The sequence below is a fragment of the Papaver somniferum genome, unplaced genomic scaffold, assembly GCF_003573695.1.
Source record: "Papaver somniferum cultivar HN1 unplaced genomic scaffold, ASM357369v1 unplaced-scaffold_107, whole genome shotgun sequence".
Classification (NCBI taxonomy): Eukaryota; Viridiplantae; Streptophyta; class Magnoliopsida; order Ranunculales; family Papaveraceae; genus Papaver; species Papaver somniferum.
In genome coordinates, this window is record NW_020619603.1 from 4970605 (window position 1) to 5042693 (window position 72089).

The 72089-nt window shown below is 37.5% G+C and overlaps 3 protein-coding genes and 1 non-coding gene across 5 annotated transcripts; 2 read left to right on the plus strand and 2 right to left on the minus strand.

Annotated features, from left to right (window-relative positions):
• The first annotated feature begins 14167 nt into the window (after positions 1 to 14167).
• On the plus strand, positions 14168 to 17229 carry LOC113328233 (ubiquitin carboxyl-terminal hydrolase 13-like). 2 transcript variants are annotated; one of them, XM_026575335.1, is made up of 3 exons: positions 14168 to 14353; positions 14765 to 14984; positions 15167 to 17229. In XM_026575335.1, the coding sequence occupies exons 2-3, from the start codon at positions 14767 to 14769 to the stop codon at positions 17172 to 17174; spliced, it is 2226 nt and encodes a 741-aa protein (XP_026431120.1). In that variant the 5' UTR covers positions 14168 to 14353; positions 14765 to 14766; the 3' UTR covers positions 17175 to 17229. The 2 variants fall into 2 exon arrangements, with proteins under 2 accessions (XP_026431120.1, XP_026431121.1); XM_026575336.1 differs by having other exon boundaries at positions 14803 to 14984.
• On the minus strand, positions 17224 to 17305 carry TRNAS-GCU. Its single transcript has one exon. It is a non-coding gene; the product is annotated as a tRNA-Ser (tRNA).
• Positions 17306 to 17343: 38 nt separating this feature from the next.
• On the plus strand, positions 17344 to 22594 carry LOC113328234 (G-protein coupled receptor 1-like). Its single transcript, XM_026575337.1, has 9 exons — positions 17344 to 17720; positions 19899 to 19930; positions 20032 to 20201; positions 20311 to 20405; positions 20829 to 20930; positions 21041 to 21097; positions 21206 to 21349; positions 21460 to 21530; positions 21857 to 22594. Exons 1-9 carry the CDS (start codon positions 17538 to 17540, stop codon positions 21960 to 21962), a joined length of 960 nt encoding a protein of 319 aa, XP_026431122.1. The 5' UTR covers positions 17344 to 17537; the 3' UTR covers positions 21963 to 22594.
• A 211-nt stretch (positions 22595 to 22805) lies between these two features.
• Positions 22806 to 25631, minus strand: LOC113327826 (G-type lectin S-receptor-like serine/threonine-protein kinase LECRK4). Its single transcript, XM_026574948.1, has one exon. It carries the CDS (start codon positions 25404 to 25406, stop codon positions 22878 to 22880), a length of 2529 nt encoding a protein of 842 aa, XP_026430733.1. The 5' UTR covers positions 25407 to 25631; the 3' UTR covers positions 22806 to 22877.
• Between the last annotated feature and the right edge of the window lie 46458 nt (positions 25632 to 72089).

A 72089-nucleotide genomic window follows, 5' to 3' on the forward strand; every position in this document is an offset into this window, starting at 1 on the left:
AGAGAAGGTATATGGCCCAAGTCCCATATGCTGAGGCTGTTGGTAGCTTGATGTATATGATGGTATGTACAAGGCCGGACATTTCACATGAAGTTAGTATGGTCATCCGTTATATTCATTGTCCTGGTAAGGGACAATGGCAAGCTGTGAGATAGATTTTGAGGTATCTTTATGGTACGGTTGATGTTGGATTGGAGTTTGTGAAGGATAAAAGTAACAATCAGTTGTGTGTTGGGTATGTGGATTCTGACTATGCTGGTGATTTGGACAAGAGACGTTCAACTACAAGGTATGTATTTACCGTAGCAGGGGCACCAGTTAGTTGGAGATCAATCTTGCAGTCTACTGTGGCGCTTTCAACTACGGAAGCGGAGTATATGGAAGTGATGGAGGCATTTAAGGAGGCTATATGGTTACAAGGTTTTCTAGATTACTTAGGAGTTGTGCAATACCAACTGCCTGTGCATTGTGATAGTCTAAGTGCAATTTATTTTGCTAAGAATCAAGTGCATCATGCTAGAACCAAACATATAGACGTACGATTTCACTTTGTGAGAGAAATTCTTGAAGAAGCAGATATTGCACTTGTGAAGATCGATACCAAAGACAATCCAGCTGATATGTTGACTAAAGTAGTATCTGGGGTCAAGTTTTGACATTGCTTGATATTGATCCACATCCTTCCTGTTTGGTAAGAGATCCTTTGGGGTAGAGGTTCTTAGGAACCTGGTGGAGGCCTTCTAGCAAGGCCATTTCAGAGAAATAAGGTCGGGTTTGATTCCTATTGAGGATACGTAGGCATCCAGTGATGGTTCAATATGTTAGAGCATAGGTCGGTCAACCTCGCATGTTTTGCTATATCAAACATGTTTGTCAATGTTAGTGATGAAAACTATAAAGTCTTGATTTCTAGCCTATTAGCTAAGTCTCGGACTAGGATAGAAAAAGTGTAGTTGAGCTCAAGGACTTCATGGTGATTCAACAACAACGACGAAGATCTACACCAAGGAACTGTGGAACTTCATCAACAAAAAGGTATGTGAAGACTTGAACTTATCTATCGTACAAGTAAAATCGATTGATTGGCTTGAGATCGTGAGATTTCTCTGATAGGAAAGATAAAATAGTCACAAACATCTTCGTCTCACTGTTTGTGATTCCTCGACAATCTGCTTGTGTAGTTAGGAAGGATTGTAGAGAGGTGATTGATTAATGTAGGTTGTTCTTCGGGAATATAAGTCTGGATTATCAATTGGTTCCTGTTACCTTGATTTTATATCTAAAGACGTAACAAAACCTAGGGTTTACCTGTGGGAGACAGATTTATCCTTTCGATAGACTTTTTTGTGTGAGACAGATTCATTTATTATCAAGTCTGTGATTTTGGGTTGCAGCAACTCTTAGTTGTGGGTGAGATCATCTAAGGGAATCAAGTGCGCAGTATCCTGTTGGGATCAGAGGCGTAGGAGTACAATCGTACCTTGTATCAGTGGGAGATTTGTAGGGGTTCAACTATAGATCAGTCTGAAGTTAGCTTGGAGTAGGATAATGTCTGTAGCGGCTTAATACAATGTGTATTCAATCTGGACTAGGTACCGGGGTTTTTCTGCATTTGCGATTTCCTCGTTAACAAAACTTCTGGTGTCTGTGTTATTTCTTTTCCGCATTATATTTTGTATAATATAAATAATACAGGTTGTACGTTCGTGATCATCAACTTCTCTAATACAACTTTTGGTTGTTGATTGTAGTTGATTGATCCTTGGACATTGGTCTTTGGTGCCGTCCAAGTTATCTCTCTTTGATAAAGACTTGCTATTGATTTTAGCTTGAGTAGAAATCAAATCGAGGATTGAGATAATAACTCCTTGAGATGCATTTTATCTAGATTGAGTCTGACTGTCTAGTTGATTCTCTAGCAAAGTATTTCGGAGTTAGTCCATACAGATTGTTAAGCGAAATATTGGGTGGTGTTGTTAGATCCCCGCTTTTTCAATTGGTATCAGAGCAGGCAAACACGTTAAAGACCTCATCAGTCTGTGTTTGTATCGATCTGACTCTATGGATTATAAAGTCTCAATTAACGCTTCACCAAGTTTGAAAAACAACCGCAAGAAAAAGTCTGACAAACTGATATCTCTTCAAAAAGGGTTGGATGAACGAATCCAAATCAACTATGGTCTTGTTGCTGAAATTGCAATTTTTAAGTATTTGATATCCAGAAATACTTCCCTTAAGAGGTTGAAAAATCTCAGATGTTCCTCTCTCATGAAATGTCATAAGTCAGGTAGTATTCAATGGCAGGATGTTGAGAAAACTGATATGATAAGGAACCAGTCAGACAATCTTTAAAGCATAGGCTCATGTTGCAATTCATCCGATCATTTGCAGCAAGTTTGTATGTCATTTCAAAAGAGTATTAATGTTGCAAGTAATCTTTGTAAGAAAGCTAAACAACTGTATGAATCTCTAAACGTTCATACAAACCTACCAGGAAACTCTAAATCGAGAAGTACTAGTAGTATGGGTGCCTTTTCTTTAAGATCTACATCTCCTTTTCAATGGTTTCTGGATAGTGGATGTAGTCGACGTATGACAGGAGATCTCACTTGGTTTTTATCATCGGTTGACTATGAAGGAGGTCCTGTAACGTTCTGAGATGGAAGATGCTGCTATATTAGAAAAAAGGGAACGATCAAGCTACCCGGTGTTCCAGAAATCCATGATGTGGTATACGTTAAAGGTATGACTGCTAATCTTCTTTCTATTAGTCAAATTTGCGACAAGGGCCATCGAGTTGTCTTCAATGCGAACGGATGTGACATTGTTGACAAAACCGGGAAGGTAATCTTTCAAGGAACTCGTGGTAAAAACAACTGTTATCTTCTTGATACTCAATTTAGCAACCGCTGCAATTTGACTAAGGTGGAATCTACACATCTTTGGCACAAGCGTTTTGGTCACATCAATTATCGTCTTCTAACTAAGATCATTAACAAAGAACTTGTTAGAGGCATTCTCAAAATCAATGCAAAGATTGAAGGTGTATGTGGTTCCTGTCAAAAGGGGAAGCAAACGAAAATTCACCACAAATCATCACGAGATATTCTCACTAAAGATCCACTTGATTTAATTCATATGGACCTCTTCGTACCAATTCAACAACCCACTGTTGCTGGTAAGAAGTATGCTTTAGTTATGGTAGATGATTACACCAGATTCACTTGGGTTGCATTCTTATCTCATAAGAATGAAACCCTGAGTGAATTCAAGATTATTGTTAAAAGGATCCAGAACGAACAAGGTCGCAAACTAAAGAAAATTAGGAGCGATTGTGGCACTGAATTCAAAGACACCAAGGTATTCTAATTCTGTGACGAACTGGGGATCATTCAATAATACTCACCATCAATTACTCCTCAAGCTAATGGAGTTGCCCAAATAAAGAATAGGAACATTCAGGAAATGGCCAGGGTAATGCTCCACAACAAAAACTTGCCTTTAAGATTTTGGGGAGAAGCTGTTCTTACAACATGCTACTTGATCAACCGTGTGTATTTGCGGTCAAAACCCCTTAATATTCCTTATGAACTATGATATGGAAGGAAACCCAACCTATACTATCTCAAGGTTTTTGGAAGTAAGTGCTATATTCTGAAAGATCGAGAACAGAAAGGGAAATTCGACACCAAAAGTGACGAAGGTATCTTTCTTTGCTACGCTTCTGATAGTCATGGTTTTCGAGTTTTCAATCTCAGAACTCAAGTCATGATGAAATCTCCTAATGTTATCATCGACGATATTAGTAACTTTCGTCAAGATAGTCCTCTTGCTGAATTGCCTCCAACTGAGACAATTGAGAAAGTCAAAAAAATTCCAGAATCAGTTGAAGTTATCCCAACTGTTACTGATCCTGACATTTCTAGTGACGAGGAGAAGAGCACTGATCAAGCCATTCCTGATGAACATGTACGTGTTCCTCCACGACATCTTTGGGTTCAAAGGGATTATGACCCCCAACAACATTATTGAGGGAAGGGATTCTACTGCCAAAACAATAGGTCAACTTCAAAATATATGCAATTTTGGTTGTTATCTTTCGCAGGTGGAACCAAGGAATATTTATGAATCTTTGAAAGATCCTTTTTGGGTAAATGCAATGCATGAGAGTTAAATCAATTTGAAAGACAAGATGTCTGGGAACGTGTATCTTGTCTTCCTAATGTCAATATTGTTGGTACCAAATGGATATTCAAGAACAAGTCTGATGAGTATGTCACAATTATCAGAAATAAAGCTAGACTTGTCGCTCAAGGATATTCACAGATTGAAGGAATCGACATTGATGAAACCTTTTCTCCTGTGGCACGTCTTGAGTCCATTCGACTTTTATTGGCCCATGCCTGCTTTTTCAAGATTAAGTTGTTTCAGATGGACATAAAATCAGCGTTTCTGAATGGAATTTTAAAAGAGGAAGTCTATGTTGACCAAACTAAAGGATTCGAAAATCCTGATTTCCCTGATCATGTGATGAAGCTCAAAAAGGCGCTATATGAATTGAAACAAGCACCAAGAGCCTGGTTTGAGAAACTCACTACTTCTCTTATTAGAAAAGGATTCTCACGAGGAAGAGCTGATAAAACATTGTTTACCAAATGGAGTGAGAAAGATGTTGTCATTGATCAAATCTATGTAGATGATATCATCTATGGATCAACCTTTGAAAAACTTGCAAAATACTTTCAAGTTTCTCTTGCTCAAGAATTCGAAATGATCAATGTTGGTTAAAGTTTTTCTTAGGGTTACAGATTCAACAACATAAGGAGGGTATTTACTTATCCCAAGAGAAGTACGCACGTAATCTTGTGTCAAGATTTGGTCTGGATAAGTCATCTCCTAAACTGACTCTTATGCCTACTACTGGTAAATTTCACAGGGATGAGAAAGGAGCAAAAGTGATCAAAAATTATATCGATCCATTATAGGTAGCCTTTTGTATCTTACAGCCACTAGACCTGATATTCCTTTCAGTGTTGGTTGTTGTGCCAGGTTTCAGACGGATCCAAAAGAATCTCATCTTGCAGCTGCGAAGAGAATCATACGATATATAAATCATACTGCTGGGTATGGTCTCTCGTACACTTTTGATACTAATGTTGATCTTTCTGCTTATTCTGATGATGATTGGGCAGGTTGTGTAGAAGACAGAAAAAGTACATCAGGGGGCTTCTACTATGTAGGTCTCAATCTTGTAGCATGGCATAGCAAGAAGAAAAATTCTCAATCCCTGTCTACATGTGAAGCAGAATATATTGCAGCTGGATCTTGTTGTAATCAACTCCTATGGATGAAACAGATGCTTGCTGATTATGGAATCGATACTGGGATAATGAAGATCTTTTGTGATAACTCCAGTGCGATTCGAATTACTGCGAATCCTGTTGAGCACTAAAGAACAAAGCACATCAACATAAGGTACCATTTTATTCGTGATCTTTATGAAAATGATATCATCAGTATGGAACTTGTGCCTTCCGAACAACAATTGGCTGATATTCTCACCAAATCCTTAGACACTGCAACTTTTCAACACTTGCGGCAGTCTATTGGTGTTGTTTTGGTTCGTTAAACTGTTTCATTGACTCTTGCCCCTTCGCTTATCCTTATCTTTTGGGAAATTGAGTCTGAAACCCCTGTAGGTACTTTCCAGTTCAGTTTCTGTAGGTTTGTCGTTGTCATCTTTTTGGTATCTTTTTTATGTTTCAAAATCCTTCTTTTCTTTCGAAATTAAGGTCGCTCTTGTTGTTCCTTTGGGAATGACATCAAATGGGGGAGAGTTCTTTTGAACTTGTGCTTAATGGTAATATCTTGCGGGGAGTGCGGCTGCGGAATTTTATAGGGGTTATCTTGCGTCTTAAAACTCCTTGATGAATGCATTTAGCTTCGGCTTTATGATGTCATCTAAATTAAGTTGGTATGTATTTCTTTTTTAGTCTTGAAATGTCTGTTGTGGAAATTTCATTATGAACCCGTTCTTGTACCTTTGCCAATTTTATTGACAAAAAGGGGGAGAAATATTGTAGGTCACACTACAAATACATATGGTTTTCGGATCATTGTGTAAGGGGGGAGTGGTTTCCATGATCGAGATGGAGTATTGACTATGGGGGAGTAATACATATCACCATATTATTATAGTTAAAGTCGTGATGCAATTGGACTTTGATGTTCATAATAATACTATGACACTGTATAATAATGATCGAGAATATCGAATTCTCTCATTGTTATAGCTACAGATCTTCAACAACGATGATACTAAACTTACAACCTTTGGGATCATTGGAGTACTTGGAAGGACGAAGATTTCAAGGAACGTTGAAGATTGGACTATGGAATAGGATCCACTAAAGTTTATCCTTTTTGTATTCCATATGTATTAATAGTTTTGTCACTAAAATTGACAAAGGGGAAGATTGTTAGAGCATAGCTCGGTCAACCTCGCATGCGTTGCTATATCAAGAATGTTTGTCAATGTTAGTGATCAAAACTATAAAGTCTTGATTTCTAGCCTATTAGCTAAGTCTCGTACTAGGATAGGAAAAGTGTAGTTGAGCTCAAGGACTTCATGGTGATTCTACGACAACGACGAAGATCTACACCAAGGAACCGTGGAACTTCATCAACAAAAAGGTATGTGAAAACTTGAACTCATCTATCACTCGAAAGTCTATCTGTTTTTCTCCTACTTCTTATGAGACAAAAGTCGTATGATATATAGACTAGATCATATACACTTGATATTTCGATCTAAGTAATCATTGCTTATCTTTTACTCGAAATCATGTGTTGGTAAAGCGTTTCGCTTTGATCAGGTTTATCTTCACCTAGTGACGAAAGTCATGAAAGTTTCAATCATTTTGGAAATTGCTCTGGCGAGAAAGGTCTGTTGTTCTTCATGACTGAATATCGCCCTCTAAGAATGTTTCAATGATTGAAATGAGAGTTTAGATTATATAACCATGTATTACTTGAACCTAAGTTTTCGAACTTTGTTGATCAAGAGAAATCGGTAGGATTGTGGAATTGGCTTGCCAAGTCCGCGAACCCAGTCCGCAGACTCAGTCCGCGAACTGACGGAAGTTCTCGACCGAGAATTTCTGCTGGGATTTCCAAAACTCGTTTGTGTGCTGAGTCCGCGAACCCAGTCCGCGAACTGGCAGAAGTTCTCGACCCGAGTATTTCAGCTGAGTTTGGAAACCTCGACCGATTAACTTAAGTCCGCGAGCTTGTTTGTGAGCTTAAGAGGTTATGATCTAAAGATGTGCTCTGAACATGAAACATTAATTATTAAGGAATGCTTTATGCAAACCGTGGCTATAATGTTCATGAGCCGATTCTAATCGAATCGAATCATATTTGTTTCAATTGTGTCTTATGTAGTTACATAAGATCTCATAGCAATTGAACAACTCTTAACTAATTCATTTGAGTCAATTGAACTAGTTATGGTGAAGAAGAACATGATTAATATGAGATGCTCATATGGTTGACCTTTTGGGTTATCATGTTGAACCAACATACGTGTACTCGTTTGAGCATGGTATTCTCAAACCCAGTAAACGTGTACCCAAGTGTGTGTGACAAGCTATGTCTTTCGATCTAACGGTTGAGAGATATTGGCTTGAATCTAAATCAGGTTTTCATCTAACGGTGAATAGAGTTTGCTTTGTACCTAAGACAAAACCCTGATTTGAAAGGCTATATATAAGAGACATCTTGCATTGAGAAAACCTAATTCCCACACGTCCGTGTGCTACTAGTGCGCTCACTAGAGTCGATCTCCATTAACTCTTGAGTTTCTTATCTAAACTCGAGTTAACGACTTAAAGACTTCATTGGGATTGTGAAGCCAGACCGATACTACTTTTATCGTAGTTGTGTAATCTGATCTTGCATCTTCTATCGTACAAGTGCAATCGATTGATTGGCTTGAGATCGTGAGAGTTCTCTGATAGGAAAGATAAAGAAGTCACAAACATCTTCGTCTCACTGTTTGTGATTCCTCGACAATCCGCTTGTGTAGTCAGGAAGGATTGTAGAGAGGTGATTGATTAATCTAGTCTGTTCTTCGGGAATATAAGTCCGGATTATTAATTGGTTCATGTTACCTTGATTTTATATCTAAAGACGGAACAAAACCTAGGGTTTATCTGTGGGAGACAGATTTATCCTTTCGATAGACTTTTTTGTGTGAGACAGATTCGTTTATTATCAAGTCTGTGATTTTGGGTTGCAGCAACTCTTAGTTGTGGGTGAGATCAGCTAAGGGAATCAAGTGCGCAGTATCCTACTGGTATCAGAGGCGTAGGAGTACAACTGTACCTTGTATCAGTGGGAGATTGGTAGTGGTTCAACTATAGATCAGTCCGAAGTTAGCTTGGAGTAGGCTAGTGTCTGTAGCATCTTAATACAGTGTGTACTCAATCTGGACTAGGTCCCGGGGTTTTTCTGCATTTGCGGTTTCCTCGTTAACAAAACTTCTGGTGTCTGTGTTATTTCTTTTCCACATTATATTTTATATAATAAAAATAATACATGTTGTGCGTTCATGATCATGAACTTCTCTAATCCAACTTTTGGTTGTTGATTGTAGTTGATTTATCCTTGGACATTGGTCTTTGGTACTGTCCAAGTTATCTCTCTTTGATAAAGACTCGCTATTGATTTTAGCTTGAGTAGAAATCAAATCGAGAGATTGAGATAATAACTCCTTGAGATGCATTTTATCTAGATTGAGTCTGACCGTCTAGTTGATTCTCTATCAAATTATTTCAGAGTTAGTCCATACAGATTGTTAAGGGAAATATTGGGTGGTGTTGTTAGACCCCCGCTTTTTCACAATCGACGTTGGAAGATGGATGTGATTTTATCTATTAATCATCTCATGCATGAATGCATGATCCAAGGTGGAGAATTGTTGGTAGGACGGTCAAGGTCTAGATTAGGAAATCTAGTTGGTTAAGGAAACCAAGTACTCGTGTCCTAAGTATAGCAGCTTAAGAGGTTTATCTCTTAGAGCTAAGTTAAGAAACCCTATACTTGTAGGAAAGTAATCCTTGTTAAGGAATGTTTCCGGTCCTATTAATGTGTATAAATAGCCATAGAGAGAACTAGAGAAAAGACACACCAAAACTAGTAAGAGTTCTCTTCTTCTATGCTTGAGCTTTGTATATTCCAACCTATACAGTGATATATAAAATTGCGATTCCTTCCCGAGGATTCAACCTCGTTAAATACTTGTTCTTCTTGTGTGTGTGATTGTGTTCATGGAAATACCGAGGTACCATTGTAGCAGTGAAACCTAACGTTTCCGCAGGCTTTGGCGCAACACTACTGCCGTTCATGTCGTGGATATGTCACTACGAGCTAGGGATCGCACCATACATATATATCCTTAAGACACATCTCCAGGCTGCTCAAGCGCGAATGAAGTCATATGTCGACGCCCATCGAACTGAAAGAAGTTTTAATGTGGATGATTTGGTTTTTCTCTGTCTTCAGCCATACCGTCAAACTACAACATCAAATCAGGTTTACTCTAAGCTTTGGCCGCGTTTTTATGGACCTTTTCGAGTTGTTGAGAGGATTGGGTAAGTCGCTTATAAGCTAGACATGCCTCCTTCGTGTCGCATACACCCTGTCTTCCATGTCTCGGCGTTGAAATTGAAGTTAGGAGCTGATGACAGAATTGAAACTAATGTACCTACAACTGCAGTATGAGTGGGAACCAGAGAAGATTTTAGATCGTGGAATGTTCAAGAAACATAATGTTGCAGTTACTCGTTGGTTAATCAAGTGGAATGATCATCCAACTGCAGAGGCAACTTTGGAAGACGCTGAGGATTTTATTAGTCGTTTTCATGCCTTTGGGCCTCGAGGACAAGCCTCACCGGAAGAGGGATGGAATGTTGGGATACCAACACTAATTTTAATTCCAGTTTTATTATGTTTACGTTTTTATCCGATTCTATTTCAAGTAGTTGCTTAGAATTAGGACTCTTTTTATTTTTAGTATTTGCGTGAGCCTGAATCTTTGGCCAGCTCTCTCTCTCTATATATATATATACTCGTATTTTATGTATAGGGATTCATTCAATTATCAAACTATATTAAGTTTAATCAAAAAGTGGCTGATCTCCATTCAAAGGATCAACTGTTCTTGTTTTGTTAATATTAGGATCAGCCGAATTACGATTTCTAATTAACCCTACCTAGCGTCTGCCATGGCTACTGCTACTGAAATTTCAGAGACTTCTTATTCATCATCAACATTTGTTAATTTTACATCAGCAGAAAGAGTTGATATTTTGATATTCCAGTATTACTATCAACTGATAAACTACTTTGTTTACGTTCTGCTGAAGAACTCCTTGAGGAATGTTTTCTCAAAGTTTCCTTGCCTCGTAAAACAAAACCTAAGGATTTTTCATCATCAGCTAAAATTTATGTACCTTCTCTTGAAGAAATCATCAAGTTGAACACTTTTGTCGATGATTCAAAGAAAATTGAATTGAAAGAGCCAGGATTTAACAGTACCCTTATGGATACGGTATATCCTTTGGAAATTGTTGGTACAGATTTTATGATGAGCAGAGGTCTCTTGAAGAAAGGTGAGAAAGAGGAATCTGAAGCAAGCACTGAAGCTGGTGGTGTGGTGAAGGATGCAGGTGTTGGTACAGCTTTTAGGAGTAGAGGTGTCTTGAACTTGAAGAAAGGTGAGAAAGAGGAATCTCATGCAAGCACTGAAGTGAAGGATGCCGGAAGAGTGAGATATGTCAGAAAATGTAAGAAACAAAAATTTGCATGACTGCATGGACAAGATTTATCAGACCCTGATGATGTTTAACTATCTTATAACGGACGTCTACCTTTGACGTTTGACTATCTTAATGTGAAACACAACAAAACAATCAAAACAAAGTTGAGTATGCATTAAAACAAAAAAAAGATATTGATGTAGTGAAAAGGTTGGAACGGGAAAAAGACGGCGATACCTGCGCATTTATTCCAAAAATAAAGCCGTAACTTGCAAAAGTTTTAGAATCTTTCCAAGATGTGTCAAAATTTAGTTTTTGTTTTTCTATTCAAACTACTAGGTGCAATCCATTTGGGTTTAGGTGTTTGAGTTCTTGTAGTCTCCATGTTATCTACAGAAGAAGTAGACCAGATGTTGAGATGTCTTTGAACTGCTAGAGATGTTTGCAGACTCGAATTAGATTTATCGTAAAATATTCTTAAGCACCTCTCCTACCAAATCAACCAACATTTGGTTGCCATTATTTCTATCATAGTTTCATTAGCTGAACTTGCATTCCACTTAGAGTAGCACTCCGTAAAGGGAGATTCAGACAGAAGGTCAAAATGAAAACCAGCTAAGGGAGGTAACTTACAAACATACCTGGCATATATGAGCATTAAAAAAAAAAGGTGTCCGAGGGATTCACTAGGATGTCTACAGAAGATGCATTGTTCTCATTCTCGTTAGTAAAGTATTTTAGTGTTTTCCTAACAGGGAGAACATTATGAATGCGTTCCATAGAAATTTTTTGATTCTCTGAAAAACATTTTTATCTTCCAATCGGGCTGTAGAGTTTGGAGGATTCAAACTACTGTAAAAGTGTGATTCGGTTGTTCATAAAAGAAATGCTCAATTTGCTGCAGTTGAAGCTGCATCCTCGTTCATTTGCTCGTAAATTTACTCATGACTACAGATTCAGCAATAAGAAGCTCTTTGCTGGATGGTTGGGAATTGCTGATATTTTCCTCCACAACAGTTGCCTACCAATTCTCAGGGTGAGTGCTTTGGTTGTATGAGATTACACCTTAGTTGTCGGCCTTAATTTTTTTGACTCGCAGTGTGTTGATTATATAAGTGGGGATTCAATGTATGTCTCTCTTAATGCAGGAATACATAACCAGTTTTCCCTATGGGGAGTTTTTCAGTCTGTAGGAAATCGCAATTCGTCTTCTTCTAAACCTACCGTAAGGACTCAGCGCGAAAGTGTCGGCTCTAAGTTCACGGGAATCAAAATGGAGTGCGATATTGTGGGAGACAAGAATGATCACAGATTAGATAAAGCAGCCTTACCAAATTCTTATCATGAAAAGAAGAGGGCCTTTGTTAACTCCTATTAGTGAGCAGCTTAGTGAATTAGATCCTCCTCCTGGATTCTTTAGGAAAGATATTATCAATGGAGGTCATGCTACTAGTGTTGCTGCTTTTGGGAATCCCACTAAGCCGAAAGAAAGAGGTGGTTCCTCTACTGAGACAAACCAAATAAAACTAGAAGCATCTGATAGCACAGTGGACAGAAATACTATTCGGCCTGCAAAAAGGAAGAGAAGTATCAGAGGTTCTTCGACGTCAACAAAAGAACAGACGGATCACGGAACTGCTCTAATGATGAAGGTCAGGTGTTTCTTCAACTTCTGTTACAGTTTGTTCTTCAACATCTTGTATTCGGCATTGTTTGAACTGTTTTTCTAATGATTTTGAGAATTCTGAGTTATTTCAGAGTTGAGTTTCGCAGGGCCAAACAAGTTACTGTCATTGAATGTTTTTGGACTCCACCAGCTGTGATTGAGATACTTCCGTGTTTTGATGGAGCGGCTATGAACAACTCCTGTGCTGGTTGTGTTGGTGCTGTGGTTAAGAATTCAGAGTCTGATTGCTTTGCTGCTGTGTTTTTTTTGCTTGGGAGATGCAACAAATTTTCTTGTTGAGAATTTCTGCAATATCATATGGGTTGGAGTGGGCTGCTAAGTTTGGTTCTAATTAATCGCGCGTATCAGTGTTACCTCAGGCTCTTGTAGTGCTATTCAAGCTTGTGGTAACAATTGTTTGCTGTGGTGTATCAAGCATAGGTGGTTAGCTGCCTGTGCTAACTATGGAAATGTCAGTTTTGAGCATACTAACAGAGAAGTGAACTTTATAGCCGATACCTTAGCTAAAAGGGGTTGCACCATGCAGCAGGGAAAAGAATAAGTTATTATGCCTGTCAACTAGAAATGCCTGCTACACCCTATTTCAGATTCTAATATTGTTTGCAAGTTTTGGGGGCTACTTTGGCTTCTTCTCTTTTCTTGCTTGTTATCTCTCGTGGTAATTTCCTATTAATACAATGTTGGCTTACCAAAATAAATGGAACTGTTTTCGAACGTAGATGATTTTTTTTCTAAGTGATCAATACCCTTGTAAAGAATTGTTTCCCATAAAATTTCGGGTAAGCCTCCAAATTTTTTTGCATTCAATGACCGCAATGCATGTTAGTTGGGCAAGCATTTTCGGGTAAGCCTTCAAAATCCCTTCAAAATTTCCAAATCATTTCATTGGAGCAGTCATGAATAAGACCTTTCTATCCACGTTCAGAGGCCTTTTTAGGTTAGCAAACCAGAAAATGGGTCATTTGTCCAAATATTTTTAAAACATGGTTTAAATGGACAAATAAAAATTATTATGGATGAAATGAACACCAAAAAATAGCAAGCATAAAACTGGACTCATCCTGACTTAAACTTAAATAATAGCAAGGATGAAACTGGATGCATCCTGATGTAAATTAAAAATAAAAAAAAATATTTAAAAATGGATAGAATGAAACTGTTTACATCCTTGCTATTTTTACATTTTTGTCCATTTAAACAGTATCAAAATCTAATTATCCTTTTCACTCAGGAATTGTTGATTTTGGTCTTTTTAACCAATTTTGTGTTTTGATAAAGACCAATTTTGTGTTACCAAAAAGGTAAACTTAACTTATGATCAAAAGAAACAAAATAGAAATGAGAAAAATGAGTTAAAGGATTCTGAGTTTACTGCCTAACAATTCTATTTTATTTTATTCACCGGATCGTTTTTATTAGTTCTTCTGGCCCCAAGGTATTTAAATTTGGCCATGTAGCAATTAGGTTTAAACAAACAAATATCAGACGGATCAAACCATTGACTCCCATTTTTGTTGAATCAGATAAGTCATGTCTGACTCAAAACACAAATACATTTAGACGAGTCAGACCAAAAGAAACAAAATGGAAACGAGAAAAAAAAAAGCACAGTGTACTTAGCGGGCACACGCCTTATTGCCTTAACCACTCGGCCAAAGCAACTCCAGCAGTCTAGTGAACTCATTCACTTTCCTCTTTTCACCATGAAAAAATCTCTGTAAAATCCTCCACTCCGACTCCAACTCCCCCACCATCACCACCGCGACCATCATCGTTTGGGGTTAATTCCTTTGTAAAGACTTGGAGAAAATTCTCTTGCAAACTTGTCTTCTACCTTGCAATTTCTGTAAGTATCTCATTCCCAGTTCTTTGTTTTCTTTATTTATTATTATTATTATTATTTTTTTTTGTATTGGGGAAATTATAAACTCCATGGTTGAATTTGTTGATTTTGAGTATGGGAAATTGGGAATTTGTGTTGGGTGATTGGGGATTTTTAGGTGTATTTTTAAAAGAACCTAGGGTTTGGTAGTGAACACATAAATTTTGCAGTTCAATTTGTTGATTTGAGTATGAAAATTGCAAATATATGTTGAGTGATTGGAGGGTTTTAGTTGAATTTTTGAAGAAGCTAGGTTTTGGTGATGAAATTTAGGGGAACACTTAGATTTTGTTGTCGAATTTGTCGATTTAACTCATTTGAGTTTGGAAATTTGATATATGAACTGAGAATAGATACCTGTGATGTTATTTACAGACATGACATCCATTGCTACTCCGTCATTGTCTGATCAGGAGGACGATGATAAGATTTATCAGGAGGATGATGAGATTTCTGTCGAAGAGGAGGATGATGTTGATGACATGTTTGATGAATATCAGGATGGTATAGAGATGTTTGTTGAAGGTCCTCCACCAAAGAAAGTCGCACCAGCAGAAGAAAAGCGTTATGTTGGTCTCAAGAATCAGGGAGCAACATGTTATATGAACTCTCTTATCAGGAGGATGATGAGATTTCTGTCGAAGAGGAGGATGATGTTGATGACATGTTTGATGAATATCAGGATGGTATAGAGATGTTTGTTGAAGGTCCTCCACCAAAGAAAGTCGCACCAGCAGAAGAAAAGCGTTATGTTGGTCTCAAGAATCAGGGAGCAACATGTTATATGAACTCTCTTCTCCAGACTCTATATCATATTCCTTATTTCAGGAAGGCCGTGTACAAAATGCCAACAACTGGGAATGAGTTGGTAGCAGGAGAAAGCATCCCTTTGGCTCTACAGAGTTTGTTTTATAAGCTTCAGTACGGTAAAAATAGCGTCGCCACAAATGAGCTCACAAAATCTTTCGGATGGAATACACATTATTCTTTCATGCAAAGTGATGTGCAGGAATTTAATAGGGTTCTGTGTGAAAAGCTTGAAGATGAAATGAAGGGAACTGTTGTGGAGGGTACGATACAAGAGTTGTTCGAAGGTCACCAAATGAGCTACATTGAATGCATCGATGTTGACTACAAATCTACCAGAAAGGAGTCATTTTATGACCTTCAACTTGATGTAAAAGGCTGTAGGGATGTTTATGCTTCTTTCGACAAGTATGTGGAAGTGGAGCGTCTTGAAGGTGATAACAAGTATCAAACTGATGAACGACATGGTTTACAGGATGCAAAGAAGGGTGTCCTTTTCACTGACTTCCCACCTGTTCTCCAGCTCCAGCTAAAACGGTATGAATACGATTTCGTGCAGGACACTATGGTAAAGATAAATGATCTGTATGAATTTCCGTTGCAACTTGATCTTGACAGGGAAGATGGAAAATACTTGTCTCTAGATGCTGATAGAAGTGTTCGCAATCTTTACACACTTCATAGTGTTTTGGTTCACAGTGGTGTGGGAAACGGTGGGCACTACTATGCTTATACAAGGCCAACACTGTCAGAGCAATGGTTTAAATTCACTGATGAGCGGGTAACAAGAGAATCTATCAGGTGGGCAGTAGAGGAGCTATACGGTGGGGAGGCAAGCAATCCAAATGCATATATGCTCGTGTATATACGTGAAAGTGACAGAGATGAAATTATGTGTAACGTGGATGAGATGGATGTTGCTAAGCACCTGAGGGTTAGGTTTAGGAAAGAACAAAAAGAAAAGGAGGCTGAGGAACTTAAGAAGATGGAAGAAGCAGAGGCTGCTCGAATCAAGCACCTTACTGAACAGTTCAGGAGAGATATCGATTTTGATCTTGCTGATCGCAACAGTGATCAGATTGTGCATTTCCGATCTTTGGAGAAGCCAAATGAAGATGATTTTACCTTAGAGTTGTCAATGGTATTAACATATGATGAAGTCACGGAAAGAGTTGCTCGCGATCTTGGTTTGGATGATCCAACCAAGATCAGACTTACCTCTCTTGACTGTGATTTTCTACGACCTATGCCCCAAGCTATTAGGTACCGAGGTGTTGGTCACTTGTCTGAGATGTTTACTCGCTACAACCGGTCAGCTAAAGTTTTGTATTACGAAGTTTTGGACATCCCTTTACCTGTGTTGCAATGTCTGAAATGTCTAAAGGTGGTATTCTGTCATGCAACAAAAGACGATAAGGTGGTTTATTGTATTAGACTTCCAAAACAAAGTACAGTTGGTGACTTGATTAATGATCTGAAGACAAAGGTAGTAGAGCTGTCTCATCCCGGTGCAGAACTTAGATTGCTGGAAGTTTTCATGCACAGGATTCATATGATTTTTCCGCTTAGTGAGGAGATTGAGAAAATTAATGATCAAGACGGGGGTTTCTTGACTCTACGGGCAGAGGAGATCCTTGAGGAGGAGAAGAACTTGGGTCCTCAGGATCGCTTGCTTCCTGTTTCTCACTTCTCAAAAGAAGAAGCATATTCAAGACGTAGATATTTTGGGGAACCATTTTTCTTGGTCATCCATGAAGGGGAGACTTTAGATGCAGTCAAATTGCGCATACAGAAGAAATTGCAGGTTCCTGATGAGGAGTTCGCTAAGTTGAAGTTCGGAATTTGGTCACTCGTAGATCAATTCGAGTATCTTCGGGACTCGGATATAGTGTCCAGCCATTTATATAGAATAGACTGTGGACCTGGGGCGCTGTACCTTGGCTTGGATCATTCTGATTGTTCCCCAAAAACCACATAGAATCTGGTAGCTGATTTGGGCTTTAAAAAAATAAAAAAATAAAATGAAACGTCGCCTGAGAGATTCGAACTCTCGCGGGGAAACCCCATGTACTTAGCAGGCACACGCCTTAACCACTCGGCCAAAGCGACTGTTGTTGTCTCCACCCACAAACAAAATCTACCCATACTCAAAATCTCTCCCAAATTTACAAAAAGTACCCACCAGAGGAAGTAAATTCATTCACTTTCCTCTTTCCACACTGAAAATCTCTATAAAATCCTCCGCCACCACCACCACTGCAATCCTTCCACCTCCACCACTCTCCCACAAGTATTCAACCAATCAGTCAATCAATCGAAGGAAGAGATTAGATTATCAAAAATGATAGAGATGAAGGCGATTAGTGATGGATTAACTGCAAGTGATCGTCATTTCTTAACATCACTAAACAGTGGCGCATCGAGTTTATCGTTTGCTGGTTCTGGTTTCATTGTTTTGTGTTACTTACTTTTTAAAGATTTGAGGAAATTCTCTTTCAAACTCGTCTTCTACCTTGCTCTCTCTGTAAGTATTTCATTCTATTTTTTTTTTTCTTTTGGATCTTGATAATTGAACTGTTATAGTCTAAGGAATTGGGGAAAATATAGAATACATGGTTGAATTTGGTGATTTGAGTATGGGAATTGAGAATGTGTGCTGAGTAATTGGGGGTTTTAAGGTGAATTTTTGCAGAACCTAGAGTTTGGTAGTGAAGACATAGATTCTAGTGTTGAAATTGTTGATATGGGTATAGAAATTGGAAATGTATGTTGAGTAATTGGGGATTTGTTATTTTAGAGAAACTAGGGTTTGATGGTGAAATTTAGGGGAACATGTAGATTTTGCTGTTGAATTTGTTGGTTTGAGACTTTGAGTATGGGAATTGGGAATGAGTGTTGAGTGATTGGTGGTTTAGGTGAAATGTGAAGAAATTAGGGTTTGGTAGTGAAATTTAGGGGGATATATGGATTCTGTAATTGAATTTGTTGATTTTAGTATGCGAATTGGAAATGTATGTGAAGTGTTTGCGTAAATGGTTGACACCTTATGAGAGGATTTTTTTTTTCAGTGTTAAAACGTAAAACCAGTCATCCTTTTTTTTTGGTAAAACTTAAACCCAATCTACTCCTACTCCTGTGTAACTATGTAAATATGATGAATTCCATCTCTTGGAGGTGGTTGAAATTCTAGGTAGATGGATCTTCTTAGTTCGTCATCGAAGACTGTAGTTTTAACATTGTAGTAATACTACTCAAATTTAGAAATGGAAAGTAATAAACTAGTGTTCGCCATTAATGGTGAGAGATTTCAAATATCGCATATCAATGATCATTCTCTCTTCAGGTACTATCTTTGAGAAGTCTCCATTGTTAGATTTGCTTACAATTGTTTCATGCGGGTTCTCATAAGGAAGCCCCCAAAGTACAGCTTTAGTTGGTATCTCAGTTGGATCCTTGGCTGGTTAGGAATTGTATTTAGCTTGGCCTTTTCTGCTGATAGTATTTGCAGTACAGTCTATAATGGTCTTAAGCTTAAGTATTTCCAATCTAACTAATTTAATGTAATAAAGTACTTTAAGAATCTTGTGTGAGTTTGAATCAATGATTCAACTAGTATTAAAGTCGAGCTGAGTACTGTAGTACTAGTAATGGTATTTCAAGTTATTCATTGTTTTGTATATAGTATCACTTTATCCGTGTGTGACTTGTCCGAAAGGACAGAGTCCATCAGGCACTGCTAAGGGTGCACAAGCTGATCCCAATATATGCCATATCTGAAATTTCTCGCCATTAATGGCGAACATCAGTTTATTGTTTTCCATTTCGGAATCCGAGTATTATTATTATTAATGTTAAAACTACAGGCTTGTTGTTATTTAATGTAGACGTAGCAGAATTTAGACATGATCACTACTGACATCAATTTAATGGAAAACTGAGAAGATCCAACTATCTAGAATTCCAACCACCTCCAATCTAATGTTTGGTGTAATTTGGATGGAAATGGAATTCTAAGTGCTTGGCAAGAGATGGAATTTGTTTGAAGTTTTTCCAAAAAAATAGACTGGTTTTATCTTTTAAGTTTTAACATAGAAAAATATCCTCTCATAGATTTTACTTAATGGAGATTAGTGTTGCACTGCATTAGGGAAATTTTTAGGGGTGAATGAGGGTGTTTAATCTCCCCCCTTATGATCAAGTCAATTGTTAATGTTTGGTGTGGCGGGCATGGATCCTTTGGATTGGTGAATTTGTTGAGTTGAATGCTGTGGTACAAGGGTTAATAGGGTGTGAGTTGGGCTGCTACCTAATGTTGCCAGCAACTCGTAACCTTAGGTAGTGTGGACATGGATGTGCTAATTCACTGGATTGGTGAACCTGTTTAGGTAAATGCTGTGTTATACAAGGGTAAATAGAATGTGGAACGGGCTGCCACCTAATATTGCTAGCAACTAGTAATCTTAGGTAGGGCGAACATGGATTCGCTAATCCACTGGATTGGTGAACTTATTGAGGTGAATGGCATGATACAATGGTGAATAGGATGTGGGACGGCCTGGAGCCTAATGGTGCTACCTAATGTTGCTACAATGGAGAATTCTAGCAATTTCGAATGTGTAGAATCTTTACTTTCATTGTGGAAATCCGAAATTTGGTTCTGTGTAGTTTTCTTTTTCCTGATTAATGTTTGTTTCTGGTGCAGGATATGCTTTGTAGTTTCTTCAGTATAGTAGGGTACGTGTGTTTACTAATTAAATTCAGCATTTCATTTGTTAAGGTTTTGGAGGGCTTTTGTCTCTGAATAGGTTTACTCCTTGTTGTTGTTGTTGATGTAGGGACCCATCAAAGGGATATTTTTGTCATGCACAGGGATATAGTACACATTTTTTCTGTGTGGCGTCTTTCCTATGGACTACAACAATTGCGTTTACTCTACATCGTACAGTTGTTAGACATAAAACTGATGTTGAAGATTTGGAACCTATGTTTCACTTATATGTTTGGGGTATGTTTGCATATCAACGATTCGCTTAACTATTTCTTGGTTCTTTTTTTTTTCTTTTTCTTGGTATCCCTATCTTGTAACTTAACATGCACCCCTATTCCCTTTGCAGGAACTTCACTCGTTTTGACTGTTATACGCTCAATAGGTAATGATCCTTCTCATTTGGGTGTGTGGTGCTGGACACAGACGGGGTTCGCAGGAAAGGCGAGTGAGTCTTTAGCTTCAAAACTCCTTTTAGTTTATGTGCTGAAGAGGTTACTCTTTATTGCACTATGTTGAAGACTTTCTATGGTTAACTTGAAAGTACCAATGCCTTGTAGAATGCTTTGGTGGGTAAAGTACCAATGCCTTGTAGAATGCTTTGGTGGGTATATCTTGTTAAAGGGGGGAATAACTGATATCCCAACCATTCACATGTTGAATGTCCTGTTACTAAGCTAAATAGTTACTCTAGGTAAAAACAAGAATCCTGGAATATAGTCCTGAAATTATTTTAGAACGTCTAATGCCTGTTTGCATGGGCACCTTTTGATTTGCCTATGTTCAAACTTAACATTTCTCGGTTACTTCAGGTTGATTTCACAAAGCGTCCAATTTTTCTTATAATTCTGTAAATTATTTTTGCAGGTGGTTCACTTCTTAACATTTTATGGTCCCCTATGGGGTGCAATTCTGTTTAATGGATTTACATACTTCCAAGTGATACGGATGCTAAACAATGCAGCTCGTGTATGTATTTTCTTGATTCTTTGAGAGAATTTTACATAATAATAAGACATCTAACCTCTTCTGGTGAGGCATTTGTAAACTTAGCTTACACAATATTTGAATCGTTTCAGATGGCAGTTGGCATGTCAGACCGATCACTCCAGTTTGATGCTAGACCAGACATGAAGGTATATGTCTTCATTATTTGTCTTCGATTTTGTTCTTTAGTCTTTGTGCTTGGATTTGTTAATTGTGGTTTGCACATCACTCTGATGCCATACTATTGCAATCTGTAGGCTTTAAACAGGTGGGGTTACTACCCATTGATTCTGATAGGATCGTGGGTGTTTGGCACAATAAACCGGATACATGATTTCATCGAACCAGAGCATAAAATCTTTTGGTTATCAGTTCTCGATGTTGGGACTGCTGCCCTTATGGTTCGTTTTCTTACATCTAATCTACTTTTACCAAGCTATATAAACGTTCTGTAGGCTGTTTCATTAAGAGTCTATTTGTTCGGGTTACTAATCTCTTGTTGTTAATTTAGGGTCTCTTCAACTCAATTGCATATGGGTTTAACGCTTCAGTACGACGAGCGATTCATGAAAGACTCGTTGCGTAAGTCATGATTCTACAATATATTGCACATTGAAATATTAGTTTTTTTTAGAGACCGTTGTTTCAAGGTCACCGTTGTTTCAAGGTCATATTTTATGACCTTTGAATCTTACAACCCACTCAATTTAGAGGAATCTTGCCATGTTGGGAAATTAGGCTGAACATAGTTATGCTACTGTATTTTCCTCGTTGGACAGTTGATTGCTTCAAACCTCCTCATATAAAAATTTTAGTTCAGCATTTGGAGGACCTTCAAGAAAAACAATATGTATCCCTTTGGTTTTCAAGATTAATTGATTATGTTCGCCTTTATTCAATTTAACCAGGTGGTGCCCTGATAGAGTATGGAGATGGTTACCAGCATACATGAAGCCCCGTAGCCAAGCCCAAGAAAGTGAACTAGTCTCGTTAAAAGTTGAAGACCAGCAATAGCCTCTGCCGTAATCCCTTTATTAGACCCACAACACTAGCATTTTCCTTCCCCCACACCTTTTTCTCAGCCTATTAGTTTTTTGAAAGAGGTAGATAAACAGTTGACTAGTTAGCAGTACTTGCAAGACGTGTCTCGGCCTTTAGTAATTTGATATATGTATTCCGCTACCTTCAAAACTTCAGCTCTGTATCCAGAGAGGTAAGCTTCATTGTGCAGTTGAAAATTACTGGCGAGGAAGGGATCTTTCATTTCGCAGAGGTTCAGTATGCACAGCCACTGTCGTTCCGGTATATTCTTTATTGTAGTAGACCCTGATTCTTTAATTTTAAGGGTTTTGTATCTTAGATTGCCTTTTGTGCTGGGGCTTTGACGCACATTGAGAATTTTGAGACAGCTCATGCAGCTGCTGCTCCTTTAAAATGTAGTGCGCTTTTCTCTATTAATGGATCTTTTTAGATTCATCGATCAAAGTATACCTCCACAGTTTGAGTGGCTGGTTTGTCAGAACAGAATTACCTTCTTGCTCACATTTTCTTGTTAATCTGTCTGAAAGAAAAAAACAGTGGTTCCTTCCCCGTGTATTGTTTCATCTGCAACTTTCTGTAAATGGAAGTTAATGTTGGATTTTGAATTTTATGGATGTTTTTTCTTTCCTAGAAGTATGCAGTAATTTTCACTTTGCATGATGGTACAGTGTTCACATTTGGCATTTACAGATCATCTAATCAATTGACTAACGTGGAGGTTATGCACTGATACTGGTAACAGCATTGTTCTTCCATCTGCGGGTTGCGTCTTGCATCGAGGTATTTACTTTCATCTGTAGAATCCCTTTGTTTTTCGTATTTAGCAATTTTATTTCTTAGTTTTATTAAACTTATTATCAAACACAGTTACAACGGGACTTTTACACATTAGACATTATTAGATTTAGCATCATTACTAACATCACCAAGAAAACATGATACCTCTTCGTTGTCGCATTCGCTACTGTTTCCAACTCCAAAGTATTCCTTAAACTGATAAGGACATGGGGGTACAGTAACTTCAATTACCCCTTCTAGCATCTGTGTTACTTTCTTCATTGATGGTCGATTTGACGGTTCATCTTGAATACACCAAATAGCTATCATCACCAACCTCTCGAATCTCCTCATGTCGTTCTGTACTTCCTCATCATTCTCCACCAAATCTTCTAGTTTCCCTTGGCTGTAGCAATTGTATGCCCAATCTGTGAGAATTGCTTTGATCTCTTCTTCTACTAGCTCCTGTAGGACTCCTTTCCTGCAACATATGATCTCTAGTAGCAGAACTCCGAAACTATAAACATCCACTTTCGCTGAGACTGGTGCATTCCTGAACCACTCTGGTGCAACATATCCTCTAGTCCCTCTAATCCCTGTATAAGTTTGAGTCTGATTAGTCATTAAAAGCTTTGCCAATCCAAAGTCTGAAATTCTCGCTGTAAAACTGTCATCCAGTAGTATGTTTTGAGGCTTTATATCACAATGAATGATTTGGGTGCTGCATTCTTCGTGCAAATACACCAACCCTCTTGATATACCTAATGCAATTTGGACTCGTCGATTCCAATCTGGCTTAGAAATCCCGAATAGATGATTTTCCAAACTGCTGTTACTCATGAACTCATAAACTAGAAGTCGGTGTTGCCCCTCGTCGCAGAACCCGAGCAGTCGAACCAGATTCTTGTGATGTGTCTGACCTATTACATTGACTTCAGTTTTAAATTCCTTTTCCCCTTCTCGAAGCACCTTGTCTAACCTCTTCACTGCTATGAACCTTGTTGAATCCATCTCTTCAATAAGTCCTTTGTACACGATGCCGAAAGCGCCCCTTCCTAACTCATCCTTGAACCCATTTGTGGCTTCTTCAAGTTCTTGATAAGTAAATGATCGGAGACTGGATCTTGAAACACTTGAATCTTGTGCTTTTCCTCTCAGTTTCTTTTCCGTGGAGAAGAAGCAGACCAGAAAGGCTAGAGAATTGCCATATAAAGCCCTTGCTAAAAATATGAAGTTGAAAAGTATTGAGCTGCCTAAAAGCAATGACACCACCAGTATTAATGTTGATTGGTCATTCTTTTCGTCTGGTTCTGATAAATTTTCCTTCCTTATTTTGATGAGAGCCACCCCGTTAATACCACTAACTCTCTTCCCATTTGAGAGTGGTAACTTTTTCTTCCAACAGGTCCCATTTCTGAAAATAGCCACATCACAGAGACAATCACTGAGGCATGAAGCCCTGCATTCTTCTATAGGATAATCCACCAACTCTTCATAGTCAGCAGTCGGCCAGTCCACGTTGTCTAAAGCCTCTAACTCAAATGAATCAGGTTTCGTTGTCCACTCATATACCTGACATCCTTGTACGAAATCTGGTCTACAACCTCCGTACGTGTTATTTGGATCTACATATGAAAACTTAGGTGGACAATTACAACGTGCTCTCCTTTCGGGTGTTAGTGTACAGTAGCTGTTATATCCGCAAGCACCAGTCCCTATTATACTACCAACCATCTCGCATATGTCATCGGGAACTGTCCACACTGTGGACCAAACCTGCTCTTCATTTTTACTCCTTGGGTGGGAATACTGAGTGAAAGCTCCATCGAAATCGAGTGTCGCCCTATAATACACATCGCTGATCGGAAGGATTGTCTTATTTGAGAGAAGCACTTTTGTTCCATCCCCTTTGTTAACGTAGATGTAACCTGATTGATTGAAGCCAGCCACATAACCTGCCTTTTGACTATCATTATTGGCAGTGTAACTGAAATAATAGTATGCATCATGATAAGACTCGCTCGAACTCGGATAGGCAGCAACATTGAGTACCAGGTATCCATCTTCATCCAAACGAAATCTGAACCTTCCCTTTGAGTAACTATTTTTAGTTTCTCGCGAATAAACAATGGTATTCGCTTCCAGTTTTTGTGTAGGTAAGATTGTATCTGTAGGATGATTAAAGCTCTCCCATAGATAATCAGCAGAACTCATATTCCCAAGAACGAAATTCCCGTTATCAAGCATGGCTGCATAATCAGCATTACTTCCGGCTGACCATAATTCATTTCTCTGGGGATCGCTCAGGACGAGTTTACCATAATTGTTTAGCTCAACTCTGGATTCTTTTGGGACTTGTATATCTTGGTAATTCTTATCATTTGCAAACCAAACAACGGTTTTATCAGGAATTTTGTCGAACCAGATTGCAAGTAAGAATAGATTGTCTTGAAATGTTGGACGGAAGCCAAATACGAAGTCACCAGATGGTGACGCCCATGAAGCGTTGGCAGCACCAGCTGTTAGAGAGGAACCCGAACTTAAATTTCCGTAGGTTTGAGCATTGGAATCTATCGGCAGAAGTAGGGGAAGAAGAAACAGGGAAAGAGAACTAAGAAAATGAGTAACGGAAGTAGACATACCCTGGCTGTCTCTGTAGTAATCCTCTCAACTCTTGCAGAATATTTTCGTTGGAGGTATAGAAAAGAAAGCTTAGTTAAGTTGGGTTGAATAGTCTTAATGGCTTACTTTGAAGATCTTAAAGAAAATAAGGACATCCTTGACTTCAACAGAGAAAATTTCAACTCGTATTTGTCTTCTAATTAGAAAATGAACCTTTATACACGTTTACTGCACCCACCTAGGTTCAAGTGCAAACTAACAAGTTGTTTGATGGCTAGCATGCTCCGTCCCGCAATGGAAGGAGTTCGAACCTGCCAGAAATAACTCCTCAGAGAGTTAAGATATAGTCGAAGCCCACTGTTCCAAACCATAAAAAACAAAAGAAATAACTCCGGTAGGAGCTAATGCCACCACTGACTTCTGCGGCGTCAATAGTGTATGCATAAGCAGGGCCACGATTACATTTCGTCAACTACTACGAATGTATGATAGATGCACCTTTGTGGTCCTGATATGAAAGGGTGCAGTACTTTGTTGACCTTTCCTGCGTATAGTCCGGCGTCATTTCCAAAAGTAAAATGAAAATAAAAATTTGTGGCTCACAATGGGTCACATATCTCTTAATCACTTGGTGACAGCAGATTGATAATCGGGACCGGCACCGTATGATGTAACACTTCCGGTCTACGATGAAAAGATATTTTTTGTCTGTGCTTGCTACTTGCAGAGAATTTGCTAGGAAATGAAGAGGAGCAATTCGTTGAAATGTTTATTGGGCTCATCTTTCAATTTCGAGTGACATGAAATTTGTGATTAATTTTTTACACAGGTTCTGATAAGCTGTAACAAGAATAGTACATAAAATCCGGGTCAAGGTCAAGGTCTGTCCCTCATTTTCTAAATTATGAATAGTCTAAAATAAAGGTGGTGTATATGTACCGGGGTCAAAGAATGGTCCGAAATTAGGCCTCCGTCGCCAAAATCCCTCTGGCTACACTTACCCCCGTAACCGTTTTACCCTTATCCAGCACGTACACAAATGTTAGGTGTTTTTTTTAGAGACGATTTTTTTTTAAGGTCATGTTTTAAGGCAATCTACTCAATTTAGAGGAATTTTCAGTGTTTTCCTCGATGGACAGTTGATTATGTAGTTGTAAGTTTTCTTACAACTACACTTCTCTTAAACTAAAACCAACTACTAAATGATCATTATGAATTATTATTTGATTAATTGAAGATTGAGAAAGTTTAGGAGATAGATTCAAGTATTACAACAATTCTACTTGAGACCTAAATTCACTTTCTCTCCCTCTTCCTATTTCTTGACCAAGACTTCTCCTAGAATCCTCCCAGGAACAATGACCTCTCTCCTTTATATAGGATTTTACATAGTGGATGACAGATAAGAAACCCATTATTTTCGGGATCACTATGCGACACATTCGCTCATATACAATCGCTCATATTCGCATAGCATACTTCTTCGCATAATTCTTCACACTTTACTCGTGACTTTGATGACATCATCTGATACGTCATCTCAACTTTGATGTGTACGACGCCCTTCGCGTAGTTATTAGCATGTGCGTTATTTAACTCCTACATTTTCCTCTTCTCGTATTGCTAATTCTTCAGAATGAGCGATATGAGAAATTCTCTTATTGTAAATCGCACATGCTTGTCTTTTTTCATTTTACTTTGCCGACAATTTTCCCTATTTCAAGCTCTCCTTATGTACGCGTGTCCTTTTAACCACTAATCTTTTGACACGTCCTTTTTAACCGTATGTTTTTATCCGTTCATTTCTTCGCATTAATGAGAATAAATCTTGAAAAACGGGTCGCTCTTTCCTATATATTCTCTTCTACCTTATTCCTTTTATTTCTTTCATTCTTCTTCACCTTCTCTGCAAACTTATACTTCTTCATTCCCATTCTTTAATGGCTCCTGCTGGTAAAAAGATGGAGATTGAATTTAACAGATTAAAAGGGACATTAAAAGATGACTTCAATCAGAGGGGTTACAAACTCTCTCTTCCTCCTTTAACTAATTTCGCATCAAAACTTAATCTTGATCTAATCAAATCTGATCAATGGAATAATCAAAAAATTATCGTTGCGTTAGGTCAACTTCAATTTCTACCAATTCCTTTATATAACCCCGAGATTCCCCTCTTCTATAGAATTCTTGCTGATGAAATATTTGCACGAGAAATATTTCAATTGAGTGATGATGTTATTAGGATACCATTAGAGTATGCTCGTCGCGCAGCTGGTCTTGGAAATTCTTACCCTGATGAAGTGCGAAAAGAGGATCATCGTGATAAAATTATGGATCCTGCTGAGTATACTCTGGATAATTTCTTTAGGAACTATTACGTTGTTGTTGTGAAAAGTAACGTGACTAAATGGCTTGTTCGCATAAGGAGAGTAGATGGTATCGCTGAAGACGAGAAAATTATGCGAGATGATGATTGGAATTCAAACTCTAATCGTGCTGCTCGCAGATCCAACGATTCTAGTTGGCTTAATTGCCCTGTTATCTTAGAAGGTTCCTTTGTATCTGGTAAAGCTGCGGATGGTTCTGACAATCCTCTACCCGAAGATTTCCCTCTTTACCAACCTTGGGAATTTAAACTACTTGCGAATGAGGAAAAGAAAGTAGCGGCATGTGATCCTCTTGATCCAATTTGTAAATTCTCATAGATTTCCTTTTTATCTTTTATTTCTTCTCTTTCGCAGGATGCCAAAAAGGTCAGTATTTCGCGCAAGGTATCAACTTCGCAAAATAAGGAAGTAAGAAAAACACTTTCTATTTTTAACAATATTGTTGCCTCTGTTTCTTATCTTGATTATTCACGTAGGTGAATCCTTTGAATGACAAAACTTTAGGCAAAGGCAAGAACACTCTTAAGAAACCCACGTCAAAATATGTATCTAAGAAAATTTCGTCAAAAGATGATGTCTCTAGGAAGCATGCGAGATATGATTCTTCTTCAAGTTCAAAATCTTCAGATAGAAATACTTTTGTTTCTGAAGAAGAGGTATCGATTGATTCGTATCGGAAGAAGTTGTCTGATCTTTTTTCTTGAGATGCTTTTGCTACTCTTGAGGATGATGAAACAGAACGTGCCTTCAAGATGGTCTCAAGGATCTGTACTTCTCCTGATTTGGGGGACCGATCTCTTCGTGGAGCTGCCTCTGCGATAAACCTAGATTTTCAATTTTGGATGAATGGTTTGGTAATATTCTGCAACATTTGTCTTTTATCTTATCCTTATTATTTCTTCTCTTTCTTATAATGCTTCTTTTATATTTCACAGAGTGCACGCATATCTTATGCGATTTCTTTAGATAATGAAAGAAAGCTTCGCAAGTTGCAAGATGATAATACCACACTGAAACATGAGAAGTCTATTCTTTCGGATGCGAATGCGAATCTTACAGGCGAACATACAAACTTAGAAATGAGAATTTAACTAATTCTCAATTGGTTCTCCAAGCTCGAGAAAGAAACAAGGAACTCATTGGTATGCACCTTATATTTCTTCACTCCTTTTCCTTTATGCGATCGTTCGCACTTCTTACTTAATTATCTTCGCATACCTGTATGACCTTTCAGATGAAGCGGCTAAACTTCCCGATGCTGAAATTATTTTAGAACACCTCAACTCCTCTTTAAATAATTATCCTACTCGAGGATTTGAAAACCTCAGCTTAGAAGAGTTAAGATTAAAATATATTACCCTTAGAGAACGCCGTAAAAGTGCATTATCCACTGCCAATAATTTTAAACGACGTTTTTATGAGGAGAGAGAAGCAGTTCAAGTATTGGAGGCGAAGAAGAAAAAACTTATTATTGAAAAATATGAAATCGCTCTTAGGGGTGCGAAGGCACTAGAACAATATCAAGAATCTATTATTGAAGTTAAAATAGAACGTGATTCAGCTTTTCGTGAGAGGGACACTCTTATTGAGGAAAAAAACTTAATTCGATCTCAACTCCTCATAGAAAGTGACGCTGAGTTTAATTGGGCTGCTAGAGTTCTGAATGATGCTAGAAATAATTTAGGTGTAAATGTTAGCCTTCACACTGAGCATTCTACATTGGTCGCAGACGTTATTTCCAATTATGAAGGTCATTTGTTGTTCTTTGATCTTCATTCCTATTCTTTAAGAATAATTGTCTGTTATTTTAACTCTTTTGTTGATGCTTCGCAGAGAAAGAAAATGAGTATCAAAAGAAAGCTGCAGAGCTAGAAACTCGATTTGCTGCTAAAGAAGAATAATCACCCACTCGTAATTCAAAGTATCAACAATTGAAGGAAAATTGGTTTAACTTGGTCCAAAAAACAGTAACGATGCTAATCGCTCTCGTGAAGTTGCTGTTAAAAGAGTTTGTCTAGAGAATGATATTCCTTTGTCGAAATACAACTTTCCACTGATCCCTGAAAATGTACCAATTCCTGATATCCAAGTTACTGATGGAGAAGAAGATTCTGAAGAAGAAACTGGTGATTCTGAGACTGAGTGAAATGAAGTAGATGAAAATTGATTGCTTGGAAATTCTTGTAAATTCAATTTTCGTCTTTTCAATATAATTCTCTTTTCTTCGCTTCATATTTATGACCTCTTCATATGCATATAAGACTATCAAAATGGGGCAAATAACACTTCCTTTGCATTCCCATTCTTGCCTCTTGTTATTTTTCGTATCTTGATAGACCAAATATAATTGCTATCCTTTATCAAAAACTTCTCTTGGTGCGAGCATATGTGAAACTTTATGAATAATTTCTTTTCTTGTATTATCTATGAGGTCTTATTTTTGCCTATCTATGTAAAGGTCTTATGTTGCCTCTTTTTATGTGCGACGAAATCGCAGGCAGTCTTTACACCATAGTGTATTGACCCATTGATCTCGTCTTATTATTTCCTCTTTGTATTATTTCCTCTCCAGGTTAATTCACATAAATATCACAAGTCTTAATACTCTTATGAGTTACAAGTCTTGTGACATTTACGACTTTTGACACAATTCAGCTCCCTAATGGAGGGTGCCGTCCTTATCTTCCCCCTGATTTCCCCTTGAAGGAAGCTTAACTCTATCGGGTTAAGATTATGGCTCTTTCCATCCAGTTTTTCAATAAACAAAAGAAGAAATACTGCATTCTCATAGATCACAACTGAAGGTTGAAAATTTCACCGGAACCAATAACTTTGGTTTATGGAGAACAGACGTAATGGATGCTCTTGTTCATCTTGACCTAGAACAAGCTCTAGAAGGTCGGCCAGCGGAGATGTCTGACCAGCACGAGACTTCAGCTAAGGATAAATTATGTCTGGGTTCGATTCGTGGGTGTTTAGCAACGTCAGTAAGAGTTAATTATCAGCACGAGACTTCAGCTAAGGATCTCTGGGAAAAGCTAGAGAAGGAGTACCTTGTGAAGAACGTGGCTAATAGGATACATCTTAAGAGAAATTTGTATCGCTATAACATGAAGAAAGGTGCAACTCTAACAGAGAACCTGGATTCATATAATAAACTTGTTGCTGAGTTAGTTAACTATGATGAGAAGATCAACGACGAGGAACAATCTTTGTGTCTGATAAACTCTCTTCCTGAAAGGTATGAACCCGTGATTAAGGCTTTAATGCATGGCCATGATAAGATGACATACGCTGAGGTCACTACAGCATTGCATAGTGAGGATTTCAGGAAGATGGACCGTGAATACCTGTTAAGTGAAGCTAACAGTGACTTGCTTCTTACAAGAGGTCGTTCAACAGACAGGAAAAAGAAGAATGTGATTGTGGCAAAGTGAAAGGGCGTCAAGAGCGCGTCTAGAGAAGGATGAATGTGCATGGTGTCATGACTTTGGCCATTGGGCTAAGGATTGTACCAAGCGTAAAGATATAGAAGGAGATAACAACAAGACTGAGGTGAACATTGCTAAGGAAAGTGATGATTCAGATGTAGCTTCGGATTTCTCACTGACTGTGACACCATCAGCTTGTATCGTAACTGACGGTACATGGGTACTAGATTCTGGTGCTACTTATCACATATGTCCTCATCGGGTCTGGTTCTCAAGATTCGAGAAGTTTGATGGAGAAGTACGTATGAGGAATAATCATACCTGCAGGGTGATCGGGATTGGTAGTGTTCGAATGAAGATGCATGATGGTATGGTTCGGGAACTGAAGGAAGTAAGGTTCGTACCTTCTGTGAAGAAGAATCTTATTTCGCTCGGAACTTTGGAAGCTAAGGGCTACAAGTTAGTCGCTGAAAATGGCATTTTAAAGACAATCTCTGGATCATTGGTAATCATGAAGGCATAAGGCATCATAACTTGTACTACTTAACTGGGAGTACAGTAACAAGAGATGTGTCAATTTCTGAACACATCGAGACTGCAGCGATGGATACCACGAAGTTATGGCATATGCGACTTGCACATCCAGGTGATAAGTCGTTACACTCTTTAATTAGTCAAGATTTATTGAAAGGTGCTATTGCCTGCAAATTAGAGTTTTGTGAACATTGTGTGAAAGGCAATAAAACAAGAACAAGATTTGGCACAGCAATCCACAACACTAGTGGAGTTCTTGATTATGTTCACTCAGATGTTTGGGGTCCCTCCAAGAATGCATCATTGGGAGGGAAACATTGGTTCGTGTCTTTCATTGATGACTATTCTAGGCGTGTATGGGTGTACACCATGAGGCATAAGGATGAAGTCCTAGAAGTCTTTGTGAAGTGGAAAAAGGAAACTGAGACTCAAACTGGAAGAAAGATCAAGGTACTACGTTCGGACAATGGTGGAGAGTGCAAAAGTGGTCCATTCTTGCAAGTATGTCAGGATGAGGGAATACAGAGGCACTTCACAGTTAAGAAGACACCGCAACAAAATGGGGTAGCTGAACGCATGAATCGTACTTTGCTGGAGAAGGTACGATGTATGTTATCTAATGCTGGATTAGGTAAAGCGTTTTGGGATGAGGAAGTTACATATGCATGCTTCCTCATTAATAGGTTTCCATCAGCTGCATTAGAAGGTAAAACTCCGATTGAGAAGTGGTATGGTAAACCAGCTTATGACTATGACTCAATTCATATCTTTGGTTTCCCTGCTTGGTATCATGTTAGTGAAAACAATCTTGATAGCTGTGCTGTTAAATGGATCTTTATGGGTTTGAATAAAGGAGTGAAAGGGTTCAAAATTTGGAATCCAGTAGAGAAGAAGATAGTCATGAGTAGAGATGTTACATTTGATGAAGCGTCTATGGTAAAGTCTTGGGGTTCTCAGCAGGTGGAGAACAGAAGCACCAATACTAGTGAGCCTTTGCAGCAGGTGGAGATTGATGCAACTCCACTAATTCCAGCTAAGTATGTATCTGTTACGACTACTTCCGAAGGCGTGACGTCTACAAGGGAGGTAACTACTAAAGTTCCAAATGATAGTGACGATGTTTATGAAGAGGAACATGAAGCAGTGGAAGATACAGAAGCTACGGTCACTGATACCATAGCAACCATAAAACCGAGAAGATCAATCAGGAAACCTGGTTGGATGAATGATTTTATAGCTTATGCATTACCAGTTGTTGAAGAAGGTATTCCTAATACCTATTTTGAAGCTATACACAGTGTAGAGCATCAAGAATGGGAAGCTTCTATGCAGGATGAGATGGAGTCTCTTTACAAGAATGGCACATAGATTCTTACGAAGATTCCGAACGGTAAGAAGGCCATTGGGTGCAAATGGGTATATGCTAAGAAAGAAGGATCTCAGATGAATCAAGTACGCTACAAGGCAAGGTTAGTTGCAAAAGGTTATGCCCAAAAGGAAGGGATTGACTACAATGAGGTGTTCTCTCCAGTTGTGAAACACTCATCAATCCGAATTTTGTTGGCCTTGGTAGCACAATATGATTTAGACCTAGTTCAGCTAGATGTGAATACGGTGTTCTTACATGGTGATCTAGAAGAGGAGATTTATATGACTCAGCCGAGCGGGTTCAAAGTTGCTGGAAGAGAAGATTGTGTATGCAAGCCGAAGAAATCGTTGTATGGGCTGAAACAGTCTCCAAGACAGTGGTATAAGCGATTTGATCAGTTTATGATTGGCCAGACATACACAAGAAGTCACTATGACCATTGTGTATACTTTAAGAAGCTACGTGATGGGTCTTTCATATATTTTCTCTTGTATGTCGATGATATGCTGATAGCATCGAATAACAAGAAAGAGATAAATAATTTGAAGCAAAAATTGTCAACTGAGTTCGAGATGAAAGATCTGGGAGAAGCTAAGAAGATTCTTGGCATGGAGATTCAACGTGACAGAGAGAAGGGTAAAGTTTGTTTGTCTCAAATGGCATACTTGAAGAAAGTGTTACAGAAATTTGGTATCCGCGAAGGAACTAAATCTGTAAGTACTCCCCTTGGTCCTCATTTTAAGTTGAGTTCTGATATGTCTCTTACTACTAAAGAAGAGCGTGAGTATATGGCCCAAGTCCCATATGCTAGTGTTGTTGGTAGCTTGATGTATGCGATGGTATGTACAAGGCCGGATATTTCACATGCAATAAGTATGATCAGCCGTTATATGCATAATCCTGGTAAAGGACATTGGCAAGCTGTGAAATGGATTTTGAGGTATCTTTATGGTACTTTTGATGTTAGCTTGGAGTTTGTGAAGGAAGATGGGAACAGTCAGCTGTGTGTTGGTTATGTGGATTCTGACTATGCTGGTGATTTGGACAAGAGGCGTTCAACTACAGGGTATGTATTTACCTTGGCTGGAGCACCGGTTAGTTGGAGATCGATATTCCAGTCTACTGTGGCTCTCTCAACTACTGAAGCGGAGTATATGGCAGTGACTGAAGCATTTAAGGAGGCTATATGGTTACAGGGTTTGCTAGATGACTTGGGTGTTGTGCAGGAACAACTTCCTGTGCATTGTGATAGTCTTAGTGCAATTTACCTGGCTAAGAATCAAGTGCATCATGCCAGAACCAAACATATAGATGTTGAATTTCACTTTGTTAGAGAAATTCTGGAAGAAGAAGACATTCTACTTGTGAAGATAGATACCAAAGACAATCCAGCTGATATGTTAACGAAAGTAGTATCTGGGGTCAAGTTTCGCCATTGTTCGAAATTGATCCACATTCTTTCGATTTGGTGAGACCTTTTGGGGTAGAGGTTCTTAGGAACCTGGTGGAGGCCTTCTACCAAGGCCATTGAGTGAACTACGGTCGGTTTGATTCCTTGCAGAGGATACGTAGGCATCTTATGGCGCAATCGACGTTGGAAGACGAAGGAGATTTCGTGTATTGATCATCTCATGCATGAATGCATGATCCGAGGTGGAGAATTGATGGATATAGGTCGGTGGGTTTGAGTTTTAGATAACTCAAACAAAACTTGGTAGGTGGAGTTAATTTGGGATAAACCCAAATTTAGTCGGTCACCAAAAGGATTAGGATTAAGAGTTTGTGATAACTCTTAATTGGTTTACTTGATCCTAAATTCTAGGAACTTCGTAAACAAGTTATGAAACCCTAATCTTATAGGCTAAGTGATGTACCTATATAAATAGCCTAGTAGAGAACCTAGAAAAATACACCAAAAATTATTCTTTCTCTCTTAGGGTTTATATGTTTTCTCCCAAACGATAATATATAAATCTCTTATTTTTCCCGAGGATTCAACCTCGTTAAATTCTCGTCTCTTTTCTTTTCTACTTTGTGTTCTTTGCAATATTTGGAGTACCATTGTGTAGCTGTGCAAATCGCTTTCGCATGGTTTTAGCGCAACAAATCTTTCATGAACTTTCAAAAAAGAGGAAAACGGAGTTTTCATAATTTCAAAAATAAAATAAAAGGGAGGCCAACGGTATTCTTTTTCTTTCAAATTTCAAATTCAAAATTACGGTTACAAAAAACAGGTATGGATCGAAAATGTGAAAAAAAAAAAGATCCGAAATGGTCTACTCAACCCATGTCTGGAGATGGGTGCCCATTAAGGGGTAAATGAGTGTAAATGGGAGTATTTCGAAAAACCCTCTTAAAACGAGTGTGAATTCGTGCACACTCCTTAACGAGTGTATATTTCACATTTCAATCTCTACCCTTGATTTAATTTAGGGAGTTATGTAACGAGGGTCGTGATTCTAAACATGAAGGGTAATGGGGCCATCAGTTAAATAATCAACCGATCAGAAGTTAACGTGAAATATACACTCGTTAGAGGAGTGTGAACAGATTTGGACTCTGTTAAAACAGTTAAAAAAGAGGGGGTACGACACGGTGAAAAAGGAAAAGTATGGCCTGTAGCCAGATGTCGTTTAGCGAACGGTGTACAACAAAGTTACTGTCTAAAAGAAGAGGCGTGGCAAACTTTTAATAGAGTACCGTCAATTTACCCCGCTCATTGGCTAAACAATAGACCAATAGGGTACGGGAAAAGTAAAAAAAGAAAAAGAAAAAAAAAAGAAGAAGAAACCTTCAGATAAAAACATGAAGCAAGGATAAGCCAAATTTTTATTCTCTTTCTGTGTAACTCTCAACTGTCTCTTAAAGGAATAGAACATTCCTGTTATGTCTCTTTCAATTTTTGAATTTCTTTACTAATCTGCTTCTTCTGCTTTTAAAGTTCACCTGTTTTTATTCCTCTTTTGTGTAAGACTCTAGTAAAGGTCTTAAAAACGTTTTCAGTTTTAAGTTACAATCCAAAGTAGCACTTTTTAAGTACTGATGGCCTCATCCTCTTTGGTTCAAACTTTTCAAAGAATGAATAACAACACCTCCCCGGTGGGAAAAGCATCTACAAAAAAAAGGCTTTTCAAAACTCAAATCTGGGAAAGCTTTTACTCCTGAAAACTCTGTCATCGCTAGGATATTTTCAACATCTTCTTTTAACAAAACTAATATTGCAAGGGCTTTAAAATTCAGGTGGGGAAAAAATACTAGTTTTAAGGTAAAGCAAATAGGAGTAAGTGTCTTCATAATCTCTTTTGGGGACAGAGAATTTATGGTGGAAATACTGAAAAATACACCATGGCACTTGTATGGAGATGCATTTCCAATAGCTAAATGGTCCCCAGACTTGATTATCGAAAGAAACACTCTAAAAACTATCGTTGTTTGGGTGAGATTTTTAAACTTGCAACATTTTCATCACAATGAGTACATTATAGCACAAATAGGCACACACTTGGGGTTCGTACGTAGTATTTCCCCAGTTAATCACTTTAATAGTGGAGGATTCAATTTTTCCTGCATCAATAAAAACTAGGAACCAATCTGTGTCTGAAAATAATTTTGAATTAAGTCACATTAATCAATTTGGCTCTTTTGATGTGGGCTCATCATCAATGGCCAATGACACCCTCTCCATAAATGAAAAGATCGAGCAACTCAAAGTTAGAGCTGCAGAAAAAGGGAAGGAGAAAAGTCAGGTATGTCTAAAACCATTTTGCCATCTCTTCATCTTCTACCTTAGTCTGAGAATTCATATTATTATTTGCTTTATATTGCACCTTTACAGTAAACTTTACTTTGCTGCACATTGATACATCATCATCATAAATTAGTTACATATCCTGTTATCTTAGAAAGCTATTTTTCACCTTACTATAAAGATCTTGTATCAGAAGATAACATAGTACTGCTGCTTAGTCTGAGATTGTTAAAACAATGAAGATTTTGGCATGGAACACTCAGGGGTAGGCCTGCACATCGGCCGGTCGGCTCGACTTTTTGGTGCTACCGTGCACCGAGCCGACTAGGTGCCGGTTTTAGAATTTGAAACCGGGGCCGAGCCGACTATTACTCGGTTTGGTTTTAAACCCGAATCGGCTCAGTTCGGTCTCGGTTTTAAACCGTGTCAGAACTGTAACAAGTAACAACTTATGTTCCTGCTATTTTTACCTGTTATCCCCTGCCACAACCATTCATAGTTTCATACATCAATAGCATAATAAAATAACGACATAGACATAATTAACATAAGTTCTTTAAAACCAACTAACATAATTACATAAACTGATAAAAACCAACTTCAAAGTCTGACATAAGTTCAAAGTAAAGTTACTGCAAGTCTGCCAAGTCTGCAAGAGTACTGCAATCATCCAACTACTTAAGTTCTTCAAGATCAAGACCAACTGACCAAGTGACCAACTAACATAACTACTACATATGTACATAATAAGTTAATAACCGAAGGAAAATAGTGTTCAAAGATTCACATAAAGTGTTAAATGTAAACCAACACTTCCATAGACCATAGTTCCTTTCCATCTCAAGTCTGCAACAAGATATGAACTTCAACAACCATTACTTCATTATTCAAGCATCATTGGGATATATGATTAGAACTTTTGCTTAATGGTCATATCTTGAGGGGTGTGCGGCTGTGGAATTTTAGAGGGGTTATCTTGTATCTTTAAACTCCTTGATGAATGTTGTTAGCTTCGGCTATATGATAACATCTAAATAAGATAATGTGTGTTTCTTTCTCTCAGTCATGAAATGTCTCTTACGGAAATTTCATTATGAACCCGTTCTTGCACCTTTGCCGATTTTATTGACAAAAAGGGGGAGAATTGACTAAGTGAGAGTGATACATATCACCATAGTATTATTGTTGAAGTTGTGATACAATTGAACTTTGACACTGTGTAATAATACAATGATCGAGATAGAGTAGATAGACTTTTGAGTGATATATAAGTTCAAGTCTCCATATACCTTTTAGTCGATGAAGATCCACCAGTTCCTTGAGTAGTCCTTCGTCTTATATGATGATCACCATGGAGTTCTTGAGCTCAACTACACTTTCTATCCTAGTCTGAGACTTAGCTATAGTAAACTAGAAATCAAGACTTATAGTTTTGATCACTAACATTGAAAAACATGCTTGAGATAGCAACACATGCAATTTCGACCGAGCAATGCTCTAACAGAGGAGAATGATGTGGTATTTTATAAATATTTCCCTGCGAGTCTGAGAGGTGAAGCTTTGCAACGGTTTGAAGGATTGTCAGTAGAAACTATTCGCTCATTCCACCACTTACAAAACATCTGCTTAGGACAATACATCAACAATATGGTATTGAAAAGGTGTTCATCTTACGCAGAAGAACAAATGAAACCTGCGAGATTTAACCATGCGGTGGAGAAGCATGTGTAGTGAGATGGCTGGAAGAGTAGATGAGAGAAACCTTATTTTATCCTTCATTAATGCACCTTTCGCTACCGATTTGTTATATACGCAGATATTTAGAATAAAAAATAAAATCACCAAGGTAGAGCTACGCGAGTTCCAAGAAGAGTATATAGCTCTTGAAGAAAAGCATAGAGAGATGGATTTCTTTCCAGTTGCGATGACAAACACAAGTGAAGGGAAAGCCAGTTTTCTTCCAAGAATAACAAATGCAGTTTCAAGTACATCTCAAGGAAGCAAAGAAAATAAAGTAGTAGAGGAAGAACAAAATACGGTGGCCATGGGTAGTAGAGATCAAGAGGAGTTTGAACGAGAAAGGCAGCATAATAACCGTGGAGGAAATAATAAGATTCAAAGGCTTGATAATGAACCAGAGGGATATGGAGGGCAGAAACAGTATTACAATCAAGGCCAAGGAAGTAACAAGGTAGTCTGAGAACAAATAAAGATGCCGCATCTAAACACATCAATAGATAAAATTTGGGAAGCGGTAATTTTAATGGAAGATATACTAGAGCCACCAAATGTGAGTAACGAACTACCGCCAGGGAGGAGAAGTAGAGAATTCTGTGCTTATCACCGTTTTCATGGTCACACCACCAACAACTGTAGAAATGTGAAGAAAACTATACTTAGAATGATTGGTCAAGGGAAGTTAAGTCACTTTTTGGTACAACAACCACAGAATCTACCGCGCCCACCATAAGGACAAACACAAGGCTTAGACGAAGGAAAGAGAACATATCACATTGAGGTAATTCCATCATACATTCATTCAAGAGTATAGAAGATTTTTACGATAATGTCCTGAGTCGAGTCTATGCGAGAGATCAAGATGGAAGAGAGATACTCAATTTGTTAAAAGTATCACCATTGAAAGAATGGCAGAAGCAACCCATCTCTTTTAGTGCAGAAGAAGTACCTGGAGGAGGCGAATTACCTGACAGTCCATTAGTGGTTAGGTTGGGTAATAACCCAAATGCAAAAATTGGTGAAGGAGCAAATGATGAAGAAGGCACATGGGCCATAAACATGATACTGATATATCCTGGCAGTTCAGTGGATATATTGTTTTACCACACCTACAAGACAATGGGAAGGAGAGACGATGAACTTATACCGTCAACTTATAAAATTTACGGTTCCAATGGCTCGGCGAATAAACCAAAAGGAGAGATAAAGATGCGAATTTCGCTCAATACCATGGACAATGAGATTGTATTCTGTGTAGTCGATGTGGAATCCCCATATAATGCTTTGATTAGAAGGCCATGGTTACATAATATCCTTGGAGTGGCATCCACCTTTAATCAGTGCATTAAATTCCCTTTTCCAGAAGGTGTGGGAATCATTAGAGGAGATCCAATTGAAGGAAAGAATTTTCATGAGATCGATGTAGACAAATGTGAAGAGCGTGTAAGCAAGCGAAGAGATTGGAGAAAGGAGGTACAAGAAGGTAAAAGAGGAGAGGGACTCATGGTCGATGATATATCTAAAGATGGTAGAGCTAACAAGATCACTACTAATGCGATTACTGTCGCACAGACGAGTGGCAAGCGAATTAGAGAAAGTCAATTTCAAGAAGGTGATCTGGTGCTGAGGCAGAAACCGCCATATCAGAAAAATGGTAAAAGAGGCATGGATAACATATGCGATGGACCGTACAGGGTTAACAAGTTGATTGGAGATGGCATGTATGAATTGGAAGTTGAAAAAGAAGGAAAGCCATTTAATGAACTTTGGAATCAAGTGTATCTAAAGAGATATGGCCCGTGCGGCAGTCATAACACACCAAATTAAATGGAACGTATGCGAACCAATATAGTGGAAAGCATACACGAATTAAAGAAAATATAGAGGATGAAAGATGTCAGCAGCTTATCCCAAATATGGACATTTTCAATGATCAGTTCTTTTGTAGAAGAATAAATAAAGAAAGAAAATAACAAAGTTGTATTGATCATGCGAGTAAATGCAAATGAAAATGTTTCTTTCATAAACATCAATTATTTTAAGTAAAACAAAGACAAAAATAAGACCTTATAATAAGACCTTAATAGAAGGCAACAAAAGTAAAGACTCTAACTAGGGAGGCTAGGCATCCAATTGTGGTGTGCATCCTAGTTCGCATAAAGAAAGAGGCAACAATAATACCTAACACACGTCATAATAAGAGAAGCCTAGTTAGCATGGCTCAGGTGAAAGCTACACCGACCCTGAAGCCTAAGTCATGGAGATTTGGGGTGAAATAAAAGCCCATCCAGTAGAGCGCCTTGGTTGAAAGACTAAGGTAAGAATCTCTCTAAAAGGAGTGTAGAAACTCGATTAGGGAGCCGAGGTACACGGTTGAGTCAAGAGTATCTGGGGCGTCTAGAGCATACCTGGCCGCTCTTGACAAGTCCTGACTAAGATGCACTCGGTCCGAAGAAACCCCACTTAGGGAAAACCCTCAGGAAGAGAATTGACCGATCCATCAGCATCAAGACCAGTAATGTAAGGACCTTTCAGGATGACAGGAAAAACATCCCAGCAATCATCCTTCGACTTGCGTGCGATATGATTAGTAGAATCATGGAAATCGACATCTGTGATACCTTCCTTCCTTTGCAAGCGAATACCCAACGAGATGACTCGTTCTTCATGATAATAATATCATAATGAGCAAAGAAATTATCTATTGTATACTCCTCAGAGTTGATCTCAATCCGCATACTCCGCTTTCCTAAATTTCTTGGGATAAAGGTAATCTAACCCAGTCGCACGACGAGCGAATTCTACTATGATCCTAATACAATCACCGCTCAACTGAAAGACTGCACGTGATAATCTCGCGTCCGAGAGGATTCTATAGAACAGAGGAATTTCAGGATTGTAAAGGGGAATAGGGAGACCAGCAAGAATTTGCTAAATGAAGATGATGATCTTCTGGTCATTCCAATGGTCGAATGAAAAACCACCCGGGATTAAGAGTAGAAGTGGGTTTTGAGTTAGGAGGGACAGATAATACGAAACCTCTGTCTTTAAATTATTCTTGAATTCTTTCAAATTCTTTTTGAACTTTCCATCCTGCTTGAAGAACCATTTTTATAAGTATGGGAATGGGGAGAGCTAAAGATGATTAAATCAAGATCAAGATGATAAGGAGTGAAATAAAGCGCGAAAGTGAAGGAATAAAAGAGAAAGGAATGATGAGGATGATGAAACTAGAAACGATGATAATCAGCCGGAAGATCTAATCAAATTAGAAAAATAGCGGCAACAGTAAATGAGAGCTGAAGAGAGTAAAAACAAGAAAAAAAAAAGAAGATCGAGAGTAAATAAGGAATTTACTCCTGACTCCCGAGATATTTACCCCATTAATGCGATGATTTAGAGTGAACGGATAGGAAGAGGCGGTTGAAAAAGACGTGCCAGCTAGTGAATGGTCGAAAAGACACGTGTAAAAACTCATGCTTAAATCATGGAAATATATCGGCAGAAAAGAATACGAAAAGGTAAATGGGTGCGGCAGTATAAATCAAAATTTCTCACATCACTCCCTTATCCTAAAGAAGCGACATGAGAAGAGGCAAAATGTAGATACAAAATACCACACACCAATTATGTGCGCGAAGTGGAGACCATTGAGGCCGAGCGAATATGATCGCATACAACTCGTCCAAGATGACGTATCAAGCGACTTCAGAATAATCACGAGAAAAGTGTGAAGGATCATGCACATGTTATAGAGTATGCGAGAAGAGTCAATGTAAGTGTGCGTGAAAGACGCATGCCAGATCCGAAAATAAGGATTTTATTAGCTGTCATCCACTATGTAAACTCCTATATAAAGAGCCGAGCGACCTTGTATGAGGGAGAGCTTTTTCTGGTGAGTGTTTAGAGAAGATATTTATGAAAGAAAAAGATTATTTGCTTCCCAAGTTATGGTTTCCTTATTACTATTGTATCAAATTTGAAAATCTTAATGGATGTTCTTGTGATTTTTATGAAGTTCACTTAGATTGTTCTATAGATTTTAATAAGGGTGTAGTTGTGAGATTTCTCGCAACTACAGTACGAGTAGAAGAACAAGACGCTGAGTCATGATATTAGTAGGCATAACTGTTTCAGGATTTAGAGACCTTATTTTTGTAAGAGCATCCTGAACCCTCATTTATAGGCCGATAGCTGATTAGGCATCCGGGTAACTCTTTTTTGTACATCTTTAGCTGTCCCTAAGAAAAAAAAGGAAGACTTGAGAAGTCGTTGCATGGTTTTTTAGCGGATGCATCATGCAATTGATATCAGGGAATGTCTTAGTGTCCACCAAACAAGACTTATCTCATTTTGATACATAACAAAACAAAAGATAAATAGACATAACGTATCTAGTACTCATACTTACCTAAAGAATAAGGCACTGCTAGGCTCCAAGTTATTGAGTATGCACCCGTCAAGATGATTCACATCGAACCCGAAAGTACACAGGAAAAGAGATATTCGGACATGATGCAGGAAAAAAAGATACATGCACGTTTTGCAGCGAGACTCAAGAGAAACAGAAGCTAGACTTCATTCTTAGCTAGATTAGAGAAACAGAAGCTAGACATCATCGTTAGCTTGAGTCGAGAAACAGAAGAGTAGGTAATACAAGATATTTAGGGGTAGAGAAACAAAGAACCTGGACATGGTTTCATGTCCAAAAGATGTACCTTGTTTGTTAGTACAAGGTGGACACTGTGAGTTCTTGATATGTACTCGTCAAGCTGACCCACATAGAAGCATACAGAAAAACATAACAAAACTAGTCATAAAAATTCAAGGTGACCAAATTTGTGGTAGAAAAATCCCACTCAAATGTTGGGATCTATTAAAACTCCATCGTAAACAAAATTGATACAAAACCCCCAAATTTTTAAATATTGATACAAAAACCCCAAATTTAAATGTTGGTTTCATCAAATTTTATTTTGGTTTCATCGTAAAATTTGATGAAGCCAAAATAAAATTTGATGAAACCAACATTTAAATTTGGGGTTTTTGTGTTAATTTTGTTTTGATGGGGTTTTTGTGTTACTTTTGTTTTGATGGATTTTTTATGAAGGATGGTGACACCTCTAGGGTTATAACTCGCTGACCGATAACATAAATGGAAAACGGTTTTACTAGTCTTACACTCTTTCCTAGTCAAGCTACCCCCAGAAACAAGGATGTGATAGGATCCAGACTGTCCACTGTTTGCAAGTCAAGCTGACCCATCTAGAAGCAGCACGAACATTTTTTCTTGCTGCATAGGTCCCATTATAAGGACATCACATTGCATTCGCATCTTTTTATAGAAGTGAGAAAATCTGTTGATTAATGTTATCGTCTGACTATTCACAACCCATCGAAGGGACAGTTGAAAAGTCATATACAGTAATGAAATTTGTCTGTCATTTCTTACTCCCTGCTCCCGGTTAAAAGCCTACTTCCATTTCACATCTACATTTGGACGGTTACTATTTCAATTGTACTTTTGGGATATTTAAATTTTACACCTGGGTGAAATTAGCAATTAGAGATTCATGGGGACATAATCAAATTTTTTCTCACATTTCTTGTTAATGTGTCAGAGAACACAAAAAAGTGATTCCTTCCCTTGTGTGTTGTTTCATGTACTAACTTAAGAACTTCTTTAAATGGAAGACAAGTAGTTGATATTAGACTATGACTTAACGTTTACCATACAAGACTTATCTCATTTTGATTACATAAAATTACACAAGGTAAATGGAAATTGCTTATCCACTTGTCATGGTTACCCATAGAACAAGGCACTGCTAGGCTCCAGATTATGAGTATGGACAACTCAAGCAGACTCCCATTGAAACTGAAATCCAGCACAGAAATAGATATTTGGACGTCATGCAGCGAGACTTGAGAGAGACCGAAGCTAGACTCCATTACTAGTAACGTTTCGTTATACAGAAGTACAGAAGGGAGAGTTGGAGAACCTGCAAATGTTCCCAGAGTCCCAAGACGTGCTCTCTTTGTTCGTACAAGTTGTACAACTTTAGTTCTTAATATTTACGAGTCAAGCTGACCCACTTGGAAACAGAGTTCTTGCGCGTGCATAGGTTTCGATTTAAAGACATCACGTTTCCTACATTGATTTTTCGTTTTCTTACAAATTAAACTGTCAAAGATAGTTGAGTAATGTGTCTCATATGACTATTGTCATTCCCGTCAAAGGGACAGTTGAAAATTCATATAGAGTATTGAAATCGGTCTCTCAATTGTTACTACTACTGCAGGTTAAACTTAACTTAATCGCCGACTTGCACATTTACCTTTTATGGATATGTTTCTTCTTTTATTATTTTGTATATGCAGTAATTTTCATTTTTCATGATCTTGACGTATCATATATAGATTTTCTATCCAATCGACTAATGGGGAGGTTATTCGCTGATATTGATAGCATTGTTCTTTGCTCTCAGTACACCAAATTAAGGGTTTAGGCGTTTAGCAATAGACTATTCAGTTTGCTAAATTGGTTTGCAACAGAAATGAGCGTTGCCACAGACCCTGTTGCATGTTATGGAAACAGCTTAATGCCCGTTGCTAAATTAGGTTAACCCGTTGCAAAATTGAAATAGAGCAACCGAACTCTGCAAGTTCCTAGAATTTATATCTGTTGCGACTTCTTGGACCTGAATTTAGCACCAATTCCCACGGTTGCTAGTTTTTTGCCAGTGCAAAAAAAAATATGGTGGTTGACCTAGTCAAAATCGATTTCCCTTAAATATTTCAATGTAATTACCCGATTGCCTGCAATTATCCCGATTTATCCATTACTTACCCTAGAAGAAGAAGATGACGAGTAATACTATAAAGCCTTACTTGACTCTTAAAGTAATTCTTGTGAAGAATCATGTTTTGATACTAGAGTAATGTGCATATCTTTGCACATTCATTTTCATTACTCTAGGATGTACTGAAGATATTATGTATATATTAGTTTCATTTTCATTACTCTAGGATATACTGAAGATATCCAATATATATTAGTTTCTTAGTTTTCTTCATATTCTATAATATACTTATATCTCTTTTTAGTATTATATAGAATGTATATAAGAAGCAGTGCTTCATTGTAATTGATACACCATCAGTACATAGAAATCTCGATTCCATGACTACTCTTGTCATGGCATCAGAGCCAAACAAGATCCAACCTTCCGCTGCAAACAACCAATAGTCAAATTTGTTAACAAAATTTGGAATCTTCCATATCATTCAAGTGCTCGTATCCTTGATCTTTTTTCTACCCGTAATATCCTTTTCATCCACCATGTCTCGAGAAGACTCTCAACCTATCACCACCATGTTTGATGGACCAAACAATAATCTCCAGAAAAACTCATCAATATCACAAGCCATGTCTCTGTATCAATGTAACTACTGCAAGGAGTTTGGACATAATGTGAACAACTGCACATCACCAACATCCAGAAACATGCATGAAAAGAGGAGGAACATCAATACAAATACACCAACAAGATTCACTACAACACGTATCTCATATAAGATAGAAAAGAAACATGAACCATCTCTAGCTGATATTCAAGCGATGATCAAACAAGATATATCAATTGGTAATAATCCCACAATAACTTTTGCACTTTCAATTCCTACGGGTATTTTCTCAACTGGATGGTTTCTCGACTCAGGTGCTTCCAACCATAGGATGTTTAATCCTCAATTCTTTGAGAGTTTGAATCCAATAATAACTTCTAAAATTCATACTGCCGATGGGCCTGAATTAACTGCAAGTCATATTGGACTGGTTAAATCTTCCAACAAATTGTGTATCCCTGATGTACTTCTAGTTCCTAAGATTACCATGAATCTTATCTCTATTGGTCAACTATGTGATCAAGGGTTTAAAATTAACTTCTTTCCTTCTGGTTGTGTTATACAGGATCCAAGGACGAAGAACCTAGTTGGGATAGGCCGTAGAGTGGGTCGACTATACCTCCTAGAGATGCTCATTATCCCTCCATAATCTAAAAACCAAGTTGTCGCTGTTTCAGCCTCTACACCACCATCTACCACTTCCCCATTTATGTCTTGGCATTCTAGGTTAAGTCATATTTCATTCCCTCGTCTTAGATACATGATTAATAAAGGTATGTTAGGATCAACCCAAATAGATAAAGAACCTTGCTGCATTACTTGTAAGCTATCTAAACAACCGACACTACTTTTTAATAGCAGTTTAACCTTTTCCACTAAACCATTTATCGATGAATACACAAGGTATACTTGGATATATTTTTTCAGTTCAAGGTCATATTTCTTAAAAATATATACTGAGTTCTCTACCATGGTCAAAACCCAGTTTACAAAAACTATTAAAACCTTGCGCGTTGATCAAGGGGGGGAATATATATCAAATCCATTTAAAGTATTTCTCAAGTCTGAGGGTAGCCTTCTTAAATTGTCTTGCACATAAACTCCTGAACAAAACGGTGTTGCAGAACGCAAACATCGTCACATAGTAGAAACTGCTAGAACTCAATTACTTTTTGCATCAGTTCCCTCAATTTTTTGGGGGAGTATGTCCTTACTGCCGTATACACAATAAATCGTATCCCAACAGCTGTTATAGGTGGTATATCTCTGTATGAACGTCTTTATGGAGAATTACCTAATTATTCAGAGCTTCGTGTTTTTGGTTCAAACTGTTTTGTTCTTCTTCCAAAACGAGAACGTAACAAACTCAGTGAAAAGAACTCAATATATGTATTTCTAGGATATGGGATAGAACAGAAAGGGTATCGTTTTTATGATCCAGCAAGTCAAAGACTTCGTGTCAAGATCCTTTTGATGTTGAGTCTCTTCCATTAGAACCCATCTCTGACACCCCTATTCCCGAGACCAGTATACAACTAGAAAGTCATCAATCCTCCACTCCTGATACTCTAGATGTTCCTGAATCCTCTGCGAATCACTCTATGCCTCATCCTGACATTGCTTCTCCAGAAAAGGATCATGCACATGAAGAGATTACTTTAGCTCCTCGAGAAAGGAGTCCACCAACTAAGTATTCTGACTATCATTGTTATCTATCAACTATTTTACCGTTGTATGAACCTAAGAGTTACAGGGAAGCATCAGCAATTCCAGAATGGCAACACTCAATGAAGGAAGAATTAATTGCTCTTGAGGAAGCTGGAACATTTGACATGGTAGATTTACCAGCTGAAAAATCTATAGTAGGATACAGTTGGGTTTATAAGATTAAGACAAGAGCTGATGGATCAATCGAACGCTATAAATCTCGTCTTGTTGCTAAAGGTTATACTCAGGAATATGGTATTGATTACGAGGAAACATTTGCACCAGTAGCTCGTATGATAACAGTTTGTACTCTTCTTGCTGTTACTGCTGCTCGTGGTTGGGATCTTCACCAAATGGATGTTACAAATTCCTTCCTTCACGGAGACCTTGAAGAAGAAGTATACATGCAGCGACCTCCAGGATTGCCTTATTCCCCAAATCAAGTACGTAAGCTTTGTCGAGCGTTATATAGTATCAAACAAGCACCTCGTGATTGGTTTGAGAAGTTCAGCAGTGCTGTTACTCAATATGGATTCACTCAAAGTGCATATGACTCTGCCATGTTCCTTAAAAGGTCAGATAACGAGATTGTTTTTCTTCTTCTCTACGTTGATGACATGGTTATTACTGGGTGTGATTTGGAAGGAATCAATGCTTTGAAATCACAGTTAAGTATGTATTTTCAAATGAAAGATCTTGGCCATCTAAGATATTTTCTCGGTATTGAAGTTGATCGATCATCTAAAGGATATTTTGTATCTCAAGTGAAGTATGCTACTGACATTATTAATCGTGCAGGATTGACTGATAATAAAACAGTCGATACTCCTCTTGAGGTAAATGTTGTATAATCCTACAGATGGGAAGATTTTATCTAATCCTACGTTGTACCGACAACTAGTGGGTAGTCTTAATTATTTGAATATCATAAGTCCAGATATTATCCATGCAGTACATCTTATGAGTCAATTTATGTCATCTCCACGTTCAACACATTATGTAGCTGTTCTTCAAATCCTGCGTTATCTCAAAGGTACGTTACATCAATGACTACATTTTTCTTCAACATCTGATTTAAAACTGAAGGCATATTCGGACTCTGATTGGGATGGTGATGTAACTGATCGTCGATCAACTACTGGATATTGTATGTTCCTTGGTAATTCTCTAATTTCCTGCCGCAGTAAGAAACAATCTGTTGTTTCTCGTTCAAGTGCTGAGGCAGAATATCGATCTTTAGCTCATACTACATCGGAGATTGTCTGGCTACGTTGGCTTCTTGGTGACATGGGAGTTCATCTTTAAGGGCCTACTCCATTATTTTGTGATAACAAGGCTGCTATTCATATAGCACACACTGATGTCTTTCATGAACGAACAAAACACATTGAAATTGATTGTCACTTTGTTAGACATCATTACAAGAAACATACTATTGGGCTGCATTATGCTACTTTAGAATTACAGATTGCAGTTTTGTTCACAAAAACACATCCCTCTAAACGACTTCAGTTTTTAAGTTTTAAACTCAATATGTGTTGTAGACCATCTTGAGTTTGAGGGGAGTGTTAAGAATCATGTTGTCATACTAGAGTAATGTGCATATCTTTGCACATTCATTTTCATTACTCTAGGATATACTGAAAACATTATGTATATATTAGTTTCATGTTCATTATTCTAGAATATACTGAAGATATTCAGTATATATTAGTTTCTTAGTTTTCTTCATATTCTGTAATATACTTATTTCCCTTTTTAGTATTATATAGCTCGTATATAAGAAGAAGTGCTTCATTGTAATTGATACACCATCAATACATAAAAATCTCGATTCCATGACTACTATTGTCATTTGTTTCTAACTGTTTAGGATTTAGAGTTTTTATTTTTGTAAGTACACCCTAAACCCTCATCTATAGGCTAGTAGCTGATTAGGAATCACTGTAACTCATTTTTTTGCTCCTTTATTTGTCCCCACGGGTTGACACTTTGCAAGCAGTAACATAATTGGTGATGAGAAACGAAAGACTTGAGAAGTCGTTGCATGATTTTTGTGGGAATGTATTAGATATCAGGAAATGACTAAATAATTAGCGTACAAGACTTATCTCATTTTGATTAAACAGAAGGTAACATTGCGTATCCGTCATGGTCAATTTGTAACGTCAATAAGTGTTACTAATTTGTCACAGTTATATATGTTAAGGAAATGTCGCCAATTATTATGTTATTAATATTTTGTATCAAGTATGAGGGTTGCTATATTTTTACTTACTGAAGATAATATAACTAATATTGTAGGTATTTTATGCCAAATTACAAGTTTAGAACTCAAAATCTAACCAAAAAAAGGCTAAGTATTTCCACTAAATTTTCTTCACTAAACTAAACTTCTAGGTCATTAAAAAAGAAAACATGTATGAAGGTCTCCTAGAGCACCTCAAAACAGTAAGACGGCCCTATATATGTGTAGAGGTATAAAACGTGTTGTCTCGGAACAGCCTGACACACAGAGTTGCGTGCTTCACGTGCCATGTGTCGTGTTGGGCTGTGCCAACGATTTAAATGTGTTGTATCGTGTTGTACTTTATTAGTCAAAAGCTAGGCACAACACACGAGTAAACTGTTGTGCCGTGTTGTGTCGTGCAGGTATACGTGCGATAAAAAATTTGAAATTACTTAATGGTATACATTAAGTCGGACATTATCACGATATCTAAATAGACAACATATAATTTAAAATTATTTCAGAATATATTTCAAGTAAAATTAACAAGTTTATTCAATAAAAAAAAAATAGCGCACCAAATATAAAATTGGATCATTGTCATGTGAATTAATATTCTAGCCAAGTATAGGTAACGAAATTATAACAACAATGTTAAAATATATTTTCCAAATATTTAGGTATATATGTGTTGTTATAAAAATAAGCTAGCATAAAATGTCAAAAACTAGCTAGAATAGTGATTCTTTTGTGAAATATACACAAAATGTGATGTATTATACCTTGTTATACTGTGTATTTGTGCATGTTATGACGTGCTTTGTTAACGTGTTGTGCTGGGCTGAGCCACATGCTTATCCGTGCTGCGTGCTGTGCCGATTAGGCTAACCCAGCACAACCCACGAAATTAACGTGCTGGGTGCGGGGCTAAATCACATGATGGGCTGGGCTGGGCTCCGATTTTTAACGTGTTGTGCTGGGCCGTGCTCATGGCGTCACAACCCAATTTACACCTCTAGATAAATGTATAACTCTGTGAGTCAAGCTGACCCATAGAATAAGATGGTTACCCCTAGAAAGAGGGCAGTGGTGGGCTCCAAAGTACGAACTGTCAATAGTTACGAGTCAAGATGACCAACTTGGAAGATGAGTTCTTGCTGCACAGTTCTCAATTAAAGGCATCACGTTACATTGAATTGCCTTTTTCTTATAAAACTGTCAAAGATTGTGATTAACGTATGACAATTCTCAACCCGTCAAAGGGACCGTTGAAAATTCATATGCAGTGTTTCACTGTTGAAATCTATCTTTCATTTCTTATTCACTACTGCAGGGTAAAAGTGTACTTACATTCACATTTACATTTGCACAATTACTACATAAATTTATAACATCTCAAACACTCTAAAAAAATTTTAAAATAATTTTACTAAAAAAATATAAATGTACTAGGTATCACCGGGCCTTATGGCCCCGGATCAACCTCTCCTTATAGTCTTAAGCGTATAAATACATTAAAAAGGATCACAATTAGACTGAGTACCCAAATACAAATTAGTCAATTATATTTCATATTTATCTTTGAGTTAGTTTTAAACCAATCATCGTTTACTGAATACCGAAATAAATAAATCAAAAGAACAAATGGATTCATGTCAGAAACTCTAAATTAGTTTAGTTTAGTTTAGTTTAGGTTTAGTATGTGATGGTGATAACGATGAGAGAACAACGAATAAAGTGACAATTTTCTCTATATAACATGAATGATTCAGAACAGAAGTTCATAAATTAGATCTACTCTTTTTTAGAGCATATTATGGGAATCTTGCCTGTGAATCATACAACAAAATTTTAAAAATTACATTTTTTGAAGCTTGTTTTTTTTACATGTATCTAAGTCCATCTTCTTGTACAGATGACCTTGGCATATACATTTCACTATGTGAGGCATTGTTCGGATTTTCTTCATACATCTTGTACTTGAATTATTCCATTTTAACTGTTTGATGTGTGGGATTTCAACTATTTTTTTTTTGACCCAGATTCCATCCATGACACTGTATTTTCGCTGAAAATGTTCTTTTAATTTTAACATATTATGTTTTTGTCGTGTTCTTAGTTTTCGTCCATTTTTTCTTTGCTCTTCATATCCATGGTTTGTGAAAACACTCGATATATATTATTTGTATATTTTCTCAGGTACTTGTTTTCATACCAATGAAACCACTTCTTTGTGCTTGTCTTTTTCTTTATGTTATTTTTTTTGAAAATAATATTTGGAAAACAGGAATTGTTTACCTTTTTAGTATAGGCAAGATGTTCTTTAGTTGTTTTTTATGACACCATTCTCAATCTCTACATTTTCTATGAACTTATTTTCAATTAAATCAGCTTCAAGCATTTTACCTTCTTTAGATTCAATGATTTATATGGGATGATATCGACATTAGCATTACAAATACTATTACCATGTGGACAACCTGACAGTCAAGATTGCTAAGAATTTTTGTCTCCTACATGAAATGGTATCCCCTTACAGATCGTAAAATCAAATTTCTCTTGTCATCTTCTACATATTTAATGATGATCTCATGGCTCTGAGCCTAACTTCCATCTTTTCCAGCTTGCATATGGTCTGACAACATTAATTTAGTTAGAGATAAGGAATGCAAAAACAAGTTTGGAAAGCGGAAATGATTAATGTACCAAAGAAATCTCTTGAGATTTATCCCGGTAGACTGCCCAACATTTATCCGGCTATCACAATGATAGAGCTGTCGTTGGATTCCTCTTTGGAGATATCTCCGTCAAATTCTTTGATGAGTTTAGAATTGTTCTTGGAAATGTTTTTCTATGACAGGGTTTCATATTATCCAAAGCAGTGCAATGATAATTGAGGAAAGAATAGGCAAAACGGAAAAAGTGATAGTAACCCTTTTCTAGAAAAAATGGTATAAATATTCAAATTGTTATGTCAAGACTCTTATTATATATGTTACACCTAGGGACGTGTAGTTTCCGTAGCAAGTAGAGACTCTCCTGCCAGAACACAAATGACTGAACTACTGAAATGAATAGTAGATTATCGAAAAACATCAATATATATATAATCTCTAATATCATGATGAAGTACAAATACAATTCACAATATTCATTGCTCGGGTTATTAAAAAAGTAACACAAATTGTTTAGGAAGAATAGAAATTCCAAGGAAAATATAGTCATGCTAAAAAGCTGGTGTTACTGCTTGTACCATATAGTCCATGCATTATGTCTTTATCACTTCTTACTACGGAAGAAACAGTTTTCAAAATTACCTGCACTTCGGACAAAATGACACATAAAATAAGCCAGAAACACCTGTGGTCAAGAGAAGTCCATTCAAAGCCCATATCTGTAAACTCACAATTCGGGATGTTATTGCAAGTGAGGAGATACCACTCACTGTTGTATCTCCATCATTCGAGACTTGCCTCTACTTACTTAGCAAAAGGTATGCCAACCTGCAATACAAACATGCCAGCTCCTCTATCACCAACAAAAGAACTCTCATCAAACATGTAGAAGCTTTCCTGCCAAGAAAATCAAAACAGAACCTGATAAATTAAGAGAACAAAACAAATGACACATGAAAGCCGATTGTAAATTACCTTCCTTCCAAGATCTCTTTATGATCTGAAGATATTAAAAACGTAGCTAAGTCAGACTAATTCACTTCTAAAAATATAAGCAAATCTTAAATCAATTTTTTTATGATCAGTTTAAAAGATATATTAAGAGAAACGCATATGTGAAAGTTAGTACGTATTGAAAAAGTTGATTTCATGGGATCTGAACAGCAATATACAGAAGTACATGGACAGATGTACTATATACGTCATTCGCTAAAATCTTCATATTAGTTACATTAAGACCTTCCAACAATACCCTAAATAAAGAAACTTGGTAATCAATGGAGATATAATGATCTGCATATTTAAAAAATAACATTTTATTTTCAGACATTATATAATCAGAATTCTTCCGCTGAAAGAACTTGCTATGTGTGAGACTAATTATAAGGAAAACCGAAAGATAAACTTAATTGCAGGATTAATCGAATGAAAACCTGAACCGATGAGTTAATTGATTGAGTTCAGTAACTATGTAGATCGTATTCCTCATGCTTGGACAATTCTTTAAGCCTATGCATATCTAAACGTAAAGACAACCCTTATCGTTGACATATCATAGATCTCCCCGACTTTATCCATCCTTCTGAATCCAGAGTTGATGGGATCCTTTTTGCTTATTCGGAAACATAACTCATATAGAGATAGACAATCGATGCCGCAATTAACACATAAATGTCCTAATAACATATTTCAACACTAATTTTCACATGAATCTAGCCTCAGGCGTCTTTAACAATGAGGATACCTGTGGAAACCCCCTGTCTTCCCTCTTCCACAACTTTTGCTCCAAATGAGTAATAATAAAATTGGTGAGAGAAATTTCTCCACCCATGGCATTATCGAATATTATCCTAGAGATTTTGACTGAGTCATTAATGGATCGTACTAAATTAACATCAGCTACACATAAATTAAAGATGACGCTATGAGAAGAAAAATGAAAAAAACAAAATGCAGGTATGCACTGTTCTTACAATGAATAAAACCTTTATCCCATGGCAGTGTCTTTCCTCTCCATTGAAACCCAAATTATCTCCACTTATAAATGTGATCAGAACTCCTGATACAATAAAATCCCCAATGGGAGAATGAGAATTACTAATCCAGCGTATGTTAGGTTGCGTAGTACTTGCCTCTTCCCAGCTTCTTTTTCCAGTTTGGAATTATTATTTCCATGGTAGATTTCCTAATTCGGTACGCATCTATTGATATTGGAAATTCCATAATTAGCACAACATAACACATGAAATGACAAATATTACTAAAACGCAAGGTTTGAGATTGCTGAAAGTCACCTGGAACCAAGTGCTACGTACACATAGTATAGACCAAGTGCAAGGGTGAACTCCATCCAAAAATGTCCAAAATATATTTCAACCACAGTCATTAAAAGTCAACCACATGCATGGAAAAAAAATCAAGGAAAAGGGAACTCCTACCTCATCAGCAAAGCAAAAAATGGATTGTTGATCAAGCAATCTCTCTCGTATGTGTTATGTCCATGATAACCTCCTCAATGTTTGTATGAGTAACCTCCTAATGTTGTACAGATAAGAGCCTAATTCGTCATGAAAACAGTCGAGCATCACGTTGAGATTCAGTATCATATAGAACCTGCATTTGAAGGAAACCTAAAAATAAGAAGAGAGAATTAGTAAAATTTTCAGATCTGTATTTTACTTTTCTGACTTACTACAACATGCATTTTGGGTTCCAGAGGTGTTCACTTAAGAATAGAAAATAGGTAGTGATCCAGAAGATCCATCCAAGGAGTTGACTCTTGCAGATAAATCTTTAGTTGGGATCTTCCTGTCCCTTTTCTTGATGGGCGAATGAATGACGGGGATTGAACCTGCGGATTATGGATTCACAATCCACTCATAGATGGGAAAATTCATTACGGTGTTCACTTAATTTTATTTAGCAGTAACCAATATAAAAACTGCATATAAAGGAGCCTAATGCCCCTAGAAAACAGTAGAGCAACAAATTCACATAACATATTATGTTAGCCAGACTATTCATAGTCCTGTGAGCATATCCCGCAATGTGGAAACATGCACAAAGTGTCGAACTTACTATATATGACCATCTCAGTTCCTGCAATAATCAAATTCAACATCATATAATGAAATAAAAATCAAACCTTACACCAGCAACAATTACAAATGGTATCTTGTAAAGCAGTGAGATAGCTGTACGACCATTCATAAAAATAATAGAGCATCTTAATTTCATTGATAATTTCATGAATAAGTAAAACTATGTGACTAACTGATTTGCAATTGTCTTAAATCCGAATGAAGATAGTCAAAAAACTACGTTATCATACCATCAACCACTATTCTTTTTACCGGAGAGACATAAATACCACTTCGATACATTTTTCATTATACTGTAAACTCAACCTGTTTAACAAAGTAGAAATAACCTATATTTATCGTGGATTTTGAAATTATCTACTTCCAAATCACGATGTATTCAGTTACAAACAAATTAACCACGAAAATAGATGCTAGGCAGTAGACATTACAACTTACCAACATGATCCGCAAACCCGTGTTTACTCTCCATTCTCTATTGTTCTGCACTCTATATAACTAACATGAATATTAAGAATGATAATATTGTTACCTTCGCTGAGATATTACCATTTCTCTTAGCATCTTCTCTAATTGCCTTCTTCACAACTTTCCCTTCTCCCTCCACTTGTCAAACATCCGACTCCAAACAGTACAAAAAGCAGTCTCAAGTGCTAAAAATATGCACATGCACACACAGTAGCTAGGGGATGAGTGGATCAAATTCAAAATCATATAATGGGAAAATTAGGCGTATGGAAGTAGCCAATATCACATAATTTATGATATATTTTGATTTGTGACCCAATAATCACAAAGCCAAAATATGTTTCCCCATCATCTGTAAAAGAACTATTGTACTTCTATCATTCATATCAATTTTGTGTAATTTATATAACTACTTGTAAGTTAGTGTAAAGCGTACAAATAACAAAACAATTACTAAGAGGACTGAATCTGGTGTGAATCGAATACACAACCTTCTAACTTGATGTCAGACGCACTACCATTGTGCCACAGACTCATATTCATTAATGGACCATTTTGGTCAATGGAACTTTGTTCTAAAAGAAATAAAACATGTCAAAATTCAAAATTTGAATGTCCAATCTAGCAAACAAAAAAAAAATCATAGACACATGGATTACAATGAACTAATGTAGAATAAAATCGTACAAAATTCCATCTTATGCTATTATAATCCTGAAAGTTCTAAAATATCTAATTTTGACTCCAGCGATAATTATGAGAGATATCCACAAAATTGTCAATCTAACAACTCAAGCATATAAGGAAAGGGTTTTGTTGCTAACCTGAGCAACATGAAGTCCACAGTACAGTAATATAAAGTCCATTTACCTGGCGGGCCAGTCCCATATAGTATATTATCTTTATTTATCTTTCGCTTTTCAAAGTGGTGGTGATAGTTTGTGAGTCATAACCGAGAGTGATGCCTGATATCTGCAATAAAGAATTGGATATTAAAAAATAAAGGAAATATTGGATGCAAAAAATGCATAAAGATGATATTGTCTAAAACTCCAGTGAGCGCAATGGTTGCAGTTTAAATTTCTGGAAGCTATTTACGTACTGAACTATACACTTGTAAAGATGGCCACAAATTTTCTCAACTTTTGATTCAATAGTGGGACCAAACTCCCTTGGCTGCAAGAAAGTATTAACATCAATTACAACAAAACCCTAGAATTGCACAATCTGTTAGTGACATTATATATTCCACTCAGGCTCAATTACCCAAAGGATTTGCATAATAATAACATCATGGTCCTAATAAGATATGTCAGCAACTATCTCAAGGATATACTGAGTACATGAATCTCAATAGAAAAAACGTATTTTCCTTGAGATGGGAGAAAGATGCATGCTTCATTTGATCAGTACTAACCATATAAAACATCTACACTTTTATTAAATACTGAATCTCTCGGAAGTCTGAGGGGAGCACAAAAAAAAAAGATGTAACTATGTGATTAAGTAAATACATGAGAAATAAATATTATACTAACTTTCAGGAAATGTTGGAGATATGTTCCAGTGTCATCAGAAACTTTAGTCTAGCAATTTTCCCAATGTGACAGATTTTCCTGCAAATAATTAAGACACAATCCCGTATACACTAGTACAGAAATGGCCTTTAGCCACGCCAAATATAAATTTTCTTGTCACGCCTTTTTGGTTTTGGCGTGTCTATAAGGTATACTTCTACCTTTAGACACGCAGTGTTCAATGGGTGTGTTCATATAAGTGCTTTCAGCCACGCCAGGGCTACTAGCGTGTCAAAATTTCAACCGTTTAGTCGTGTTAACTTCAAATTTTTGATTGAGCGTGTTTATAGACCAGTCTATGGCCACATTAGGTATTCGGCGTGTTTATAAACCAGTTTATGGCCACATTAGGGAGTTGTGGCGTGTCCAAAAGGTTAGTCACGCCATTTAAGGTGTGGTTTTAAAGTTGGTTCATTAGACATGCCATTATATGCGTGTCCATAGTGTACGATTGATTGACACGCCAAATTCAAAGTTTGGCCAAAAAGTTCTTCTTTGGACACGCCGGTATATGTGTGTCCATAGTGTACGATTTATAGACACGCCAGTATATCGTGTCCATAGTGTAGGATATATAGACACACCAAGTTGAAAGTGTGGCTAAAAAGTTCTTCTTTGGACACGCTAGTATATGTGTGTCCATAGTGTGCGTTCTAAAGACACACCGATTTTATAGCGTGGATAAAAAGTTCGTTTTGAAAAAATTAATAAAAATCTTTCGCCCATATTCGAACGCATGACCTCGAAGATTTAGATAACATGCCAATCCACCAAGCTGGCCATCTTTAGATGTTTATGATTAGTGTTTTGAAAATACTAGATTGGTTGAACTACTCAACATTTAAATAAACATGCCAAGTTGAAAGTGTGGCCAAAAAGTTCTTCTTTGGACACGCTAGTATATGTGTCTCCATAGTATGCGTTCTATATACACGCCGGTTTTATAGCGTGGCTAAAAAGTTCGTTTTGAAAAAATTAATAAAAATATTTCTCCCATATTCGAATGCATGACCTCGAAGGATTTAGATAACGTACCAATCCACCAAGCTATCCATCTTTAGATGTTTTTTATTAGTGTTTTGAAAATACTAGATTGGTTGAATTACTCAACATTTAAATAAACACGCCAAGTTGAAAGTGTGCCCAAAAAGTACACCCAAAACCCTCAAGACTAATTCCCTAGCTTTCTCTGGAATAGATTCTGACTTGCATGTTCTGCAAGTTATTGGGTTCTCCAAAACTATTTCTGCAAATCTTCTAAACACCTATAATCAAAATTCCTTTGGTAATCCGTTGCATTGGAATGCTATAAATAACTTGGGAGTCTGCAATTTGGTTTCTAAAAGATCTTACTCCTGGACTATTTGTGCTATCAAAATTTCCTCTCAGCTACCACACTGCATTTCTAGTAAGATTTTTCATTGCTCTCTCAAGAATTCCTGTACTAATATGTTATTCTATCTCTATAACTTCAAAGTTGCCTATGCTACCAGTTGGAGTAGTTCATATGAATGCCCAGATAAAACTATTAACCCCAGAAAATAATTTCAAACCTTCATGATAACGAGAAAATTTCCAAAGGTGTCTAGTTTTATTTAGTTATTCCCAAAAATGTTATAAATTAGCAAAAATGTTTGAATATGTACCCATTGCTTGATATTGTGTACACAATATCAAGAATCCACACCTATAATTTGTACACATTATACCTTATTCGGAATTTTTAAAATCTGTCGGTGTTTCGAAGAAGAAAACTTTCTTTTTCTCGCATGCCTGCAACTGACATCTGTAGGAGAAGAAAAAAACTAGACATTTTTAGTAAATAAATTTCTGTAGAAAACACTTTTGGGAATAACCCCCTTTCAAATTCCCCCTGCTATTTACTATAGTCACCATATCAAGCTCAAAACCAAAATTAAACACAACAACCACTCAACCAAGCATAATACAATAACCCAGAACCACATATACATTCAATTGAACATCATTTTCTTTAAAACCAACACTATCAAATCCAAAATCAGCACCACTAGCATTAACTGTTTATCCATGAGAAACATATGCAGTATTCACCGAAAAACATTTACAGGAATACTAACATTACCATATGGAAGGGGATGGAATACTGGTCAAGCTCCTGGTGCAACCCCAGAGGTCCCCATACCACTTCCAACAACCTTCTTGTTAGCTTCACTCCCTTCTGGTGTAGCCCTCCTCCTTGGCACAGAATAGTTTCCCCTAGAAGGAGGCATAGGCACTACTACATCCTCAGGAATCTCATTACAATCAGTTATCTCCCCTGGTCCGAAGATTGCAATATCATATGAATCCTCTGCCAACTGTCGCATCACTTGTGCCAGCATGAAGATATTGGGGAAGACTACCACATCATTGAGGAGACCATGAGTGTCATTCTCCCGAATCTTAGCTTTGCATGCAACTGGAACTGGTGCAGAATAGAACCCCTGTCTAGCACCACCACAAACCACCTGCTCCTCCCTTACAAGCACCACACCTTCATTAATCACAAACTGGCCTTTGTCAGGATGAACGGCATACACCACCCACCTTTCGTCAGCCCCTTGGAGTTGAGGAAGTTTAGGATCCAACGCATAAGCACTAGAACTATCATGCATAACAACCCTATCCTATTTTACTTTTCCAACACCTCCAGTACCAACTTGCATGTTTGGCTTTGGTTCCTCACTGCTGCTACTGCTTATCTCTAGTACCTGTGAAATTGGAGAAATGGGGGAATCCCAATCAATAACACCATCACAGTTACTAATAAAGCCAATTACAACTATGAAATTCACTTTCAACACCTTGAACCCAATAGTTCTTCCATGATTATCAAAAATCAATACCTGGTTTTCTTGCATATTCATCTTAGCCTTCTTTTCCTCTGGTCTACCCATGGATTCCTGATTTGTAGACATGGTCGGGCGGTCATTCAGATTTAGATATGCATTATAACCTCGCTTAGACATAGCTTCAACAATTGGAACACTGAAGGGATTTTGCGGAGATGGAATGTGGAAGTTACAGAGTTACAGAATTGGAAAGTAAAACTGATATCTTCCAAACATGCCTTATGGATGAGAAGACCAACAGTTAACACATCTCACCCATCCTTTTTCAATCCTCGAGATCAATTAGTTAAGATATCGTGGAGGCACATGCCTACTAAGTGCATGCAAGGACCTATTGAACGCCACCCCAACTTATTGGCCGTTAAGAGGCGACAACAAACACTTGGAAGCTATTTGGCAAGCGGACTCTCTAAGAGGGCTACCCATGATCCGAAGTCGAAACCCAGTACCGAACCGCAGTTGCCCTCAATTATTTTCGTCAGATACGGGCTTGAAGTGGCAAGTGGAAGCCCAATTACCTTAAAACTTCTAGAAGAAGACGCTGTCATCCTTCTGAACAAGCCCATCCTTCTGAAAAATTAATAAAAAGATTTTGAACGCAATATTCGAACGCATGACCTCAAAGAAGTTAGGTAACGTATCAATCCACCAAGCTGCCCATCTTTAGACGTGTCTATAGGGTGTTTTGAAAAAAACTAAACTAGTTCAGCTACACAACATTTTAATAAACACGCCAAATCAAAGTATGGCATGTTATAATATGCATGGGATATGGTGGCTATCCATTTAGCATCATTAGTTACACCAAGCACCTTGCATAAGCACCTTGTTACACCAAGCACCTTGTATAAGCAACTTGTATAAGCTACTTAAGCAATAGTAAGCTACTTTGTTGGGTGAGATTAACACCTAAGGCTAATGGGTGTCGAATTGCATGGTTTGCAAGCTAGAGGTGTTATTTCTACATAACATCCTACATGTAGTGTGACATGTAATACTAGGTGGTGTATACAAGCTAACACCTTAAGACTTGTATAAATAGCTCCCTTAGGCTATTGAATTTTGTATTCCAATTTCTTAAGTGAATAAGAAATTCTCCCTTCTCCCTTATTACTTCTCTTCATATCCATTTTGAGTTTAGTGGTTAATTAGTATTTGCTTTAATTATTGTTAATATTACTTTGGAAACATAATATGGCCAAAATTTTCCTTTTTTGGACACGCTATTATATGAAGGAATTTTCTAGCAAGAAGAGCATTTTTAGCAGGTTGCAATGAAGCCTCACAACTGGTGCTGCCATCTCCTAGTATGCATCAAACATAAAGAGTTAATTAGACCCCAAAGATAAACATCAAAGTTTGGTGACCCACCAGATACTCCCTTAATGGCAGTTCCAAAGAGGGTAAAGGTCTTAATAGGAATTAGGTGTTGAAAATAGGTCTTGATAGGATAATGATGGTTATTAGAGTGAAGGGGACACAAATGGCTCTGAATGGGCGTAGTTAACAAAGTGACATGATGGCTAACTAAGCGCCATAAATGGAATTGAATTGGAATAATGGGGTATTTGAGGGGTTAATTAGCAAAGAGATTACCACTTTCAGAGAGATCTTTAACAGAAGAGGAAAGGTTTAGGTTTAGCAAACTAAATTGAGAGTATGGCTGATCCTGCCCAGAATTCAACCAATTCCATCGGAAATCTTCCAAATGCACCACCAGTAACACCTGAATTTGCACAAGCCAAGTCAATTCTCCCTTCTTTGAGCATAGAGGAATTACAGCAGTTAAGAGAAGATGCACAGTCTGAAATTGATCATCGGATTCAAGAGAAAACTCGTCAGAGAGAGGCAGAAGAGGCTGTTCAGGAGCGGAAGAAAAGAAGATTTGAGGCTCTCTAAAATGCATGGCTACCCAAGTTCTTAGAATGGCAAGAAAGGAAGGATGAGGAAAAGGATGAGAAGCAGGCCAAGACCCCAAAGTTTGGCAGTTCAACAGAAAGTGATTCCGAGGCCTCAGAAGGGTATGAGTATGAAGTGGAGGAAGTGGATACCAGTGACCTAGATTCAGATGCTGCGGAGGACAAGCAAAGGATGAATTTTTATCATGATGAGAAGGCGAGAAAGAGATTTGAATATGAACTTGCCAATCCCAAGATTTTTGCTCGCACCATGAGTGAGGGTGAACCTGTTGCAGTGAAGGTGAGCCGTCGAATCTCTAATCTCAATGATGAGTCAAATGAGGAAGAAAGGGAAGAAGGGGATGAGGATACTGATGATGAATCATCATCCAGTGGGACTTCTCCTGCACCATATGATAGCGAGGACTATGGTGAAGAGGGTCTGGATACTGATGAGGATGAGCGGTGGTAAGGTCATTAGAGTTACCAGGAAAGGCTAGATTTCCAGGCATTGCATAAATCCTGAAAACGATCAACAAGTTTTTTGCAAAACAACTTTTCTGGTAATTTTCCTTCCTTCTACTCTTCCTGATGTTGGTGCGAAAGATGGCAAGTTTCTTTGTATTTTGAAAGTTGATGCAGACGGTTTTGGATTTCCTTTTATTTTGATTTTGTGGGCAAGTACTAAGATACATGGAATTTTCTTGTGTTTGGATTGTAAAGTTGAAAGGGGTAGTCGTTGTTTCAAGTTTGTAGTAATGGTTTGTAATGAAAGGGGTTTGGGTTATGTCCTTTTGGTGAAGGTATTTTGAGAATATGTAATGGTAGTTGTAATGGTAGTTTAAAGCTTTGATCTTTTGAGGGTTTGATAGTTGTGTGAACTTGTGGTGTTGATGCGGAAATTTAAAAAACTTGATATAATGCTCAATGAGCTGATAAATGTTAAAGGAATGTTTGTAGTATTGGACTTGTTTTTGTTATGGTCTTCTTGTTTTTGTAAATGTACAAACAAGAAATGTTCTTGGTGAATGATTCTAAAATTCCAATGATTGTTAAGTAGAGATGGGTAGGAATGACTGAATTAATGAATCAATAGGGTGTATAAAATGCTGTTTAAGATGGTGGGTATTACTCCAGTTTATAAAATGTTGTTGGAGTAAGATTAATTCAAAGACTATTTTAGGCCCAATTCCAAAAAAAAATCTATGTGCAAGCCTAGTACTATTACTACTAATCCTAGCATGACAGAATATTAATTCAATAATCAGTATATCCAAATCCAAACTCATCTAACATTGCTAAAACCCATCTGCATACAAAACCCCACCATGATTTAAGAATCAATTTTTTTTCAACAATCCATACATTCATTATCTAGTTAACAGAAAAATCCAAACAACTACATTTTATCACCTGGCTTGTTGCTTAGTCCTTGGAAATGGTTGCTCAGATGCAGTTGTTTGAGAAGCAGGGACTGCTGTTGGTGCTGGTGGTTTCCTTGCAGTTCAAACCATAATATCGTCCCTATAGTAATCATCCCTGGATGTCCTTTTCAGGTCAAGTTTATCTACCTTTGGAAATTTATACTCATTCCGACAAATAGCTGCCGTACTGAATTCCTCGTCGACTTCATCACCAGCATATTTCCATATTTGGTAGGTGCACCTAACACAATAGACTTTCTTTTATTTTCCTAGTCTAGCACATAAAATACCTGCTTATCTTGGGAGGCTACAACGAACGGATCATCCTGGAGTCCCAACTTATCAAGCTCAACCAAAATGTAACCAAGTTTGTCTTTTGAGACCCCTGCTTTGGTAACCCATTTACACCTGAAAAGTGGAAATTTCAGCAAATGATATGTCAGCACCCATATCTCTTGTAAAACACCATAATAATCCGCCAGATTAAGGGTAATCCCCACTTGTCTAATGTGCATGTCAGTTGCCTCTACGTAAACCCCGCTATTCTGGTTAACGGAACCATCATGAGATTTTGTGCGAAACAGGTATCCATTGATGTGATATGCTTCGTATGTCTCTATTTGTGCATTCTGTGGGATTGATAGCCACCTTAAGTCCTGATTGAAGTTTTCCCTAGAGTCTTCCCACTCATTTTCAACCTGAAATACATTATAAGGATTAGCCTCCGTCTCAAAGCAAAAGTTACATAGAAAGAGTGAAATTTTCTGTAAACTCTTAACACTTTTTGTAATCATTTGGCAAACTCTTCACAATGTTTTTGATCCAGCTGTCTATCACTCATACCAAGATATTTATCCTTCAAAAAATTCTGGTGTCGGCTAGACAGTGCAATGATTGATGTTATTATCTTTACAGAAATTCGGACACAGAATCAAAAACTAAATAAAAAATGAGGTTATCTGGTTAGATCTAGTTATACTTACTTAACATAAGGAGCAACTTCAGGCGAATTCCGCAATACATAGAAATGCGCTTTACCAAACAGATCCTTATCAACATGAGGAAATTGAGGATTTGACATTGGTTTTCCCCTGAAAGAATAAGAATCTTCGCCAGTGCCAGATGTGTTGAGTTTGTCTGGTGGAATTCCGACTGTATCATTCATGCTTTGTTGGTGCTCACTGATAACCTCAATTGTCTCTTCCGCAAGGTTCCCTTCAACAATGCTTCCTCCAGGTCTGTTTCTGTTTCGCACATGCCCTTTTATGACCTTCATGCACCTTTCAAACGGATACATCCATCAAAAGAATATAGGACCACAAATTTGCACTTCCCTGGTAAGATGCACAGTTAAATGAACCATGATGTCGAAAAAGGATGGAGGAAAGTATTTCTCGAGCAAGCACAACGTCACAACGAGATCCGACTGCAATTTTTCTAGCTGTGCCACCTTGATTTCTTTGCTAGATATTTCCCTGAAAAAGAAACAAAACCTGATAATAGCATATCTTGTTGGCTGCGGCATAATTTATTTAATCGCAATGGGCAAAAAATGTTGCATTAGTATGTGATAATCATTCGATTTTAGTCCGATAAGCTTTAAATATTTTCGATTCACCAGTGTTGAAAAGTTTGAACAATACCCTTGTGGAACCTTTATCTCGGATAATGTTGCACAAAACTTGTCATTTTCCTCCGGGCTTAATGAATGACATGTTGCCTTTAGTATATATCCCCCTTTGCCATTTTCCAGAGGTTGCAACTCGTCTCTAAAACCCATCTCCTTCAGGTCCATTCGAGCAGCAAGGTGGTCTTTCGACTTGAATTCATTGTTCAACAATGTTCCAACGATACTCTCGCATACATTCTTTTCGACGTGCATGAAATCTATGCAATGGTGGACAACATGATACCGCCAGTGTAAATTAGAAAATTGATATTTGGTTACGGATTTTATTATGGGCGTCAGCTGTGAAAAATGGCGCGGCCTTCAGTGAAGTTGGCTTTATCACATTGTTGGAAAAATGACTTTTGTCTGTCTCTTGTTGAGAATTCATATGACAGACAAATAATTCATATGAAGGAAGAATTTACCTTGGATTTAGAATATATATAATACATTTAATCTCTTGTTGCAGGAAACTCCACAACATGGAAAACCTCATAAGCAACCAGAACCAGTTTTAGATTCTGAGAAGAAATTGGACAGTTATAAATTGAATGAGAAGCACCTAGCAGTCAATCCACATTCGGGGAGTCATGCATGCAGCCTCTGAATGAGAAGCACCTAGCAGTCAATCCTTTTGGTCCTTCTCCTTCCCCTTCCCCTTTTTTGGGTCGATGGTCTTTTTGATTCTCTTCATCTTTCCACCTCTTCCAGGGTTATCCTGCACGAATTCCACCACAATGTTCTTCCGTCCCTTTCCCCATTTATTCTTTATAATATTTACCTCATTGTATATTTATGACGGGGTCATAAGTTCCGGAGCCTTTTCAGTTTCTTCTTTTCGATCCGTTGAACCCCTTCTGACGTCTGAATGGATGATCGTATGGTAGGTATCTTCTATGCCTGGTATAAACCTCTTTTCTACAATGTTTTAGACTGCCATAGTAAGTATTTCTCCCACACACCTTACAGGCGTCTCGTCCCTGGTAGAGGCAAACACACAGTGTACCGAGAGCATGGTAATCATTTATTGTCCATAAAACAACCGCACGTAGAGTAAACATCACCTGTTTCAGCGCATCAAAACATTGGACTCCCTCAAACAATTCCTTGAGATCCTCGGCAAACGGTTGTAACATAACACCAATGTCCTTACAAGGCCCCCCATCGGTAATTAATGACAGCATGGTGAACTTTCTTTTCATACACAACTCTGGCGGAAGGTTGTAAATCACTGTCAGAATTGGCCACACACTGTGCTGTTTTTGCATGCCTTTGTTTACGTCAACCCCGTCAGCCGAAATGCCTAGCCGTAGATTTCGAGGATCATCACGAATTACGGGATATCTTTCATCTATATTTTTCCATGCTGGTGAATCCGCCGGATGCCGTAAAACACCCTCTTCTTTCTTTCTGGTGTCGTGCCATAATAAATATTCGACAATTCTCTTTGATTGAAACAGCCGTTTCAGTCTTGGGATAATTGGGAAATACCACAAGAATTTTGCCGGAATTTTTTCATGCACCTCTTTGGTGGTGTCGTCAACTTTCCATCTTGATTCCCCACAGGTGGGACACTTGATGTCATCCTTGTATTTTTTCCTATAGAGAATGCAGTCATTGATGCATACATGTATATTTTCGTAACCTGAACCCAAATCTCTCATCACCTTCTTAGCTTCTTATGTACTTTTGATCATCTCATTTCCTGGAGGGAGCATGGATTGTGACAGTGGTATAAGTTCATTAAAGAACTTGTCGGAAGCTCCGTGCTTGCTCTTCAAGCTAAACAGTTCACACATTGCAGATATCTTTGTAAAATCCTTACATCCTTCGTATAGGGGTTTCCCAGCATCATTGAGTATCCGTTGCATCTTCTCAGATTCCTTTGAAATTTTTTCTCCTAATAAAGCATTAACCATTTTTATAGTCTCCGCAACATGTGCTGGTTCATCAGAGTGCAGACCGTCGCTGCCATTACCATCCAGAAGTGTCCACCATGATGAATCATCTCCTTCTCCGTGCTTAGTCCATACGGCATAATTTTGAATGAATCCGGAAGTATATAAGTGATACTTAACTTCACTTTCCTTCTGCACGTAGACGTTGAGACATTCCACACATGGACATAGAAACTTAACTTTGCCCTTGTTGTATGGTTTCCGTTTACTAGTCGCAATATCTTGTTGGTATGTATGCGTAGCAAACTTTATAAATGCATCGACTCCGTCTTGATAATGCGGTTTGTTTCTATCAGTATACATACAAGATTTATCCATTACTCTAGGATCCACTCTAGGATCCACTATGAATTCTCAGATACCTGGACGGAGAAAAAACTTGTCAGCATCTTGTGAAAATGTTATTGTGGTCCGAATAAAACTACGAAATAATAAAACTTGTCACAAAGAGTAATCACAATCACAATGTGAGTTCGGTTATCATATATGAATCATACAAATAATCATAGGTTATCTACCTACATACAGTTGCATGTGAAGACGATATTTACCCTACTATGACCATTAGAGTTACAATCTCAGTTAACAAAGTAGTACTAAAAAGAATTACTTACACGGTCGATCCGATTAATCTGCAAAGCAAAACTGACAGGGGAATATATGGTTTATCCAGGAGATGAATCAGATGATCAAAGTAAACAACTTGTTTTGTTTTCTAGGGGGAGGTTAGAAGATTTAAGAGCAGAAACATGAAATGATTTAAGACAAGAGAGATGAACACGTAGGGTAAATGGAGTTGGCAATATCGTTACTAATAAATAATTTGGCAAAATATTTAAGTGTATATCGTAAATAATTTGTTAAAATAGGTAGGTAAAGATCCTTCAATTTGCATGTTGTACGTTCTATGTTTAGAATTTTCTCAGTCAAATCTTGTTATCCTGCTGCATAATTTTCTGCTTTGACGGCTCTAAATGACTGGAGTTAGATGCGATGCAATTAATATTCATTCCATACTGAAGATTTTTTTGTTCGTACCCGAATTCAGAAAATAAATCAAAATGAAACAAAAATAAATAAATCAAAATGATAGGTAAAAAGCAGAGTACGTGTTGCTCCAGTTGTTATAACGGTACTAAAGTAAAAAACTATCTTTGTATAAAGTGGAGTACGTGTTGGTGCAGTTGAAAATAAAAATCATAAGAACTGCTATGGCCCCAATTAGAATTAAGTGAACTAAAACACACTACTATATTTGCGTGTTTTGTCCAATTAGAATTAATATCTAAAACCAAACCTTGATTCATCCAATTAACATAATAGGTTTGATCATTGATGGATTTTATTAAAGTTTGTCAATCTGATTCAAAGATAACATGATTAAAGTTTGTGCCATAGTAACAGCTGCCAGCATAGCCTTACATTCTAGCTCCTCAGCTACAACTCCTATCTCCATTCCTATATTGAAGCATTGTCCTTGCACCCGAATGCAGCTACCTGCACAATTCCTAACTATTAGCCATATTCCACCTTGTAATGAATCTGACTTAAAATAAACATCAAAATTTGTAAACATTATCAGGAGGTTTCCATCTTAGCGGCTGCACAACCCCATTAGTAGAAGAAACAAGATTAGTTCCAGGAGGCACAAGTTTATTAATGACATCTATTGACATTGTCTTATTTGGAGTTATGTTCAGAAAAATCTTTGAACATCAAATTTTCCAAACTGATGCTTCAAATGTCCTGCACCAAAGGTAATATTATTTCCTGCAGAAAACCAAGAGAGAATCTAGCTCCTAAATGAACAATGTTGTACCATAATATTACTAACATTAATATTTAAACCAAACAAATAATTTCCATATCTAGCTAGTTTATCTCTTGTTGGAACTATATCTTTTAAGCACTTCCAAACAAATAATTTAACTTCCATAAAGCTTTCCATAACTGTGGAGAAACAGAATTAGTACCTTCAAAAGTATTAGATGCACCAGACAACACATTATAGACACTCTTAACAGAGAATTGGCCTTTGCTATCTGGAATCCAAATAAGAGTATGGAGTCCAATTCACCCACCATTGAGTTCTGGTGGTACTCCGTAGCTGGTGGTACTCCGAAAATATGAATACTATGAAGTAAACGATTTCATCAAATGTGAATGCTTCCCCCTTTTCCTCTAAGTAGCGCGCTTTAACGGTTTCGTGCTACAAAAACAACACACAAACTTATTGATTACATATAAATTGAAAAAAGTATTGTGCGGAATAAACCATAAAGATACGTACAAGTTGTAGAGGGGACAAGCTCAGGTGGCTTGAGTGCCAGATACGGTGTTTGATTTAAAAAAACCCAGTTATCGCATCTAGGATGATGTTGTGCTTATCCTTGATTTGTTGAACACTTCTTCCTCTCGGGTTCCCATAATCTTGGCTAAATTTGTTGTGTATCTTCGCCCAAAGGGTCTCGGTCGAGGAGCGATCTAGAACTCGACTTTCGGCTTCCCATGCTTTGGTGATTGCCAAATCTTCCGCGGAGTCAAATGATGCCATTTATTGTATGTGGAGGTATGGAATGGGTAGGTTCTCTAATAGCCTACAAGTGGAGTGCACGTGCGTTGCTTGTCGAACGTCGGGTTCAAATACGCCTTCTTCCATGTTAAACCAATTGCTTAGCATGATAGAACACCGTTGCGAAGTGAAGAAAAACAAAATCGATAGAATATAGTAACGGATTCTCCTTTCCAGCTATATAACAACGCCGACCTAATCCACAATGTAACCTTTACTCCTTATAGCAACAAAATCAAATTCCTAAATCCATTAACATCCACTAGTAACAAAAATTAGCTCAACCTAAACCAAATTCCATAATTTCCGTCACAAGAATCACATAAAACATCAATTTTTTCAACCAATTAATACTAAGATATGAAAGACCTATATTGGTTTATGATCATAAAAATATGAAAGACCTGAACAAAACAAAACAAACCCTGACAATAAAAAACTCTTAAAATTCTTACTAAGATATAGAATCACAGCCAAGATCATAAAAACTCTTAAAATTGATAGAACCCTAGGTTTACATAATACAGTAGAAAACGATTTTAGATTTGGGAAAGGTATATACGTGAAACCCTAACAATAGTAATTTCAAATTAATAAAATAAAAACATCCCCCATTCATGAAATTAAACAAGTAAGTTTGAATTTAATCTGATAAGAGAAGGAAAGAATCCCTTACCTAGGGTTTCTCTATTTTGCCTCTTCCAGTCTTTCTCCCGCGCAAGTAAGAGAAGGAAATAAAAAAAAAAAATTCTACTTTGATTAACCAAAATGACATTTTACCTAGGTTTATCACGTCATTATGACATTGTGGGTTAGAATAGGTGCCAATTAGACTAGGGTACGTGTTCGATTAAATCTTTATCTTGGGAATAACCGTGACCCTACAAGAATATAGTTTATTCCAGAGAGAGAATAAATAGGGAAACCAAAGGGATTAACAAGGAAACCAAAGGGTCAGAGAGCAAAAATATTCAGAGAGAGAATTTGTAGAGGGAGATTACTATTTTCTGAATTGTTCTCAATCAAATCAAAATAAATCAAATCAATCAAAATGGCTGGTGATGATGGCCAACACAGACCAAAGGGTAAAGCCCCCATGACTGAAGAGCAACTATTGAAAGAGTTAGAATAGAAAGAAAGATGTGAAAGGCTATCATCCACTATGCATATGATTGGGAAGATGAACAAGGATGATCTGGAGAAGGTAAACAAGAGAGTAAATGACTTGTTATATGATATTGAAGTCCCTACACTCTGGGAAGAGATGCATGTTGCAGTGGATGTAATCAAAGCAGAAGACAAACCAGTTGAAAAAACGGTACAAATTTTGCAAAACAAGCGTCGTTTTAATCTTTTCAAAGATGAAGAAGAGGAGGAGAAGTTATGGGAAGTTCATGCTAAAAAGATGAGGTTGGCTGAAAGGGGAGTATGAAAAAAGAAAATGACAGTGATGCTTCCGAAGATGAAGAGCCTGCTGCTTTTTTTGGGTATCGAAGTGATACAAAATCTGCTCTAAGAGTGATGATTGAGGATTTTCGCCAAGATGAGAGATTTGGGATTAATGATTCATTGTTGGCCCAAAAGACCGATTCTTAAGCGGACGATGCAGATGAAGACGAGGAGGAAGAGTGGTTTGATGAGCAGCAAGAGGGGCCTGGCGAGGAAGAAGAGGGGTATGATGATGAGGAAGAGGCGTCCAATGAGGAGGAAGATGACTCTGATGATTCTGATTCCGAGTGATGGGTATGACAATGAGTAAGACTTATCGACATTTGAATTCTTCTGTAGAGAGATGTAGGATTTTTGGGTAAGTGCTCGAATGGAAATGATGACATAATGTTAAGAAATAGCTATTATCAAAGTACAGAGAAGAATTTGAATGGAGAGGGGTCTATGGAAATGGTAAGTCACTGAATCATATTTTCTTTTTTGGTTC

Excerpts from the sequence above, each read along its gene's own strand:
- LOC113328233 (XM_026575335.1), top strand. The coding sequence starts at position 14,767 with ATGACATCCATTGCTACTCCGTCATTGTCTGATCAGGAGGACGATGAT. Across the intron at positions 14,985-15,166 it reads CTCAAGAATCAGGGAGCAAC|ATGTTATATGAACTCTCTTC; the intron begins ATGTTATATGAA and ends TCAGGGAGCAAC.
- LOC113328234 (XM_026575337.1), top strand. The coding sequence starts at position 17,538 with ATGATAGAGATGAAGGCGATTAGTGATGGATTAACTGCAAGTGATCGT. Across the intron at positions 20,406-20,828 it reads AGACGGGGTTCGCAGGAAAG|GTGGTTCACTTCTTAACATT; the intron begins GCGAGTGAGTCT and ends TTATTTTTGCAG. Across the intron at positions 20,931-21,040 it reads TGCTAAACAATGCAGCTCGT|ATGGCAGTTGGCATGTCAGA; the intron begins GTATGTATTTTC and ends GAATCGTTTCAG.
- LOC113327826 (XM_026574948.1), bottom strand. The coding sequence starts at position 25,406 with ATGTCTACTTCCGTTACTCATTTTCTTAGTTCTCTTTCCCTGTTTCTT.